This window comes from Haliotis cracherodii, unplaced genomic scaffold (genome assembly GCF_022045235.1).
Source record: "Haliotis cracherodii isolate W230 unplaced genomic scaffold, xgHalCrac1.p SCAF_13, whole genome shotgun sequence".
In the NCBI taxonomy this organism is placed as follows: domain Eukaryota; kingdom Metazoa; phylum Mollusca; class Gastropoda; order Lepetellida; family Haliotidae; genus Haliotis; species Haliotis cracherodii.
In genome coordinates this window covers 3,920,374-3,970,847 of record NW_027266268.1, presented here as the reverse complement: position 1 = coordinate 3,970,847, position 50,474 = coordinate 3,920,374, and the positions used below count along the sequence as shown (strand labels likewise).

At 40.4% G+C, this 50,474-nt stretch overlaps 3 protein-coding genes across 5 annotated transcripts in view; all 3 read right to left on the bottom strand.

Moving 5' to 3' along the window:
• Window positions 1-1,131: 1,131 nt before the first annotated feature.
• Window positions 1,132-9,733, bottom strand: LOC139459359 (gamma-aminobutyric acid receptor subunit beta-1-like). The gene is made up of 5 exons (XM_071240822.1): window positions 9,670-9,733; window positions 7,633-7,772; window positions 4,949-5,046; window positions 3,558-3,911; window position 1,132 (listed from the first exon to the last, which is right to left on the bottom strand). Coding segments are annotated over exons 1-5 (657 nt in total).
• A 16,135-nt stretch (window positions 9,734-25,868) lies between these two features.
• Window positions 25,869-30,676, bottom strand: LOC139458751 (neuronal acetylcholine receptor subunit alpha-9-like). Its single transcript, XM_071240163.1, has 6 exons — window positions 30,615-30,676; window positions 28,383-28,519; window positions 27,770-27,814; window positions 27,393-27,502; window positions 26,463-27,022; window positions 25,869-26,125 (listed from the first exon to the last, which is right to left on the bottom strand). The coding sequence occupies exons 1-6, from the start codon at window positions 30,673-30,675 to the stop codon at window positions 25,869-25,871; spliced, it is 1,170 nt and encodes a 389-aa protein (XP_071096264.1). The 5' UTR covers window position 30,676.
• A 19,104-nt stretch (window positions 30,677-49,780) lies between these two features.
• The window catches only part of LOC139458749 (neuronal acetylcholine receptor subunit beta-4-like), a 9,261-nt gene continuing 8,567 nt past the window's right edge, over window positions 49,781-50,474 (bottom strand). For all 3 annotated transcript variants that reach the window (XM_071240161.1, XM_071240160.1, XM_071240162.1), the window contains one exon: window positions 49,781-50,356. In XM_071240161.1, coding sequence (XP_071096262.1) covers window positions 49,974-50,356 — 383 coding nt within the window. In that variant the 3' untranslated portion in view covers window positions 49,781-49,973. The remainder of the gene's footprint in view (window positions 50,357-50,474) is intronic.

The window sequence follows — 50,474 nt, the reverse complement described above, 5'->3', positions numbered from 1 at the left end:
AGTAAGATGAAAAGACCAACAGGAATACCTAATACCATTCCAATCGCTGACTCTGCGTTGATGTTTTCATCGGAGGTAGACAACAGTGCAAAGAAGCAGATCATCATAACAATCAGAGGAGGATAGGACAGCAAAGCGCCGCTATAGTCGATAGTCTGAGCAAACGCTCCGTTGTTTTCTTCGCCTGCCATTGATGAACAATATTATATATAGAAACTTAGCTTCAAACAATTCTGAATGGAGAAATGGTTTTCTAGAAACAAACAGATACTTTACAGAAGACTTATTTATGTCAATGACAATTATAAACTTGAAAGTATTCAGTATACTTTAAAGATCATTGTTCCTATATTCACGTTATTTGTTGTACATACATAGGGATTAACCTACGAGCAGAGATGAATTAAGTGAGTGAGTGAATTGGATTTAACGCCGCTTTAAACAGTATAAGTCATATCACGGCGTGTTGACCAGGTTAAAATGGGAGGAGGCCCAAAGTAATGCCGATCTCCGCCATTTACTACTTTGGTGAAACCTTCGGTATTCGAACCAACAATTTCAGGCGTGTCCAAGGGACGCAACTCTGCACAGCAAAGTGCGGCGCCTCAGACGATTTGGCCACCCGTGCTACCAAGATGAATTATGATTATGTATCCCCAGTGAATTCATTTTGTACCTTTCAACATTAATTCACGAGGGACAGATAATTTGATAGTCCTCATGGTTCGTATCTTATTTTTTACATGACCCGTAGTCGGTTTTTTTTGGAGAAAATGTAGAAAAAGAGAGACACGTTGGATCATCTCAGCGCTGTGATTGCTTTTGTTATGGAGAAAGGCTGAGCCTATGGTGTCTAGAAGATCCTACCTACCTGGTTTGTGAGAGAGAAATACAGAGATAACTGTTGGTATCATGATGGCACATCCGCAGGTCATCACAGCAGCAATATACACTCCTGAATCAAGCAAGGGATGCGACATAGCATGATCAGTGAAATACACGTATCATTTGTAAAGAAATCGGACAATATGTGTTGAGCCCCAGAACTTGCTACTAATGTACTAAATGTATACTGAACCGCAAAAGAAACGTCACCCCAAGTAACATTGCATGAAAGTTGTCATTGAAATATCTGGGTAATCTTTGTTAGAGTTTCTTACATTTAACATTATCTTGTCCGGAAAAATGAAATTTGATGATATCAAAACAAAGCAGATGACAAAACCGATCGCCCAAACGCATCACGGTAACAGCCATGGTAACCCGATGCACGTGAGTTCCGTGCAAATTGAAATGCACATGCGTTCCCCCAATTCTTGACCTATAAAAATCCCTCTAAATCGGATAACATTCATTCGTTATTGAATTGCTACCACATGCCAAGATTGACAAGAAATCAGCGACACCAAGCCCTTGGACGATTGCAAGCTGGACAAACCGCCAGCCAATGCATTTCAAGTCCACGTAAGAACCATATACAAGTTCCAACAACGGTACCAGACCACAAACACTACAGATGAGCGACCACGTAGTGGAAGACCAAGGGGTCGTCAGGATCGTCAGATAGTGCGACAGCATCTTCAAGATCGCTTTGTTACTGCTGCGGAAACTGCTCGACAGACAATTGGGACACACCAGCGACACCTCCACTGTCACAGGCCACACCGAGGACCCATTCTGACACCACGTCATCGCCGGGACCGTCTTCAGTGTGCAACACAGCACCAGCATTGGCGCCACCAGCAGTGGAGAAGAGTCCTCTTCTCAGGAAGGATCTCAACAGCAGATGACAGAGAGAAAGTCTGGCAACGCCGTGGTGATCGTTATTCGGAAGCTTAATTATGTTGTTAAGAGAGACTAGTGGGGTGGTCCGAGTATCAGGGTGTGGGGTGGAATTGGACTTGCACAGAGGGTCGGCCCTGTGGTCTAAATTGGTCCAGGGAGAGGCAATGGTGTCACAGCAGCTCGGTACATTGATCAAATCTTGAGACCACAAGCCATACCACATTTTGGCACGTCGCCGCAACCACGAGTTTCAGCATGATAACGCCCGTGCCCACACTGCGAAAGCAACAAGAGACTTTCTCCAGCAGAGATTCAAAGACGGCTGAATGACGTCCGACCAAGGCCGACAACTGCAGCTGAACTGTATCAGGCGTTCCTCAGAGTGTCGGGCTCAAGTGCCTATATGGCCTTCATCAACCGCCTCATCCATTCCATGTATCGACGTTGCACGGCAGTCATCAATGCACATGGCGGACACATGAGGTACTGACTTGTGATGCCATTTTCTCAGAGACTAGTGTTGTGTTTCACTTTAGGAACATTTGACACTCTAATTTCAACCTTGATGATCAGTTTTGCCAAGTTTCATCTTGCCAAGCTCACTGACTCCGAGCCGACGGGGCCTTGTTTTATCCATTTAATGCCGAGCGCCAGGGAGAGTGACAATAAGTACTATCTTTTAACGTCTTTTGGTATGGCGCATTCAGGACATCGAACCAAAGACCTTTAAGCTCAGTGGGCAGACGCTCGAGGCAAAATATGATTTTCAATATGGCTGCCGTGGAGATTCGAACCTCTTAGTCCGGTGGTTTCTGAGGACAAGATATTTACAGACGACGACTACGAGGACGACGACGAACGCCGGAGAAACAGGTCAAGACCTTTAGGCAGGTGAGCGAAACATTCAGGTGAGGCATTCACCTCCATCCTGCGGAATATCAAAACGCTCTTAAATGAGTTATACAACTGTCTTGTCACGCATGACACTTACTGGATAGGAAAGGACTTGTCAATATATGAACATGATTTTATTATATATTATATATGATCTCTTTTGTTCACGCCTAGAAGTATGAAGAGACGGCCACGGCTAGATTCCGATGCCATTTGAACACAATACAAGTGATCTAACCAGACAAAAGTTGGAATCTAGTTCAAAAACGTAATTTGAGTAGAAAAAGTCATTTCTTAAGGTACCCCCAAAATGAAAAAATAAACATCAGGGCGGGGGTAATTGTAGCGACGTGCATGCACACGTGTGTGGGGGGCTGCTTGTACTAGTACGGATTGATGCCATGTTATGGTGCTTGTCTACTGAGACACCATGTCGCAGTTTAACATGAATACCCCACTCAGACACAGTTTACTGACTCTGAGCCGCCGACCAGTCCTTGTCTTAGCCCCTTAATGCCGAGCGCCAGACAGGGTAACAACAAGTACCATCTTTTAAAGTCCTTTGGTATGATTTGGTCGGGGATCGAACCCCGGGACTTCCGCTCTCCGGGCGAACGCTCTACCTCAGACCACGGAGGCGGGAATGCTGATTACAAGGCTAATATAAATCTATGCAATCAAGTATATACCTACCTAGAAGAGAAGGCTCACTTGAAACCGATGGCAGCGTTTCTGTGACATAGGCGCTGAGCATTGTAAAGGACAGCATCACTGTCAGGGTATATCCCGTCTTCTCTCCAGATGAAGCAGGTACAAAAAACACACCAGGCATCAGCAAGGACAGAATGGCCAGGGGTATCAGTATCAGAGGGATGTACCATTTTGAATACCGTTTAAATTTGAAAGTATATTTGATTGCACTATATTCCAATCCTCGAGCATCAGTGATGTTATACGATGTTTTAACCGAACTAGAAAATTCCCACTGTCCGTTGTTAACATAGTTGCTGGTGATGGTTGTGTTCGATTTGAGGAGTACATCAGTGACCCTGTAGGAGGATTCTGTGATGGTCAGTTGACACGTTTGTGAGTCATATGGATAATATAAGATGTTAACTATGCATGTTGTTGTTGTAATCAGCCGGGGTGACCATTCAACTGTGCCATCAGGGAGCATCCTTAAAGGGATTGGTCCGTCGCCGAATATACCAGCCAGTCCTTTTTCGTTGACACTGCAAAACGAGGTTGAATGGTATAAACAATGACAGCTGTCCGTTTTATGTGGACGAAAGCCTGGTGCAGGTTACAGACATTTACTACTTTGGTTCAATCCATGAGTACGGGTATGATGCTGACAATGCAAGATAACACATTTGGTACTGTGGGCGTAACTGTGTGCAGTGAATTGCATCGCCTTCAACGACTAGGAACCCATTGAACCCATTTCCAGGAGAGAACTAACTTTCACCTACGAAAAGTTCTGATACGAACAGTTCCTTTCGTGTAGTCATGGTGAAATAAAATAGATAATACTCAAACTGTATTATAGCATTAGTCTTGGATTTTGTTAGCCATATATTTTTCACTACACACAAGTATGTCATATGTATGTGTACCCAACCGCTGAAAGAGACGTCACTTCATGAAATTAATTCATGAAAGTTTCCCATTAAAATATCCATTTCTTGGGAGTATCTCCTTTTTGACATTAGTCTGTAACCAAACGTTAACTTAATGGTACAAAAGTGACACAAATGCCAAAACGCAGCTCAACAAACGACCATGGTACAAAGTCCCGAATGCTTTCCATGTAAATCAAACTTCACTTATGTTTCCTTGTGCATTGTCTGATAAACGGTACCCCAATACTTGGAACATGCTTATATCGATCCTAGCACCATGCTAAGACTTACGAAGAATCGGCAACCAGACTTGAGCAAGACTTGCATGCTGTTGGTGACCTGGTATCGTTGCTGTAATCTGTAGATGATTCTCACGTGTACATTAGCATTAGTTACCATTCTAGCAGTCAGGCCTAGCATGCCGTCGTCCCAAAGCCTGGTTTCTCTAGACATTTGCTAAGCTGCGTTTTGGCGACCCAATATACCCATAAGTCGTGACACTGATACACAGTTAAACTTAAATGTGTATACAGACCAATGTCAAAAACGAGATTCCTAAAAAATGCATTGATTTTTCAATAAGACACTTTCATGAATTATTTTCATTAAGTGATGTTTCTTTTGCTGTTCAGTATAGATGTAAATACTCAGGAATGTAGATATTTGGTGTCCATATCTCGTCGTTGCCGAAGATGAGGTAGTCAGGCTCTCGGTCACTCCACATTAACCGTTCGTCTTTCCATGTCTAAAATAGAAATTGTCAATCATTATGTATTCTCCAGCTCCTCTGGCTTGGTCAAACCTCTTAACATACGTAGATTCAAAACATGAAATTGTCTTTTGCATCTATTATGCATGCTCTAGCTGGATGTAGTGGTATCGATTATGTAAATGGTATGTTTTATATACTACACTTTAACCCCATAACTAGTGCAAGTTGGAAAGTGTACCCGACATGTCGTAGGTCGATGCTCAATATTTAACTAGTTCCATAATTATTTCTGAAGGGCATACTTTTTAGCAATGACATAATTACTCCCGCATCACACTTACAAGTATATTCATTAAAACAATGTTTCTGATATAGAGCGTTTGCTCGGATTCACTTGACACGATTGTTGTGGAGCAAGCGGATGCCGACAAGGGTAATCTACCACATGTACTGTATTTATGTTACAGCATGGTATTGATAATTATATACAAAACAAAATGTAATGTTGAAAGTTACAAACTATGTCTTTGAGGATTTTTCTAAAGCATTCATAATGTGGAAGAAAATGTTGCTATTATTTCATTCTCATGGCATTAATTACATTGCACATTTTCTGATACTTTCACGAGTAAGGTTGGTAAATACGTCAATACAGACAGGACCAAAATTATTTTTAAAAGAGGAAATAATAAAGCTTTAGAAGAAGGAAAGAGGTACTTCCAGGGGCAAATAATATTATTACAAACTTCCACTTCCTATAAATATTTTTGCGTTTCATTTGCAAGTGAATTTACGTGCAAACACCATACTAGCAATGTGTCCATTCTGTGAAAGAAAGTATTGTTGGAAGTATGCAAATATCTGGCGATGACCTTGCCAATTAAACTTTCTTTAGTCGGAATCGTACAATTGATAATAATATGTTTTGTGAAATCAATAGTATAAATGTTTTAAATCACACTTATATGCAGAATACTGTTTTTCGCATGATAATCTAAGGAGTTGTTGAATATCTTTGGCGCAATTCAGATGTAGCACATAAATTACTGAAGTTGACAGACACATAAACACACCTGTACATTTTGATGATTTGCAGTAAATACTATGAAATAGGAAAACATATGAAAACACAATATCATGTACATCCAAATAAAGATAATTTGCTTCATTAATGTCATGTAACAACAACAAGAAAACTCACTTTCATTGTTTGTATAACATACCATGTCATTATGACATTCAACATGGTAAACTCGTCAACCGCTTTTGTATTCTTTACATTAGGTATCACGGACTTGTGGCATTACAGTATTCCGAATGCATTTATATATCTTCCAATGAAATGTTTCAAAAGAAAACTAACTATTAACTGAAAGGTTATTTTCTTTCTGACATTCAGTATAAATAGCCTCCTAATACTCACCATGTGAAGAAGGAAAACCACTGAAACGGTCTGAACTGCAATGTCCTGAGGATATGAATATCATAACTCATTGATCCATACATCGCATATTTATTCAACAATAGCTGATCTAGTAACTAAATTTTGTGGTAGGTGAAGTAAAAGATGGATAAATTAATTCAAGCCCCGTTTTGTTAGAGGCCATGTGGACAGGGTTTGAGATTCGACTTTCCATATTTATCTCGATAATGGTCCATGTGCTAAGTTAACACAAGGTCAAATACCGAAAGACGGAAAACACAATTAACACAAATGTTGTGTTCCACTGCGAACTTACTACATAGGAATCCTTTGAAATTAAATTTGGTTTTACAACTTGATTTTAGTGGCCAGCATTTCGGTTTCTTTTGAAATCATTTCAGTAACTCGGTCTTCAACGGTCAACGTTAGCCTCACAGAGTTACAAATACAGCATGACAAAAAGCACACAGAACATTCTGGGGCATAAATTTGAAGTACCGAAGCGTACATGTAAATAAATGCCACAAAACCATAACAAACATGATTCCGACAATATCATAAGTATGTGTTTATGAATTATTGTCCAATTGTCATGATACCGGATGTTCACGAAAAGGTGAGCATATCCTGCCCCACCCATTTCATTTGTCACAAACACATGCAAAGGCAAGTCATGCTTTTAGGTGAACAAACGCGGGAACATATGGTACAAGTCAAAATAGGTAATTGCATCGGATATCATATTGGTTAGTGATGCATCAAATTTGGAAATATCGTCCACATGACTACCATGAGACTTTACTGAGTCCTTGATTGTTGTAACACACATCATCGTTTGAGCAAGAGTCGTATAACGCTCTTTAAAATGTTCGTAGAAATAACACGCTCACGGAAGGCTGAAGCTGCTGATATACCAGCATTGCTCGACATAAAAGGAAAGTTTACTGTTAGAAAGCTGAAGACGTCCCTCTTCTCATGCAGTCTTGTGGATAGTTGGGGATGTACGAACGTTAATATAAGGAAGTACTTGTTGGATTACTTGGAACAACTATGGTTACTAATTATTCCAATATTGAATAAAACTAAGATCATACAGATGATATAAAATACACCTAGCATACAAAATTCAGACATACTGCCAATGATCAAAGCAACAGCCATTCGCATTTTAAGTGAGATATTAACTTGCAACGTACCACCTCCTTCAGAACCCTCATATCCAGACTCATGTGTATCGTGGTTTGACCGACTGGCTTAAGTTTTTGGTTGTAGTCTCTTGTGAGGTTGTCTCTCACATCGCTGCATGCCGTTATGTTGCTGCATAGTCCGGATACATCTGCAAGTACAGCATCCCACAGTTGGATACCTACATGTAGGAGGCACGGGTGGCAATTCCCTGTTCAGACGTACGTTATTTACACGTGGAAAAATCATACGATCGAGGGTTCGAATCCCAAATTCGCCCTGATTGTGTTGATTTTTTTTATTTAAACATATTTATTCACCAGGAGTGAACGGGATTTGGGGACAAGTTCTTCCAACTTAGAATGCCCTCTCGTCGGTATTTACAAAATATTCACAATTTCAAATTCAATATATATGCATAAAACATAAAACACTATAGATGAGAGAGAGAGAGAGAGAGAGAGAGAGAGAGAGAGAGAGAGAGAGAGAGAGAGAGAGAGTGAGAGATTGTTGAATGAACAGTTCTTTACACAAATCTTTTAGTTTTACATATATAATGTTGTACTGCCTTAAATATAGCTTCATTTTCTGTAACAACGTGATCTGCATTGCCGTGTAACAGTAAGTGTACCTGATTGTGTTTCTGTGGATATATGCTTTTATGATCATAACGGCACTAAAGTGACCTATTTCTAGGGATTACAACAATTTCCAAACACACCAAGCTTACACCCATTATAAAGTACAACTGTTTATTACTTGCCCGTGAGTGATCACCCGTTTAATAAACATACAGCTGTATTACACATTGTGTAATAGCAAAGCGAGCGCTTATGTACTGCGGGAACAAGTTCCACGAACAAATATTGAAAGCTCTCAACCTCCCTTGGTTTATTCAACGACATTGGATGACAGATCACTGAGAGGAGCTTATGGACACTGGATGACCACAGCGACCCTGCTACTTGGCTGACGTTATATAGCATTTTTTCGCCGTTGGATCTTGCATCAAAATTTCACAAATTACGTCATAGGATATTGAGACGTGATTTTAAACTTCGTGGTGCAGGGCCCAGTTCCACAAGGCGATCGTACTGTCGCGCAACGACTGTCGTAAGTCTGTGTTAAAATATGTGAGTTACGATGACCTTAGGGCTACGATATCTTTGTGGAACGCCTTAATTTTAGAGGTGGGCCGTTGTATGGTTTTAAAGTAATACTTTGTCAAGTTTTAACGTGTTTGAAGTGTTATTGTGTTAAATTCAGTTGGATTATGCTGTGGCTCGTGCAGATATCTGCCTATTCACAAACGACAGTGAAATTCTAAAAAGGTAATAAATGGCAAGTAATAAATAAGATACTAAACTCGCTCCCGTGTAATACCAATGTTATGAGCGATTTACGTCTTTAGCGTCACCTTTTTGGAAAGACGTTATACGATACAGACATTATTGCACTCGTGTATTTTCACTCGTGTAAATATCATATATTATAGCTAAAATGGATAGAATTATCATAAAAACGCCCGCATGTTATCAGAAATGAGCGGGCCACTGTAACTTGATAATGCCCTCATATTACTTGACGACGGGCCATTATCACGCCCGTTGTTAGGTGACGTCATAGGATAGGTGACGTAACGTTCAATAGTGACGTCATCTGGTTTGTTCTATGACGTTTCCATATTTGTAAAAGGGGGTCAGTGACATTCGTGTTGATTGCAGTAAATGTTTCAAAATCGATATTGTTGTTTCTTTTTATTTGATAACAAATTTCATCCATTTTAGCTATAATAACGGTAACGCTATTTTTCAGGGCATTATCATTTGCAGAAGCCCTCGGTCTTTTCAACTGCCCTCCTTCGTCGGGCAATTAATGGAAGACCTCAGGCTTCTGCAAATGATAATGCCCTGAATAATAGCGTTACCCATATATTAGGAATAAAATCTATGTATTACGAGTGACAAAAGACTTGCATAATACGATCGTTATTCCTAATATAAATTTATGATACGAAAACACTTTGTGACAAATCCCTATTTATTCACCGTAGCAGCAAAACAATTCCACACCGAGCAAGAAAAGTAGCCAAGGGGAGCGTTTCTTCCACATGATTATTGGAAGTGACTTGGACTGAACTGACAAATTTTCCCTGCCTCTAACACTATATCTCAGTTCCCGAGGAAATATACAACTGTATAGAAAACGCAAGTGTAAAGATTCGTTCAGTGTTCACCACAATGTTCCTCACAAATCAATCTGTTCAAGGTTTCTCAAGGACATGCATTCATCGGGTGTCAGTTGATGCAAAGTACGATGTGTGGTGATAGTTTGTTTGTTGGATATTCCACAGTCAGCATTATTCAAGCAATCACAATCATGTTGGTCCTTTGGTAGATCTGTATGTGTATTTCAATAATACCGTAATACCAAAGGCTTATGGTACATAATGTAAAGGAAAACACGCGACCAGGTGTATTCCTGAATAGTGCCGACATACTCCCGAGAAATCGTAACCATGCTGTACACAAACTCGCAAGTGGGAAGACAAACACCGTGTTTTGGTAACAGCTTGTTTGTTAGAACCTGACGTCACTGTCAGCAATATTCTAGCTACAACACGTCCGAGTTCTTGGGTAGGTAGATAAGTGCACTTCATTATTATTGATGAGGCAAACAATCATAGTACATAATGTAAAAATACAGAAGAGGCTGTACTTTATAAAACCAGTGACAGATGTTATGAGCATCGTCGCACGCCGTCGGAATTCAGTATTTACATAAAAAGTTCAAGAACATTATAGCATTTTTTTTCTTGTAATTTGTATACCAAAAGTGTTGTGTCTCACACAAAACAACAAATAATCCTCGTTTTGCCTTAAGATAATTAAGACAATATTCTTTAGGAACGGGCATTGTATTTAAATTTAGTGGTACTTGTCCGACAGTAGACTGCTAGGGACCCGTTCTAACCTATATTCTCCAATGGGTTAAGGTGTTAGTTGATCGTTGATTCATATTTTTTTAGATTGTATATATAGCCAAATTTTGACGATAACAACTGAGACTGGTCCGTGTCCCAATATTAACAATCAGAATAAGATAGTATGGAACATATTTCTGTATTTGCTATCTGTCAAAAACAACTCATATGTAGTCATGTTTTGTTACATTTAAATATCCATATACATGGATATGTAAACTACTAACCTAGGTTGATTTCGTTGTTTGTTTGTTATTTTACCGTCGGGGTAACATGACATCCAGTTAACAAGGTTAACATTACCTCATGAGCCTTATTCCCCGATCCATTAACAAGCCTCGTACGACCAGCATAGGCTGCTTGTGATTTGTGCTTACCTTGAATGTCCAAAGGGTTAAGTTGACTTAATATTTCTTTTATTGTTTCTAACCAAACTTGATAATGACAATTTGAAACTGGTCCAGCGCTGTGTTAGCTAAGCAAATGAAAGTACTAAGGGACAACGTTGATGTATGCCTTGATGATTTTCGTAATAAATATTGTTGAAGATGATCCATACTTCATATACCCTGTGATCCTCTGTTCGGTTAAAGGGGCGGTCGGGTAGCCTAGTGGTTAAAGCGTTCGCTCGTCACGCCGAATACCCGGGTTCGATTCCCGACATGGATACCATTTCTGATGTCCCCCGCCGTGATATTGCTTGAATATTGGTAAAAGCGGCGTACAACAATACTCACTTACTCACTCACTCACTCACTCACTCTGTTCGGTTAAAACTCCTCAAACGTGTATTATCCCAGCTTTTAATAAACAGTGTCACAGGACTGTTACACACGCCCGAGTTCATGAGATAAGTTCTCTTCGCTTTCAGTTAGGTGAGCTAAAAACATAATTACTCATGAAGTATCCATGTTTAAATGAAAATCAACACGTCCTACGATTACAATATTGATATTACCTACATACAATCCGTTGTCAATATATTGATAATATTTCGATGTACTCAAATAGTGTCTTTCACAGGTTGGAAGGGGTAAGGTGAGTCACGTATAAGGGGACCAGGACTATGCTTTCCACTGGTAGCATTTTATGTAACCTTTCAGCTTACGCAGTATCAGTTGATTGTTATCATGATTATGAAACCCATTGCTGTAATTCATACCTGTATACCGTACTTATTTGGGTAATTTAATTTGTTTTGTGGTGAGCCTCATCATCGATATGTACGCCTACTCTGTTAACGCCAAGATTTGTTTTTGGCAGAGATTTATTATGGATATGGAACGGGTTTTGTCGCTTTTATTGTAAATAATACTGTAAGTGAGATCCGATTAATGTACATGTACGTCCCATGCTTGAACTGTTCACTTGGTCTATGTACCCTAATCCGTTTTTGATTTTTCATTCTTTGTTTAGTACACATGCACGTTTCTATGTCCACAATGCCATTTCAAACATGCGCAACAATATAAAGGACAGAAGGCGACAAAAGCTAGTCAATGCTTGAAGCCTACCGACGGACACATTCCCATTGCATGGGTAAATTCACGAATGATATAAAACAGGCAATGACGAACACATTCAGAATACATTCTTAAAAGATGAATGCAGGCAGCTGACAGTCTAACGTTTCACTGTGCACGTATAATACTCTTTTCCTGGGAAAGCATGCTCCCCCCCTGTGCTACGGCACACTGTTGCACTCAGTGACAGGGGGCAACTCAGGCTTAAGCTGATCCCTCCCCGTGAAGACCCGGGGAAGTATAGGTCTGCAGCAACCCATGCTTGCCGTAAGAGTCGCCTATGTTTGTCGTAAGAGGTGACTAACGGGATCGGGTGGTAAGGCTGGCTGAATTGGTTGATGCATGTCATCGTATCCAAGTCTTTTCTGCAGTTATGGAAAAATAAAACTCAATTTTGATCCTACGTCAGCCAATCAGAATCGCGCAACACAGGAACTTTGTGATGATTAAATGATCATATGTATTTCCATACTTTGAACTTACCGAATGTGTAAGTTTGTTTGTTTGTTTGTTGTTTAACGCCGCACTCAGCAATATTCCAGCTATGTGACGGCGGTCTGTAAAATTATCGAGTCTGGACCAGACAATCCATCATGAGCATCGATTCACGCATTGGGATCGATGACATGTATCAACCAAGTCAGCGAGCCTGACCACCCGATCCCGTTAGTCGTCTTTTACGACAAGCATAGTCGCCTTTTACGACAAGAATGGGTTTGCTGAAGACCTATTCTACCACGGAATCTTCACGGGTCGAACGTGTAAGTATATGTGGACTCTGCAATTGGTGGTAGATGCTCTGAGAGCAGAACCTGATACTTTTGAAAGGTCAGCATGGTCGTGATAGCAACAGATATCTTTTCTCCTGATTTCAATGAAATCACAAATGAAAGCATAAACACAGTGACAAGCTCACTGCCGAGCATACTATCTTCGCTAGACGTCAGTATCAGTACAAATATCGTTGAGAGGAGCTTGCTATGCTAACCATCAACAGTCGGCGCATCGTGAAGTTTGTACGTTCACGATTCAGGTGGCAAAAGAGAACGAACAATCTTAGAATGGTGACTGGAACAACCATGACTTGTCACAGTACACCAATGTCTGCATTCCACAGTACAGTTAAAATAATCATTCGGACTATATGGGCGTTTGTTTAAACAGGTGCTAAGTACGACATCAAAGGTGAGTTCATATGGAAATTAATATAACAGTAGTGTAAGTCCGTGATAACAGTAAACCGAATCAAAGGCAAACGAAAATGACGGACAGTATGTTACGCAGCTAGTGTTCTCAGAACGAAAACAAAACGATTTTATCTGTATCATAAGCCTCCACATGTCATCTAAAATTTCAAAGAATCATTCCTTTTCCTAAAATTGTAACGTTTTAATCTCGCTTTCACGGGATTTCGTCAGATTTACACGAACGAACGATCGAGCTGTTTGAGGTAATGAGGTACTACGAAACAGAGAGCCATTCAGAAGATATCATGACTGCAAATAAACGATATACTATATGGTGCTATAAGCTCTTACCGCAATAAAATATTCTCATTTGAAGTATGTTTAACTGATTTATTCATACTTCATAACTTCATAATCCTCGTCATCCTTTGGCTGTGATCAAACTATTTCAGGACATTTCAAATGTTGCAAGTAGTGACTGACGTAATTTCCGATCTTTTGTGCAGTTATGGAAACATAACACTCAATTTTGATACTACGTCAGCCAATCAGAATCGCGGAACACAGGAACTATGTGATGATTAAATGATCATATGAAAACTCACACGCAAAAGAAACGCAAGTCGAGTATGAAGTATATACATGTTATTTATTTTCAACAGTAAAGACAAGATATACTAATAGGGCAGGATTGACAAAAAATTGACTGAAGACAGTTTAATGGATTAAAAGGCAGATGACATAAAAAATTCAAATGTTAAGGGTTTACAGTTTCGGGTCTATACCCAAAATGTCAGTCAATACCTGGTGTGACTACCATTAGCATTGATCACTGTCACACATCTCCTGTACATTGAGTGGATCAGACGATTTGTGAAGGCCCTAGGGATTCTCCTGCACACATCCAGAGCAGCTGTGCGTAGTTCATCGGCAGTTGTAGGGACCGGGCGCACATTGTGCAGACGCCTTTGAACCTTATCCCTTAAGTGGTCGATGGGGTTCAGGGGACGATATCGTACTTGACTTCACAAACACTACTTCTCAGTTTCACATATGGCATCCCAAACAAAGGCTTGTCGTTTAATGTCACACACAATTATATTCCATCTATGTGACGGCGGCCCGTAAATAATCGAGTCTGGACAAAACAAACAATGATTGATATCATGAACAACGGCCAACCACCACCACCAGTCAGCCTGGTCAACCACCAGTTAGAGTTAACCGGGAATTCCCACCGGATTTGGGATGATTTGGGCATTGTGTCCTTCCTGCAAACGATTCATGTACAATACAACGTGTTGCACCTTTAGTATATTAATGAGCTTAATGGGGAAAGGTCAGGACTCATCGCATTCTTGTGATATTTTGCTGCTGATCGTAGTCAGTTATGATATGTGCACGTTAGGCACGAGCGTTATCGTCTTGAAACACAGAACGTGGATCAGCTTGGTGCTCAAACGGCACAACTATGGGTGCTGGTATGTTGTTTCTGAAGTACTGGCCAGTGTCCCTTCTATGGACAATATGTATACGCTTTCTGGCAGTCATAGTTATTCTACCAAATATCGTTACAGACCCACCCTCAAATATGTCTTGTTGCCTGACGCTTGTGGTCGTTTGATGTTCTTTAGGACGCCTCCAGACACGTTCACGCCTATCCAGAAAGTCTAGCATGAATCTGGACTCATCTAAAAACATTACACTAAACCGTCGACGATTCCCAATTTATTCTCTTTATATACTATTGGCGTCCGGCTAGAATGCATCGATTTGTTGACGGTGGTACAACATGTGGTCGCTCAGCATGTAGATGAGCTGCATGCAGGCGATTTCTAATCTGGTCAGTAACTTGAACTACGATTGCAGGTGAACAACGATATGATTGGCTGTTTAGGCTCTATTTCTGGGAGCCTGGTTTCTGATTTATCGATCCTGGACTTGTGTTGTTGATCTTGGCACCATGTGCGGGGCCGATCGCTACAATACGTGTCTGCAGAAACTGTTCCAAAGTCTGCAAATCAAAGAATGAGACACATTGAGACACATTGAACATATAATCATGTTATAGACGTCTGTGTAGGGAGCTTACGTGTTACTATGGATAGTATAAATAAACAATCCTAACGGCTCAAAGCGATTTGACCATCTTTCACTGAAGTGTCCAATTCAAGAATGATCCCCTACCGACGTGCACGGAGGAATTGCATGGTCCATGTGCATATTGTTAGATTTTGGTTCCAAAGCGTTCTAGCCCTGGCAGTCATTTTTCAAAGTTAATCTTTCTTCTGATAACCCATGATAACATTTATATTGCATGACCTCCTACTCTTTTGGGAGACTTAGTATATATATTAGTTAATATCTAATGTTCGATAAGATTATGTCGCAGTTCACAAGTTACATTTACTTATTTCCAACTAAGACAAAATTGTTATGGATGAGCAACTTCTTTATTACAATTGGGCGACGTTTCGGTGTAGATTCTAACACCGTTATCAAGCAAAAAATCTCATCCATAACAATTTTGCCCTAGTTACCATTCCAACTTCTAAATGCCACTCAGAGAAGTTATACTTATTTCCAGTGAAATAGGCCAACTGACTCAATATAGTCAACAATGACGTCACACACCCGTATCAACTGGCATTCTGGCTCGCATCGGTTTTGACTTGTACTGGATTTATCAAGGCCTAAACTGAACAATATGATCGCTAGTTGTCATGTGTTGAATATTGATGAAATAGGAATCGATAAACGAGTCGAGGAAACTTTCTATATCAAACAACAATACTTGCATAATGCCAATTCTATTATGGTCATATAACCTTTTATATATCAGTTAGTGACTTTTACTTTATTTATATACACAATTCAATAACAATGTTGAGTACGAGGGCAGTTCAAAAGGTTCTAAGCACTAACTATCAACTATGGGCCATAACAAAGTGAACTAGTCAATGTAGTACATTGTTTGTGTAGCTAATGGCAAGTGTATTTGGTTTGTTGGGGTCGTTTGTATATTAGTGACAGCCGCTTGAACTTGATAGTGGTACCAATGGACTTAGAAATGGAAAAGATCGAGTACCCAGCAGTCATCAAGTTCTGTTCTTAGATAAAAGTAATCCCCAAGAAATTCATGACCGCATGTCAGAAGTGTATGGGCATAAGTGCCCTAGCTATGCCACTGTTTAACGTTTGGCAGCTCTGTTTAAGGCTGGGAGAACATGCCTTGATGGGGACCCTAGGTCTGGACGTCCCTCAACTTCCATCAATTAAGATTCAATCAAGGAGAAAGAAACAACTTGTCAGATAGACGTATTACCATTGCGGAACTATTGCAGGTCTAAGCCATGGACCCATTGAAACTATTATTCATGAGCATTTACAGATGAATAAGACATCGGCTCTTTGGGGCCCAAAGTTGCTTATTTCTGATCTTAAGGAAAAACGAAATGACAAAATATTTCGTCAAATTCAAAAAGATATTAGTAACGGGTGATGAAAAGTGGGTCTACCATCATTGACTCAAAACGTCAATCCATGGAATGGCACCATTCCACTTCTGCGGCACCAAAGAAATTCAATTCTTCAAGATCAGTGAAGAAAAGTTATGGCCACTGTATTCTGGGATGCAAAGGATCATATTAAACTGCTGTATGGTATTTCAGTTAGTTGACACTATAAATTAACATTAGTCCGGACTTGTACACACACGTGCATGGACGTCGCTATATAAGTGCAATAATCTTTGACGCGACGTTAAGCTTAATTTCATCCCACCTCACCTTGTGTGGGTTTTGTGCAACAGGTACAACCAGGAAACAGTCTGTATTGCTTCAGAAGTATTTGAACAAAAATCATACTTTCATATATAAAAACAAGTAAGGTCCCTGTACCTGTAACTGTTCGGATGGGTATGTGTATACAATTTCCTAATGACCAATCACGTTTCATAGGTTCAGTCAGCTATACATCATATACAAACTCAAAAGCCCCAGAGATACAGATGACTTTGTCTTCCTGTTTGCTTCCATTTGTGGATGTCTCATCAAGGTTTAAATGGTACATTGTAACAGCCCAAGGTTGATGTCTTGTTAGCCGATATTATGTGAACCTTATTACGGAGAGTTAAAGAGCGGCTAGACGCTGAAATGATGTGCAGATATACTTTTATTATTCGAAGGCGATGTGCTATGTACACAATTGGTTACAAGTGCACTAATAATATTTTGTCTAAGTAGATCCATTCTTGTTCCAGAAAAGTGTAAGTTGTATAATAAGATCAGTGGTGACTGCAGTAATGTGTTTGATTAGAAAATATAATGAATGGTCAATATATACTCTTCAAAAAAAGAAACGCAAAGCCAGATTTGAGTGAGGTAGGAAAATACATTTGTTCGAGGAACCGTACAAGGTATTGAGCCAAAATATTGTGGAGAGAACACTTGGGGATTGTAGTCATCTCAGTTATTGGTATATGGGAAAAGTCCAAAGTGAAGGTAAGCTACCATCAATGACGCGTATGTCCCTGAAATCTCCTGCCCATGGAAGAGACGAGTATGCGAATCACATCCTGGGGAATGGTAGCCCACTCGGCCTGCAACGCAAAAGCCAACTGCTGCAACGTCTGGGGTTGTGATTGACGTCGGCGTAGTCATCTATCCAATTCATCCCACAGGTGCTCTATCGAGTTAAAATCCGGGTATCTGGAGGGTCAACGGAGAACATCAACGTTGTTGTTGTGTAGAAAGGCTCTTGTGATCCGTGCTGTATGCGGTCGAGCGTTGTCCTGCTGGAATACATCGTTGCCGTTGGCTGCAATTGGGAGGACATGTGGTAGGAAAATTTCGTCGATGTATGGTTGAGCCGTAAGATTGCACTGGATATGGACCAAACCTGTCCTGGCATGATGAAAGATAGCCGCCTACATTATAACCTGTCCTGACCAAACCTGTCCACTTCCTGTGCGCAGTTTCCGGCGTAACGTTCTCCCCGACGTCTGTAGACCCTTGCCCTTCCATCCTTTCGACGGAGGAAATATCTTGATTCGTCGCTGAACCAGACATCTCTCCATCGCAGTTGATGCCATACCCTGTGTTGACGACACCAATACAGTCGTTGTTGACGATTATGTCGACTCAATATGACGCGTTGAACAGAACGTCTGGCTCGTAGACCTGTTGGTCTTAAACGGTTTCGTACGGTCTGGTCGGAGATTCTGCTATTTCGGATGCGGTTGAGGTGGCTGTGGTTCTTTATTGCTCGTAGGTTGCAGTCAGATGTAGCCATCTTGGGCGGGGGTGGTTACTCTTGGTCGTCCCGACCTTGCCGATCATGTGTTGACCCATGCTGTTGAAACTGATCCCATAGCCTTTTGATGGTGCTGGGCGATACATTGAAAACCCTGGCTACAGTTGATCGGCATTCCCCTGCCTGCAAGTGGCCTATGACGTTGTTTCTTTGCACCTCTGTCATTCTTGGTATGTTGTTGAACTGTCACTGTTCGATTGACGCAGATGCCAGGCAATCAAAATCCCTGCACTTTAAAACCGTTCATAGTGCTGTTGCATGGCCCTTTTCCGAATCGTACGTGTTTCCCGACAAATGGTTTTCATGTCCTCGTTGTGGTGATTTTGCTTTAATGGCCAAAAATTTCCGTTTTGCGTTTCTTTTTTTAAGTTGGTTGGTTTGTTGTTTAACGCCGCGTTAAACAACAACAAACCAACCAACCAATCTAGACCAGACAATCCAGTGACCTATATCATGAGCATCGATCCACGCAATTGGGATCGATGACATGTATCAACCAAGTCAGCGAACCTGATCACCCGATCCCGTTAGTCGCCTTTTACGACAAGCATAGTCGCCTTTTACGGCAAGCATGGGTTGCTGAAGACCTATTCTACTCTGGAATCTTCACGGGTCTTCTTTTTTCAAGAGTATATTAGATTTCAATCTAAGTACCCTGACAAAGGTCGGGAGAGGGACAGAAGCAGTCAGTTCAATAAGGATATTATCGAATGCTGGATGCTCTTTCATATTTGAAAATAAATAGTGATGTTACCATTATTAGCCAATCAGAAAAGACGTTGTGGCAATATTACGTGAGCAGGAGAAGATCATCTTCCACAGTAACAACACATTATTATACAAAATATTTGTTGTGCATAATAATATAAAAAACGGCAGGTAATATTTTTTTTCAAAATAGCTTTAAAGTTCATCAATGTATGACACAATGTGACGTCAGTTATATGTGACGGGTCGCCGTACACTCATGAAGGACTTTCGTGACTTTACCTTACATGACGTGAAAATTCCCATGTAACTTCCTTCCGAATGTGCATCTCATGCTGTTTGGATTTAATGGGACCCCCTCGGGGAGTATACAACCCATGCTGCCTGTGGGGCGCTGAAAGGGTAACATTCACATTACCACGTGCACCTTTCACTTCCAGGTGAGCATATCATGTTTGCTTAAGGAGACAACACAGACAGACAGACAGATTGTTTATTTGAGTCTCACCTCACAACAATATTAACATAGATACATATAACAGTACATATAAGTGAGCCACCCGTTAAGGGTGACTAGAGACTTAAAATATATCACAGTATATACAACATGAATATAATAGTGTAAAAGGAGTATATAAAATATACTTCCGGTCACTAGCGTGATTATTTAAAGCAGGTGTAGGCTATAAAATATAGATAATATTTAAAAAGTAAAATAAGCTTATCAGTATTATTTATATCTAGTAAGTTGAAATAGCTAAAACTGACCTTTCGTATAAACGTTTACGAGATCATCGTACACAGGGCAATCCACCAATACATGACATTCATCCTTAATACTTTCCTTACCCTAAAAACACACTCTTTCATTCACATTCATATTCGTAGATCTGCCTGTTTCCAACTTTAGAGGAGCAGTACCTGATCTAAATTTGGAGAAGGCAGAGTGGTAAGAACGAGGCATATACATACTTACATAACTTTCACACCCATACACATCTTTAAACATTCTGTACGTACGTAATTTATTACTACCCGTTCTTCCGCCAGGCTTGCATAACCGTTCATTCCAATCAGATACATACTTTTCCACGCATATACAATGCACACGTACAACTACACTTTTCACGCTTACATTCTCAGAAATATTAAAACTCCATTCGTTCAGCTCTGCCCTCACACGAAACCAGTTTTTCACACGTCCGTTCAGACCACATAAAAACATACTTATTCAATCTATAGGGCGTTTTAGTAAAACGACAATACTGTCTAACGATACACATCCACTGTCTAACTAATGGGGGAATCCATCCCATATCTCCATGAACAGCAGCATTTGGAGCGTATTTACCCACCCTAAGAACAATGTCAAAGCACGATGGTGAACGGCACTAACAGTAGAAATGTCACGATGACTCCAGATAGATGCCCCATAACTCAAGACTGACCAAACCATCGTATCATACAATTTGGAATAAGTCGTGGATTGCATACCTCAGAATGCCTTATTTTTACATATAAGAAGACCTAATGCTCTGTTAGCCGATTTAGCTGCGACTTTTGCTATAGCATTGTAGTCAAGATGTTCCGTGAGCAGTAGGTCTAGATAATTATAACAATCAGCAGTATCTAAAACAGAGTTACCAATATTACAAAAAGGCTGTTGATATTGGAACGCTTATATTTCTAAAGGGTATAGTCTTGGATCTGTCATTATTAATAAGGATACTTTTTACCAACACACCATGTATTCATAACATGTAATAGACGATTCAAATCATCTGCCGATTCTGCAAGAAAAATCAGATCATCAGCATATGCTAAGGCTGCAATAGTCATATTGAAACAGAGTTAGTTTTTACACTAAAACTGATCAAAACCTAGATGCTTTCGGGGAATTAGCCACGGGATCAACACACCTTCAAAGACAAACAGAGAGAGGTTCTCAGGCAAAGCAGGAATTCTTTATTAAATGTTTTCATCATCATCAAGCATATAGACATAGTCAGACAATCTCCTTCATCATCATCAAACACAAAGGCATAATCAGACAAATAATTAAGCAGTGATACCAAACCTGTTAAGATATTCGTTGTTATATAATAGGCATGAGTTAATAAACAATTGCTTGTTATGTGATCTCACTTTGAGAACAATGCATTAACTTCAGAGACGTCTCAGTACCTATTCAAGTTACAGCCTAATATAACATTGCATACAACTCATTGGATATTCATTTATATCATAGCAGTGAACATTTGATATAATGCAGACATTATAATCAATTCAAATTAAATTACTCTTTGATAATTACTCATAATGTTTGATATATATATTTAAGGTACTCGTAAATAACATCTGAACAATGTTTACAAAAAGCATTCATATGAAAGATTATAACAACACCTTTCTTGAACAATGACATGTCTAATAACCTATTTTACATTAAATACGGTACATGTGACGTCATGAACTATAGCCGATTCAGGTGTACACTTCAGAGTTAAATAGTGAACACAAGATTGAATACGGTAAATAATAATGGGACCTGTATTAAATGACTGAATACACTATACTTAATTCAGATAACAGCTATGCGCAAAATGGTGCCAAGCGCTGGTGAGTGCGCCGTTATGTAACAATGAGCGGTGCCGCTTGTGCATGCCGCGCTATGCAGGCCGAGCTTATACAAATCACACATGAATGAATACCGTATTTGAAACTTGAAATATATATGAATTAAAACTGATTATTAGTGAACGTATATTCTATTGTGAATGTTTATGAACCTTATTGGAGATTTCGCCAAACAGAGAAGTTGCTAGACTAACATTTAGTCTCTGAAATCTTATATTACACAATATCCTTCTTGACTCTAAAAATAAAAAAAATCCCTATGTGGAATAGAGCTAGCTTGAGCTGGCTAGACTTGCTTTTGTATGCATTTCTAGATTATTATTTTTTCATAAAATAAATATATTCCACGGTCATGGTGCAGGACTAAGAAGTTGCTTGTGAACTGTAATTTAGAAATGGATATAAACACTTCTATAGGAAAGCATGTTTCATTACAACTATTCTACAACATAAAACTACAACGTTATCTGTAGCGTCCAAATTATGCTAAAAGTATAGTATCTGAGGTATTCTATACAGCGTCCATTCATCTTACCGAATGGAAATAATATGCATAAATTGGAAAACATAAATTTATTAAATTGCGTGCATTTATCTAGAACAAAAGTTACGTTCGGGTATTGTGGTCTAGTTCTATGCCCTCACAAAGTAGTTACCTAATAAGAAATATATTTTGGGCTACAGATAAGAATAATATACTTTGCTGTACTTGCACTGATCTGGTCTTGTATATAAAGAATATATTTGATGCATGAACATCGGATATAAGTTATATTCTAGATTTATCAGGCATAAGAACGCAAACATATATACATAACGTAAATTATATCGAGTAACTGGGTCATGTTAATGCATATAATTGACGCATTTAACGTTGTTGCATTATAAAACCACTGTACTAACGATACAGCATACACTAAGGTAAATAACACGACACACATATGAATACTGGTCCTACCGATACACGGACAAATAATTCATACATTATTATAATGCACGCTATTCACATTGAACCATGATAATTATGAAGCATCCACGACACCTGTGATTAATAATCATTTGCCTAGTAGTTTTAAACCGATAAATAAACATGTGGGATACGAGCGCTGATTGTGAAATAGTAATATTTCTACATGAGACGCACGCATATAGATTACTGTAGTTAATTTGTGTCAGTAACACTTGAATAATATGCAGCTTAGATTCGAACGGCATTTCGAATACATAGAATATAAGTTCATTATTCAAGCAAGATATTCATACAAAATTAAAGACAATTTTAAGCAAAGTTGAACCTAAATGGCAAAGTAACAAGTAAAAGTGACTTACCTTCAAAGACAAACAGAGAGAGGTTCTCAGGCAAAGCAGGAATGACTAACAGTCGATTTCCCCTATATTTATACCTGAGACCTCCTTTGTTAATCTGAAGGCAAGTCTACACGTGCATGTCCAGTTTGAAATTTGAGACTTTGGACTAATAAAGACTGGACATGTTATACATTTTTGTATGATGGGTTTGGTCTGTTAATACCCAAAGCAGACGGTCAGTTTGGAAAGTTGAGTAATAGAAGATTATAAATGCCGATAGAATTACTCAGCTCGTGTTTGGTTTCGCGTTTTAAATTTTCTAGTTAGGTCAGTTGCCGCTAAATAGCTGATAACGGTACACTGGTAAGTGCCAAACGCGCTGACCACTACCAGTTGTTATTCAACATGTAATTAAAGTTTCGCCCACCGACCTGTTTCAGGCGGCGTCAATCTAAAGGGCCAGATGTTGTTATACAATTTCTTATCACTAGTATGTACCAACAGGTCTTAAATGGTAAACCGACAATTGATGGCGAATTTCACAAAAAGTTGAATAAAATATAGCAATTTTAGCACTGTTACAATATCATCAACACAAATACCAATACTAGTTTCATTTAGCTTGTCAAGTAAATCATAAATAAAAAAGTTAAACAGAATTGGCGAGAGTAAACATCCTTGTTTTAAGCCCCTATTAACATTAAACCAGGGTGTAAGCATACCATTTATACGTATCCTGCATTTCACATTATCATATAAAGATTGAAGTGCCTCAGACATGTGCTATATATGCTTCAGTGTTGGGCAGGACCCAAGCTCTAGGAATTCTTAGGAGTCAAGCTGCCTAACTACTATCCGAGACCAACTTTGCTTAATTTCACCTTTGTGACCTGTGCACTGCACCCAGGACCACGTGCCAAGACCAAAAAATCACCCAGGTGTGTAGATACTCAAAATTGTCTTTACAAAATGTAACACAATAGTGACTAATAATGTTTACAATCTCTTAAAGTACTTTTGTAAATATACCGAAGCCGAAAGAAATTTATGTCTCGAGGGAAAAGTGCAAAATGGCATACCACACGAATATTTGCACACTTTTCTCAGCAAATAACAACAGAACAAACAACTTTAACTTTAACACAATTTCAGCTACTCAAATTTACAGGCAAGATTCAAGAATAAAATCAAAATACTCATTTAGGTGATAAAATTTAAATACTACAATTGTGACCTTAGATTGGCATCAGATCAAACTCAGTGATTTCAATAATCATAGCTTGTTTGACCAGACTTGTTTTGTAAATGTTTTCACTAACTGTTGCTGAGTAGGTAAGTAATACACCGTATACATAGCTTGGTCATAGGTTTTACAATGCCGAGAAAAATTCTCCTGATTCAGGTAGCATAAGAATGAATTTGTGACTGACAACATGAACACTATGCAAATATGATAATCAATTCTGTTGATCCCACAACAATATACATAGCTTCACATAGCTGAACAAACAGTAGCTATGCCTACCTCCTGCTCAGTTTTTCTGTCATCTACTGGTCACAAATGCATACCAGTCAATCCTACAGTAACGCTCTTGTACAGTAAGATACTGATTTTGCACTGGTCTTCACAAACGCAATTGTCTGTACAAACATGAAGAATATATTTGCCAAATTTCTAAATAATCACTCAATTTTGTGAATGTGTTGGGTTTTAACAAATATTAGGGTCAGTTTAACGTAGGATGAAAGGTTGAAATGATGTCCATGTAGGTCTCAGACGTTTGCCACTTGTAAAAGGATTCTGGCACACCCAAAGGACGCAACACTGCACTGTGAATGGCGGCGCCTTAGACCACTGTGCCACCCATGCTCTCTCTAATATTATAACCTGCATTCATAAATGTTTGATTACACAAAGCCTGATTAAGAAAAGTTAGAACTATCATCTTAGGCTTTTTTTATTTGTTGGTTTACAAACCCTTTGTCCTAAAATTCCATGTAAGTGGTGGAAATATGTTTTAATAATATTCATCTTCCAGATTAGTACTGCTTCTGATGAATGAAAAACAAACTCGTAGGTCACACCATCATAGAAGGAAGCTATACCGAAAGATACTTGATTGGGTTTCGTGTTATTATAAAGATTTGTATACGTATTATTCACCTTTTCATACCCACAGCTGTGACAAAGTCCCATGGTGTTTTTTTTTATTTCACCTTATTGTGAGTCAAAAAACAATTGTCAAAATTCATTTTATTTATTTTTCTAATTTCAGGGTTGTTTTGTCCGTCGGTCTCGAAAACCAAGGCCTGAGCAAACTTTTTCTGCAAAGAACATTTTATAACATTGTAATTTCACAATATTCTATTTTGTTTCCTGAAATAAATACGTACCTTTACGCGTCATTTTCAAATTATTTGAAACACATTTTCTTCATTTAGAGCTTTTTTCCAATGACTTTTTAAACCAATTTATTGGCTAAAAGATGATAAATTGACTAGGCAACAAAAGTTTAGGTTTACAAAACACTGTACTCATTCAGTATGCAGTCAAACAGCGGAAGCCGAAATAGGGGTTTGCATAGTTTCTACAGATCCACGTTTGCGGATAATTCCTTATCTGTACCTTTCGTAAGCGTTGTAAGAAAATAAGTTGTTATAATGAACCAATACACAAAAGACAAAATGAAGCCAACACAATCTAATATTTTCAGAACATTCACTCTAGATCTCTTGGGGTTTTTGGGGTCTTCTTCGAATTCCTCCCAGTAGAATGCACGTAACTGAACTGCGGTACCGATTGTGACAATGGCTGCCTGAATCCATACACACATCAAGTACTCTCCTGAAAAAATGAAATGCTTGAATGTCAACACATTTCTCCACCTGATAAAAGAAGTCATGTAGAGAGTTTTGTGGCTTTACCTTATACACCTGTATATATATATATATATATATATATATATATATATATATATATATATATATATATATATATATATATATATATATTAGACTGGTTAATTGTTTGACGCCAGTATTGTATGTACTGACTAGAGTTTGGACTAGGTAATATCCGGGCCGTTAATTTTGGCTTATTGGGTGGTTAGTAAGCTCTATATGAAGGCGATACGTATGTGTGTAAGAGTACAAACTGGTGTATTTCAATAGTCTATACTTACCGAACGTGTAAGTTTCTGTGAACTCTGCAATTGGTGGTAAAAGCTCTGAGAGCATAACCTGATACAACTGAAAGGCCACCATCGTCGTGATGGCAAAAGATATTTTTTCTCCAGATTTCAATGGAATCACATATGTAAAGCATAAACATAGTGAAAGGACAGCAAACGGAACAATAAGCATGACTTTGTAGAAAGGATGATGCCGTTTGAAGACAAAGGAGTATTGGAGGTTTGTGTAATCAAAACCATGTCCCCCAATAATGTCTTGCTTGCTCACACCATAATGTTGTAGAAACCACTCTTTGTCATCAGGATAGAAGTCCAGATTGACCTTGTTGGTGTAGTAGGCAGTTTCCACTGGGTTCAGTTCAACTTCAAAGTTTGCGTGTGTCCAGCTTGTGATGTTGATGTGACAGTGTTGAATGTCATAAGGGAAATAGGAAATGTCCACAGAGCATGTTGTTGTGGGCGAAAGCCGTGGAATCCATAAAACATGACCCCTATTTGACACCCTCATAGGGACGATTTCTTTCTTGAGGATGCTTATTGCATCGTCAATCCTGAAAATAGGTGATAACGCCAGTATTACGCATGTATTGTTATTGGAAATATCCCTTCCTTGATTTTTTTATAATTGCAGATAAATACTTGACTTCAATATATGTCAAGGTCCATCAGTCAACCACTTATTATAGCCATGCACTGGTTACTCGACGTCAGACATGTCTTAGCTTGTTGAGTTATGTGCACGTGTAAGCAGTTGTTGTAAACGTTTAATTGTTGTTTTTACGTGAAATTCCCAGAAATTAGTAGTTAATGTGGCTGTGTGAGTTAAAAGGCATACATCTGTAAGTGTACTTATAAATATAATTATGAAATTATTATGGATAAAATTGTCACGAAGACTTGGTGAACATCTCAATAACTTACGCATTGTTGACGACAAGCGGCGGTGTCCAGATTTCTTTTGCGTAAAATATGATATACTCTGGAGATGAAGTATTTGTTGGTGTCCATGTAAGGCGTTCATCAATCCAGGACTGAACGTAATAAGATGTCATTAAAGAGATGTGATAAAACTCATAAACTTAAAATGAAAAGTATATCTTAAGTATAGTCCCCTAGGAAAATAAAGAAATTCCCACTTAAAAATATATTACACTTCTTTGCACACCATTGTTTATCATTTCCATTTGTTGTGTTTACTTGGTGTAGCATCTGAAATCCACCATCCTAAAGGCAATATGATTTTATGCTCAGTTTTAGAAATATTATTATTGAAGGAATGTTCGTTGTAATTTACTTACCAAGTGGAGCAGAAATGTGGTGTGTAAAGTCTGGGAAGAAACATCCTTTAAAATAAAATAAAAAGCTCCAGAATCATTGTATAACACAACAACCTCTCAAATTATTAATATTCCGCAGATGGGGGACTATTTATTTGATAAGGAATGGCTCCCATTATTTAATTACATTAAATACCTTTACCGAGACACCTTCAGATATGTTCTTGGCATTTCCAGTTCTGATTTGGAATCTTTGACAATCATATCCGTATGTAATTAAGGATTTTTAGTCATTGGTAATGTGTGTTCAATCTAGATGAATGATTGTTGTTTAATGCCGCACTCAGCAATATTCCAGCCATATGACCGCGGTCTGTAAAATAATCGAGTCTGGACCAGACAATCCAGTGCCTGACATCAAGAGCATCGATCCTCGCAATTGAGATCGATGACCATGTCAGCGAGCCTGACCACCCGATCCCGTTAGTCGCCTCTTACGACAAGCATAGTCGCCTTTTGCAGCAAGCATGGGTTGCTGAAGACCCATTCTATCCCGGACCTTCACGGGTCTCAATCTTGATGATAAATGTTGAAGTACGTACAAGTATTTGATCGATTTTCATGATTCACGTACCAGTTTATTCAAAGAAGTTAAAACCATGGTGACGTTAATCACAGTATGTTCTTCCGGGCGCAGTTTCGTATTATAGTCCTTCAATGTGTCATTGCGGGTGGTCGCAATCGGAAGGTTAGGTGATGATATGGATGCAACTGTAAATCAATTGATTCCATAATTAATTACATTGCATACTTTTTACTATACATAATGAAACATGTGAAAACATCGTTGCACATATACTCTAAAAACAAACTGGGGGATATTCGAAAATAACAGATGATTTGCAGAAATACAAAGAGGCATCGATTAATGGAAAAGTGTGGATAAGAAAAGGATGGCCTCTTTGTCACATGACAACAGAACATGTTGGCAGTGTATTGTAAGGGTGGTAACAACCAAGAAGGATGGCCTCGGTGTTACATGACAACAGAACATGTTGGCAGTGTATTGTAAGGGTGGTAACAACCAAGAAGGATGGCCTCGGTGTTACATGACAACAGAACATGTTGGCAGTGTATTGTAAGGGTGGTAACAACCAAGAAGGACGGCCTCGGTGTTACATGACAACAGAACATGTTGGCAGTGTATTGGAAGGGTGGTAACAACCAAGAAGGACGGCCTCGGTGTTACATGACAACAGAACATGTTGGCGGTGTATTGTAAGGGTGGTAACAACCAAGAAGGACGACAGAGGTGTGGCGTAAAAAAGGACTTTTGAGAAGACTTGATCACTAATGGGTCATGTCCCCGCGATTGGTAAAAACATCATTTATACGGCGTTGCATTGTCCGAATCAATTTCCAAATGACAATTTGAGGGAGTCTTGTCCACTCCTCTTGCAGCGCATGGCCACGTTCTCTAAAGTAGCGGTGGCCTTTGACATCAGCGTACACGTCTCCCGAGCCTGTCCCATACGTTTGCAATGGCAGACATGTCAGGACACATGGCTGACTATTGCATTCTGGTGGTGTTATAATGTTGAACGCAGTGAGCTTGGTAGGCAGGAGCGTTATCGTCTTGAAACACAAACGTGGATAAGCAGGGCGTGCAAGCGTCAACAACTGGGCGTCTGTATATTGTTTCGGCAGAACTATCCAGTGGCCCTTCCATGGACAATATGCAGCAGCGTTCTGGCACTCATAGTTATACCACCCATATCACTACAGACCCACCTCTAAATCTGTCATTTCACCTTACGATGACGTTCGTTAGGACGCTTCCACACACGTCCACGCTTATCCAGAAAGTCTAGAGTGAGACGTTACACGAGACCATCGGAGATTCCTGCAGATTCCAGGGCCAATTATTCATATTTTGTGTTTGCAGAAACGTGTTCCAAAGTCTGCAAAGCACGGACTGGGACACATTGAACATAATGGCTACCTCTCGCTGAGTTCAACCATTTTGAAGCATGTCAAGAGCCCCTTAGCATTCATCACGTTGTAGAAGATGCGTTCCCGACTGATTACGACATCTGCATTATGTGTTACTGTGGATAATCAAAATCAACATCTTTCACTGAAGTGTCAAAACTAAGAATGACGCCTACCCACGGGGTGTTTTGAGGCGTTCTAGTTTTCAAAACAGTTAGTTTTCAAAGCTAGTCATTATTATGACGACCTATCATAACATTTGTATTTCATGATCTCCTTAATTTTTGGAGAGTATATATCAGATGATATCAAATGTCCGATGATATAATGTCGCTGTATATGTCTCGGCTGTATTTATTGTAACTAATGGGATGTACATGTGCGGGAATTTAAGACCTGAATGGTCGTATACGCCATGAAATCGAAGGTTGAGGGATGGGCTCGTCAATACATGTAACGAAATATATCATTACCAGTTCACAAGTTGCAAATACATATTTCCGGTAAAATAGGCCCGCCGACTCTCAGTATAGTCAACTTAGACTTCACAAGCGAGTGATGTTATGTCAAACATCATGGCGTTATCATGCCTGTACAAATTGGCTCGATGGCTTGCATCGGATTTTCATCGGTTGATATTTTACAAGGCGGAAACAGAAAAAATATGACATCCAGTTGGCCAATGTTGAGAAATGATGAAATAGGAGTATTGAGCGAATCGCTGAAACTGTCTGTATCAAGCAAAAATACTCTCATCTTTTATACAGTGGCTTAAACTTCGTTTATACACACAATTCAATACGCAATGTTAGGTACATGTATGCACCTACATGTTACATGTTCATATAATGCGAAGAACGAATTTAAGACTCACCTTCTGTAATGCTGGTACCTATCAACCAAACAAGAAACGGTGCAATGTTTCCATGCCTCATATTGATGAGGTTTTGAAAAGGCAGCAGTTGGCAGCGTTCTTCAAGGTAGTCTCAGAGACTATTGTAGTTTCCCCTTTCAAAACAAGACAGGTTATTACTTCTAAGTTACCTTCTTCACAGATGTGTATGTAATTACTTATTACTTTTTTTTCCAGTTTCGTTCCCGGTTCTCGGTAAGTGGTATCCTAACATTTATTGTGTTTATATCTTATCTATGTTATTTTTTACGATGAAACGATTTGTGGCTGCTGTCGGAGAATAGGACATGTCATAAAGGAGGTCTGGAATGGACCCAATGTAACAAGAGTTGTGTGAATGTGATTGTGTGCCTTAATTGATTCCCATATTCATATCTAAAACGTTTTGTTAGTTTTGAGAAAAGTTCAATTACCATTGCTTCAAACTCATTTACAAACATATATACCTCCATACCATCACACATACTACACTGGCATTTATTATACAGATAACAACACTATTACAATACCTCCTTTACATTGTTCAAGTAGTACAACACCGTAACACATGCCACCACCACACTGGCACATACAGCATCACCACACCATCACACATACCTTCTTCACATCATTCAAATACCACCACACCACACCACACCACATACCTCCTTCACATCATTCAAATAGCACCACAGCATCACACATACCTCCTTTACATCATTCAAATACCACCACACCACCACACATACCTCCTTCACATCATTCAAATACCACCACACCACCACACATACCTCCTTTACATTCAAATACCACCACACCACCACACATACCTCCTTCACATTATTTAAATACCACCACACGATCACACATACCTCCTTCACATCATTCAAATTGCACCACACCATCAACATACCTCCTTCACATTCTTCATATACCACCACACCATCCCACATACCTCCTTCACATCATTCAAATACCACCACACCATGACACATACCTCCTTCACATCATTTAAATACCACCACACCATGACACATACCTCCTTCACATCATTCAAATACCACCACACCACCACACATACCTCCTTCACATCCTTCAAATAGCACCACACCATCACACATAGCTCCTTCACATCATTCAAATACCACCACACCACCACACATACCTCCTTTACATTCAAATACCACCACACCACCACACATACCTCCTTCACATCATTCAAATACCACCACACCATGACACATACCTCCTTCACATCATTCAAATACCACCACACCATCACACCACCACACATACCTCCTTCACATTATTCAAATTGCACCACACCATCAACATACCTCCTTCACATTTTTCATATACCACCACACCATCCCACATACCTCCTTTACATCATTCAAATACCACCACACCATGACACATACCTCCTTCACATCATTTAAATACCACCACACCATGACACATACCTCCTTCACATCATTCAAATAGCACCACACCATCACACATACCTCCTTCACATCATTCAAATACCACCACACCACCACACATACCTCCTTTACATCATTCAAATACCACCACACCACCACACCACCACACCACCACACATACCTCCTTCACATCATTCAAATTGCACCACACCATCAACATACCTCCTTCACATCCTTCAAATACCACCACACCATGACACATACCTCCTTCACATCATTCAAATACCACAACACCATGACACATACCTCCTTTACATCCTTCAAATAGCACCACACCATCACACATACCTCCTTCACATCATTCAAATACACCACACCATCACATGTACCTCCTTCACATCATCACACATACCACCACTACGCCATCACACATACTACCATCACATCATCACACATACCACCATCACATCATCACACATACCACCACCACATCATCACACATACCACCATCACATCCTCACACATACCACCATCACATCATCACACATACCACCACCACATCCTCACACATACCACCACCACATCATCACACTTACCACAATCACATTATCACCCACATCACCACCACATCATCACACATACCACCAGGACGGTGGCACGCTATCAAACAGACGACCACACTGACAAACTATAGTACGCAGAACCACTATCCCAAGCACCATTTTAACCGTCCTATCATAAGTAATACCACCACGCCAACACAACATCACACATACCACCACCCCATTGTCACACTATTAAACATATACACAACCATATCACCACATCATACCATCATAACACTGCCAAATATATAGATCGCCAAGTCGCCACACCATCACATTACGACACCCACCACCTCACTATCAGACATCCAGACCACCACGTCTCCATATCACCACACTATCATATATTCAGATCACCACGTCACCATACAACAACACTATCAAACATCCAGACCACCACGTCTCAATATCACCGCACTATCAAATATTCAGACCACCACGTCTCCATACCACCACACTATCATATATTCAGATCACCACGTCACCATACAACCACACTATCAGACATCCAGACCACCACGTCACCATACAACAACACTATCAAATATTCAGACCACCTCGTCACCATTCAACAACACTATCAAATATTCAGATCACCACGTCACCATACTACCATACTATCAAATATTCAGACAACAACGTCACCATATCACCACACTATCACATATTCAGACCACCACGTCACCATACAACAACACTATCAAATATTCAGACCACCACGTCTCCATAACCACCACACTATCATATATTCAGATCACCACGTCACCATACTCCCACACTATCAAACATTCAGACCACCACGTCACCATACAACAACACTATCAAACATCCAGACCACCACGTCACCATACAACAACACTATCAAACATCCAGACCACCACGTCACCATTCCACCACACTATCAAACATCCAGACCACCACGTCACCATACAACAACACTTTCATATATACAGACCACCACGTCACCATACTTCCACACTATCAAACATCCTGACCACCACGTCGTGATACCACAACACTATCAAACACCCAGACCACCACGTCACCATACTACCACACTATCAAACATCTAGACCACCACGTCACCATACAACGACACTTTCAAATATTCAGACCACCACGTAACCATACAACAACACTATCAAACATCCTGACCACCACGTCACCATACAACAACACTTTCATATATACAGACCACCACGTCACCATACAACCACACTATCAAACATCCAGACCACCACGTCGTGATACCACAACACTATCAAACACCCAGACCACCACGTCACCATACTACCACACTATCAAACATCTAGACCACCACGTCACCATACAACCACACTATCAAACACCCAGACCACCACGTCACCATTCAACAACACTATCAAATATTCAGATCACCACGTCACCATTCAACCACACTATCAAACATCTAGGCCACCACGTCACCACACCATCACGCTACTACACGTACCATTACACTTTCAAATATATAGACCAATGCGACAGGATTGACACAACAAAACAACCATATTCGGTTGATGCATCTACGAAATCACTACCAACCTGCCACATTACCGCTCGGACACTTCCTGTGTTGAGATCAATTAGTGGCAGAACCTACGCAACAGGTTGAAAAAGCGCATCAGGCCCCGACGTACAGCAATACGCCCAAGTTTGCTTCCACGTCATAGCCAGGCACGCCTAGCTTGGTGTCTGAGGTTCAGATAAGATTGGGACAGTATACTGTTCACAGATGAATCCAGGTTTCATCTGGACAGCTCTTATGGTCGTGCAAGGGTCTACTGCTTCCAGTAGTAACGCTTGTGTTACTCAACGTCGTCAGTTTGGGCGTGGACGTGTAATGGTATGGAGTGGCATCATAAGTGTGGGAGAACACAACTCATCATTGTTAATGGCAATTTAAGTGGCGTGCGCCAACGGGACGACCTCGTTCTACACCTTGTGCACATGCAGGAACGTCACGTAACGCTGCAGTGGGATGTCCGCCCACGTGTTACCCGTGTTGTAACAGACTTTTTTCAGGCAGCACAACATTGCTCTACTGCCATGGCCAGATATTTTTCCAGACCTCTCCACCATAGAACATGTCTGGGATGAGAATGAACAACGTCAACGACAGGACCAGAACCAGCCAGTAACGCTAGCTCAGCTGGGACAATCTTTAGTTGACATGTGGAACAACATCCCCAAGTCTGTTTTCAATCATCTAGTGATATTGACATTTTTTTTATTGAGTTCTTACACCACCACCTAATATCATCTTTTTATTTTCAATAACATAACATTTACACCACTTTATCTGAAGAACGGTTATTGTTGTACTTGCTAGTATCGTGCCTGGCGCTCGGCATTAAGGGGGGAGGGGTAAAACAAGGAGTGGTCGGCTCGGAGTCAGTATGGTGTCTCTGTGGGCCATAAATGGAACACGTTCAAGCAGCCACCCACATGCGTGAACTAATCCCATACACGACGTTAAACCCGTTTCCCCTCACCTCACATCCCATCCCCACCACACTCTCACATACACCACCCTCACCTCACATCCCATCCCCACCACACTCTCACATACACCACCCTCACCTCACATCACATCCCCACCACACTCTCACATACACCACCCTCACCTCACATCACATCCCCACCACACTCTCACATACACCACCACACTCTCACATACACCACCCTCACCTCACATCACATCCCCACCACACTCTCACATACACCACCCTCACCTCACATCCCATCCCCACCACACTCTCACATACACCACCCTCACCTCACATCCCATCCCCACCACACTCTCACATACACCACCCTCACCTCACATCCCATCCCCACCACACTCTCACATACACCACCCTCACCTCACATCCCATCCCCACCACACTCTCACATACACCACCCTCACCTCACATCCCATCCCCACCACACTCTCACATACACCACCCTCACCTCACATCCCATCCCCACCACACTCTCACATACACCACCCTCACCTCACATCCCATCCCCACCACACTCTCACATACACCACCCTCACCTCACATCCCATCCCCACCACACTCTCACATACACCACCCTCACCTCACATCCCATCCCCACCACACTCTCACATACACCACCCTCACCTCACATCCCATCCACACCACCCTCACCTCACATCCCATCCCCACCACACTCTCACATACACCACCCTCACCTCACATCACATCCCCACCACACTCTCACATACACCACCCTCACCTCACATCCCATCCCCACCACACTCTCACATACACCACCCTCACCTCACATCCCATCCCCACCACACTCTCACATACACCACCCTCACCTCACATCCCATCCCCACCACACTCTCACATACACCACCCTCACCTCACATCCCATCCCCACCACACTCTCACATACACCACCCTCACCTCACATCACATCCCCACCACACTCTCACATACACCACCCTCACCTCACATCCCATCCCCACCACACTCTCACATACACCACCCTCACCTCACATCCCATCCCCACCACACTCTCACATACACCACCCTCACCTCACATCCCATCCCCACCACACTCTCACATACACCACCCTCACCTCACATCCCATCCCCACCACACTCTCACATACACCACCCTCACCTCACATCACATCCCCACCACACTCTCACATACACCACCCTCACCTCACATCCCATCCCCACCACACTCTCACATACACCACCCTCACCTCACATCCCATCCCCACCACACTCTCACATACACCACCCTCACCTCACATCCCATCCCCACCACACTCTCACATACACCACCCTCACCTCACATCCCATCCCCACCACACTCTCACATACACCACCCTCACCTCACATCCCATCCCCACCACACTCTCACATACACCACCCTCACCTCACATCCCATCCCCACCACACTCTCACATACACCACCCTCACCTCACATCCCATCCCCACCACACTCTCACATACACCACCCTCACCTCACATCCCATCCCCACCACACTCTCACATACACCACCCTCACCTCACATCCCATCCCCACCACACTCTCACATACACCACCCTCACCTCACATCCCATCCCCACCACACTCTCACATACACCACCCTCACCTCACATCCCATCCCCACCACACTCTCACATACACCACCCTCACCGACACACTTTGAATGAAAATTAAGCCTTTGACATGCGATTTGCCCGCAAAAGTATACAATTAAAAAAATATAAAATATAAGATTCAAGAATATAAAATATAAGATTCAAAAATATATATTTGATCCTACTACATGTGAATAAAACTGCGATCCCAGCGGTGTACTAATAGTAGACATCACCATGGTAAATCAGGAGAGTATTCACGGTCTGCAGTAGTAACCTGGGATTCTTATACAGCTTGTATCCGTCTGTACTCAGTGGGGACCCTTGATATATGGAACGAAACCTAATCACAATCACGTGAGAAAGTCCCTACCAATACTGGGAACATTCCATTTGTGTCGACTATGTATAGCTACTATATTTAGATAACTATTTGCAAAAGGGCGATATTGTTACGCAGAGGCGAATCACGCGACGATAGGCAGTTGCAAGAAGACGGTGGCTGTGATTGTATCATAATCTTTGCAGAACAAACCTTTAGTATAAATGTAAAGCATGTCAATCGTGCACTGAACCAGAACAGATTCCCAGGAAATGGACACGTGAGACTACTACCCTTGAAGATATTTTTACATTTGACTGGTGAATCAGTATGATTCATCTAGGTTAGCATGAAAGAATGACATGCTACTTCAATGATTTCCCTCAACTTTAACTGATCATTCATACGCTAGACGGACGCCATTCACATTGTATGTTTGTGTATACCCACAGCATAAAGCTACATTATAGTGTTTATTTCACAATTTCTTTCTTATACCCAATATAAGGGATATTCAAACATCCCTAAAATACGGGTCTACGTCTTCTCCACATCAAAAAACCATGGTTTTACCCCGTTACAAATAAATGACACGGCCAGCTTAAATGTCCTATCTTCTGTGATATGGCTTGAGCATATTTATCAAAAAATATATACGGTATATCACGAAAATGAATATCATTCTTCTCATTGAAGGACATCAAGTGGTAAAAGCAATATATATAGCGGAGTATGTCAAGGAAAGGATACACTGGCCAATGCGGTGTGCACTTAGTGTAACTCAGCGTCAAGGAGCACATGCTGGACAATGTTGCAAGATCCTTTGACAAGTGTTTCCTGAACACTTCAAGCAAGGATGTTTACCTTCGTTTACGTCCTCACGAGACGTAGAAGTAACTGACGTTGTTGACAGTATTTCATAGAACATTTCAAAGAAAATAAACAGCATTATTTGTTAACATCAACGTTATATCATATTTAAATTGGAGATACTTTCTCTATTTATGTTTGCATTTGTATATGATTAGTTACTTAGACCGTTGATATTTTGTTTGCTGCTTCACTACACAGTGAGTAATAGGCCACATATATATCGGCAGCCTGTCAACAATAGTCGACAGACAAACCGGTGACTGATATTATGAATCATGTCACTGAGCCTGACCACCAGAAACAATTTAGGCGATCTTACAAGGGTTCTTGGATCTAACCCGCAAAACCTCGAGATAGGACAATGACATGGATTAAAATTGCACATACATGTAATGTGGATAATCATGTAAAATGATGACTGATTTGATGTATCGTTAAATTGATCCAGAAAGAGTCAAACATGTCACTCGGGGAACATGTGGTTTATGCGTTCCGCGTTGGGTATAAAACCTAACGCGGGACACATACAACCCCAATGTACCCCTCGTGATCCTGCTACAACTTACAGGATGACGTGGTATCCACTCAAGTGACTGCTCATTGCGCTGCATTATTATTACCCCGGTCAATGGATCAGTGTGCACTTGATTTTCATTCTCAGCTCCCTGGGGATGCATGTGAGGCTCTAGATGGTTAACTGTCACATTCGATAGTGTACCCACTATGTAATGACTTACTGAAGAGCTTATCAAATGATCAGTGGTCCCATATCATGTCGAATAAGTCCAGATAAATGTACCTGAAAACATACGACAAGTATAAATCTGAAGTTGTCTCATGTTTTCTGCCCATTACTATATGTCCAGTGTAACTTTATTGTTAAACATATTTTATTGTCCAAAAAGACAAAGGGCTTGGGCACAAGTGCAACACTTATTACTGCCTTCTCCATATATACAGTTAAACATAATATTGCATAATGAAATGAACAATTCACAACTGGAGCTTGTCATTGTGGAATCTTGAAAATGTCATATGTAATAGCTTGACCCAGTATTTAATAACCGTAAAATAACTATAGATATACATGGGAAACCTTCCGCATTCACCATATACTCTTTCGTTTTCTGTGCTAGATTTTACACCCAAGAACTATAATGCTTATATAAATGTATTTGTTTCGATAACATTAAATTGTACTTGGCTCCAAATGTCTGATCCATACAATAGAATCGGACTTAGTTTTGTGTCAAACATTTTAAAGTAAACATCATCCCTTTCTAAAACCTGTTTGTGACTCACTTATTTTATCATATCAGCCCAGAAAACAAGTCTCTTTTTGATAATTGAAGTATATACTTTTCTGAATGTCACAGGGGAGTTATGCCTCTATAATTATTAACAACGCTGGTTGCGCCCTGTTTGGGAAGAGGAACAATAATGCCAACTGTCCAATTCTCTCCAAAAGGATATTAAAATAATTTCCAAATATTGTATTATAATATCTGAGGAATGTTTGAAAAAAACTCTGCTATCACATTGTCATTTCCAGATGCCTTATTATCTTTAAGGTGGGGGGATGCTGTCAAATATTTCCTCTCTAGATTTTGGACATTCAAGAATATCAACTGTTACACTGTCAACGTAATCTTCGTTGAATTCCAGGTCAACTAAATTCTTATCGCCATGGCTAAATGGAACTGAAAACAATTTCTGGAAATGCTCAAACCCGTCTTGAATAGCAACGTCATATTTGCAATATGTGTTTTGTTTAATGGCTTTTAGCGATGACCAAAATGTTTTAGAATGATCTATGCTATTCCAACAGTTTCTGTCTTTTTTTTCTTACAAACTTTGTTGTACTGATATCTTACTCTATTATAGTCTGTTAGCAACCCTCTGTCCTTATTCTTTCTAAAGTTATTTACATCGTCCTTTTTTAAGTAGCTCGGATTCGCTATCAAACCATTGTTGGTCATATATATCTAGCCCTTATTAATTTTCTTCATATCAGATGAAGTGACAATAACATTTTCAGTAATATACCCAATACTTTCTTCAACGTTAACAAAATCTACATCTACAGCCTTCTCCAGTAAATCATGCAAAGTCGCAGAAATAATGTTTATTCTAAACTGTTCAGCCTTCTCTTCAACCCGCACAAATTTGAAGGAAAGATTGTAACGTTATCTCGTGGCGTAGGGTCACTTACTTGAAGCGTACGTAATTAGTCGTGACCGGAAGGTGTGATGACACGGCTCGAGATGGTATGTCCTTCTTCACATCCTCCACAAGTTTTTCTCCTTTATTAAAAAAACCCCTCTTATCTGGATTTTCACGACGTAACCTGCCTAGCTCTTGTCGCTGGAAATATGTTAAGTCATAAGCCACACCATATCCCATTTCTCTCAGGGTATCCCTAAGTCCAAGTGTTTGGATTTTAACGTTCCAGTGTGCCATTTTCACGAAAGTGGGCACGTTCTATGTCTCTATTAGCAAGTTCCTCATATGTAGGATTCTTATATCTGGCTCTATTGAAAATGCCTAGTATCTTATTGCACACTTTATACGATTCCTCTATTCCCTCTGGTACCCCATATACAATCAAATTCTGTCTTTCCTGGTGTTCTACTCTAGACTCTAGATAATGTCAGACCAGTAATACAGTTCATCTACTTTGTTGGATACTTCATCAACATTTAGTCTGAGAATAGCCTGTTCTTCTCTCTTTACAGGGGCGGTCGGGCAGCCTGGTGGTTAAAGCGTTCGCTCGTCAGGCCGAAGACCCGGGTTCGTTTCCCGACATGGGTACAATGTGTGAAGCCCATTTCTTGTGTCCCCCGCCGTGATATTGCTGGAATATTGCTAAAAGCGGCGTAAAACCATACTCACTCACTCACTCACTCTCTGTTTACACTGACTTCTGTTCATTAGTTCACATACCTCTGCCTTGATTGAATGAACTTCGTCTCTCAAAGATCTATATCTCTTGATAATATGTCTTCAGGTTCCTTGATCTGATGTATAATGACTGGTTTCAATACTGCGAAGTCCCCACCAGTTGGACCGGGTTCGATTTTATTCTAAAAACATATATCTCACAAAATTATATTGGAAGTAAAAATAAAAATATTTGTAAATGCACATATTGCATTGTGACTCCCTTCACAGGTCTTACGCAGACATTTAACATAACAATATTATATTGCGCTTCAGTCTGTACAGACTCGTTATAAAACCACCTTTTATAATGCCAAGCTCACTAAATAACAATTGAATAAATGACACTTCACACTAATTATTTGAATGTAAAAAAACATCATAACAGTTCGCTTTCAACGAGATTGTAAACTACTGCAACATGTATCAATACTATTATACAAAGAGGTCATAGTGGTATGCACTATACTGATTACATAATAGCGTTGTGGCACTCGTGTTACACAAACAGACAGTGGCGTCTGAGACCGGATACAGGTTAACACGTGTTTTATACGAATTTCGTCATCGCCATGTCATTGCAGAAGTCACCGTCGCAGAAATACCATATTTCCTCACGGATCATTCGACATCCGGAACGAGGCAAGGGACGGGCTTCCGGCATCCAGAATCCTGCTGCGCAACCGCGGAAACCTTATGCAATGGTAATGGAGGTTTTTGGTTAGAATTGATGGCGGTTGCACCACTGCGTGTCTGTTTAAAGTGATTGTGTGTCTGTGCGTTTGTTTGTTGTTGAACACCGCATGCACTCAGCAATATTCATTTTATGACGGAGAACTGTGAAAAATCGAGGATGGCCAAGACAATCCAGTGATTGGCATGATGAGCATCGCTCTACACAATTTGGATACGATGCCGTTCATCATCTAAGTCAGCGAGCCTGACCACCCGATCCAGTTAGTCGCCTCTTACAATAATCATGGGTTGCTGAAGACCCAGGTCGTCACGGGCTCGGATTAATGTGAGAGGAAAGCCAAAATGACGCTTGCTCGCCGAATCATGGATTGCAATCAACGATGAACGGATCCTGCACGACTGAGGGACAAAGTGAATTGATGCGCCTAATACCACTGTACCATCAGTGTTTATTTGTGTGTTTGAATGTCCCAACTAACTGACGGCGGCCTGCACCAAACGAGTATGGACCAGCCATCCCGTGATTTTTATTATGAGCACAGTGGTACGACCTCTTGTAAAGGAAATAATTAATGTTTGTAGGAATAGAACAGTAGTAATAGCAGACATTGTTGTAGGAGGAGCTGTTACCGTCGATTTTGCATTGCGTGTTCCTCCAGCTCCTGATACCACTGTTGCAGTCGAAGCAGGTGATAGGAAGCTATGGCGTGGTCATTGAAAGAAAATATACATGATCATAACTAATGTCAAATAAAAAACATCAATGCATCAGGACTTTCTCTATTTATATTGGGGTAGCCGAATTGTTAAAGTGTTCGATTCTCCACGTGGGTACACTGTGTAAAATCTATTATTGGTGTTCCCATCTATGATATAGCTGGAAGACTGACAACAGGCCGTTAAACCTTCTCATTCACTCGTAGCCTATCTCAAGAAACGGAACAAACAGCATTGAAGGGACGCATTCAAGAACCTCCGATCACGAAGAGTTACTGTGTCGTTACATGGGTCACAGACGACCAAACCAGTGAACGATAGTGTGAGCATCAAATTATGTTTTTTCTGTTGAGATGCTTCAACTACTCTCCGGCAACTAACAGTTATATTTAACATGACCTTGTGTTAACTCGTGAAAGCCCAGGTTGGCATACAGCTCCCAAACACTCCCCCTACACATTTGGTTTGAAATAACTGAAATGGATCGGGTGGTCAAACTCAGTGACATGGCTGATTGCGTGTCACCGTGCCCAGACGACGTGGGTTGGTACTCATGTTTTAATATCACGCTTATGCTCAAACTATTTATGATATGTTTGTCTGGTCCAAAGATGATTGTTTACAGACAACGGTTTTATTGTAGACTTGTTGACATTGCGTAAAAGGCGACTATGCTTGTCGTAAAAGGCGACAAACTGGATCAGGTGGTCAGGCTCGCTGACTTGGTTGATATATATCATCGATCCCGATTGCGTAGATCGATGCTCATGATGTAAACCACTGGACTGTCTAGTCCAGACTCGATTATTTACAGACCGCCGTCATATGGCTGGACTGTCGCTGAGTGCGGTGTTAAACAAAAAACAAACAAGCATTGTTTATTTCGGTTGACATTCACGTAATCGCCCCAAAAATAAGTTACAGTTTAAAAGAATATTTCCTCCCAAAAATTCATTCTATTTCCATATACACTGAATCCTCGATATTCCGAAAATCTTGTTTGACGGAACATCACTTATAGAGACGTCTGCATAAACTACGATGTTTTAATCCGAACATTTGTCATTCCGAACAATGTCACTGGTAGTGTATCTGTCCGAATTAATAGGGTTTCGTATAATGCAATTAAACAGATTGGAGTATCATGAAATGGTATCCCTACTGATCATGAAAGTTTAGGTGTATATATACTTGCTGATATATTTGCTTTGTTTCGATTTAAGGCTACAATCAATCAAACTGATCCCGTAATTTTAAATGTGACTACATACGTTGCGTGAAAAACACTTCTTGGTTTTATTTATATAGGCGAAAACACTGCGTTAGAAATAGGTGATGCACCTAATTTTAAGGATTGAATTTGGAATGGCATGGGGAATTCCATTCATGACGTCATATTTTTCAGGTGAGGTGGGGTCTTCCCCAAGTCCAATGAATGACTTGCGTTTCTTTTTTAATTCGTTCAAATCTACAGTCGTGGTTTATATCCAGTCTGAAGGAGACTACGGACTCACCTGTCTGGTTCTGGTGTGTGGACCCTGCGACTGGCGTGACGTCACACCCTCACTCACTCACTCACCAGCCTTGTGTAGTATCAATCATTATCTGTGTACTTCTTTTCGTTAGGTGTTCTAATTACGGAGGCGGTCTGTACTGAACAGAAAGTCACTTTCAAAGAAAGCTAATCCATCGTAGCTTCGTAACTGTTAGTGCTAAGGGAATCGCCTACAATGTACACGTACATAGACTGAAATATGTTCTTATTCGCAACTGGAAGAGAGAAGCTACCAGGGAACTTTCGAAAACCACACATGCATCACCAAACGTAATTGGGGTAGCCTAGTGGATAAAGCGTTCGCTCGTCACTCCGAAGACCCGGCTTCGATTCCCACATGAGTACAATGTGTGAGGCCCATTTCTGGTGGACCCGCCGTCATTTTGGGGGAATATTGCTAAAAGCTGCGTAAAACCATACTCACTCAACATAATGAGGTAGCCATGTGGGTTTTTGTTTGTTTGTTTTTTGTTTTGTTTTGTTTGTTTGTTGTTTTTTTTTTGGGGGGGGGGGGGGGGGGGGGGGGAGAGGGGGACATGTTGTTGTTGTTAAACGCCGCACTCAGCAATACTCCAGCTCGGCAAGCTAGGGTTGCTGAACACCTATTCTACCCCGGATCTTCAGGGGTCTGTGGTTTACTTTTTGATACCAGAGTAAAACACATTCAGTTGTCCGATACATCTCGATACATGGAAGCCGGAAACTGTAAACAAGCCTGTAAACAAGCTACTCCCAGCGGAGAGTTCTATACCAGGAGGGTGAATATAAGCAATCTCATTAAAATCAGCTCTTACTTCGCGCTACCGCTAAACAAAGATCTGAGGACATCCCATTACGGGTCATGTCAGACCGACCTTGCGCGAACTTTGACCGACCAATGGAATGACCAATCAGAAGGCAGTTTTTCTCGTGCTTTAGGCCACAAATTTCAATTGGCGACTACGCTTCGAAACATATTTTGACAAATTCTCGATTACAAATTTGAAACCTGTACAAAAAACATTCTGGAATGGCTAATAAATGGTCTAGATTGTAAGGATTCAGTCGTTAAACCCGTAACTATCGCTGCGTGGATTCATACAGTTTCCGAGTGTAGGAATACATTCTGTGGCGTGAATTGAATCAGGTGACTGTTTAATTTGTGTACATAACATGACACGCCTACAAAGTCAGTAGCCAATCAACGGAGAGTATGAAAAAAACAAAGTTCATAGGACCTGTCAATCAAGGCAAGAGGCGCGAAGTACTGCAACAGTCAGACGGTTACGAAACACAGGAACTCGATTTTAGCTTGTGTAACATAATATATTCGTATAGAAAAAAATCACACACCCCTATACAAGGAGTGGCACCCGCCATCTTGGTTCTTATTCAAGATTTCGCACTCGGTTCGAATCACAGCTCGAGTTCAAGCCCGTGTAGCGCCGTTATTTCCGGCCACCTTTTCTTGTTTACCTCGGCGGCGAAGCTTTGGGTTGAGATCTGATGGTTGTTTTAAAATAAATACGATGTGAGGTGACCACAGATAAACACGATTGTGTTGCTTGAGGATTGTTTAGCAAGTTCCAATAGGTTGAAATAAGTGAAATTCATATTTCCTGAGCTATGTGTGGCAGAGTAATATTTTGTACATACAAGTTAGGTTTTAATTCTATTTTAGCTATAGTTTTATACACATTCTATTTCATATTTGAATTAAGTAGTACATAGTTTATTTACCATAGTCTTACTTTTGCCATATAATTGTATTTCAGCTTAAACATTAATACCATAGCTTATCTGTTTCATTCAGTCTATTATTTATCCAGCCTTGACTAACCATACCACTGCATGCTTTTCACCCACAGCACTTAGTATTCCACCCCGCGCATAGAGTACTCTATTGTTCTCTGTGGTCACTCACAGCTGACCACAGGTATACCTTTGTTTGCTTGTGATCTGAGGCCGTTGCCAGATTGCACTTGATGTATGAACTTCATAGTCATTTTGTATATATTGTGAATGGATCTTGTATTCATGGATCTAATCATGCTAATGGATGTGATTATTTCATGGATTTGAAGGTTAGTCATAGTATATTTCTTGTGTGATACTTTATATGTATTTGTGTATTTCTAATTCTTTAAGTTAGAAATAAGTTGTGCTTGGTTTATTGCTAACAGGTTGTGTATTGAATTCACAGTTCAGTGTATTCTGGTTACGATTATTCTATATGATAAAGTATTATAAAGCAGTTTCTTTAACTGATAAATAGCTAATTTAGCCTAGGCTATTATCATCTTAACTTGAACAACAACTAAATAAAACTAAACCCTAAATAAACTGTAGTAATTCTATACCTCATATCACATTAAGGTAATTGTGTCAATTGTGTACAAGAATGTATGCGTATGTGTGAAAGTGCATTATTTAAGTAATTTGATCAATCCTTATTTTAAATATCTATTTTACTTATGTGCTGTGTATAATTATAGTGTAAATAGTATCTGCATTAGTTTATACTTTGTCAATGCATATGTAACTGGCACTATCTTAGAAGCCTTGGTGACACGGCACAGGTTTCACCAATCTGGTATGTATTGTTTATGTGTTATTCATGAATGTATAAATGTATGTATCTATATATATGCTTACGTATATCTTTGTAATTATCATGTAGTATTGTACTTGTCTAGTGTTATGACAGTAGACATGGTTTATGTTTAGTTTAAACTGATTATAGAGTCATAAGCAGATATAATATATATATCATTGTGCAGGTTACTTCCTACATGAGTAACATAGGTTTCTTGTTAATTGAATGTCCATTAGATGTAAGGGCATTATGTATATTATAACAATGTCAATGTTCTATGTCTGGGATGCAGTATGTCTTATTATTTATACATTGTTGCAGGCCGTATTTATTCACCATTCTCTTCTAAGAGAATAAACAGCCATCAGCTCATACCCTGTAGCCGTTTGTTGTGTTTACCACCCCGACAATTACCGCTACTACATATGATTCGAAGCAAGTGCGAAATCTTGAATAAGAACCAAGATGGCGGGTGTCACTCCTTGTCTCTATGTATAAAGAGGGATGTGCTTTTTTTCTCGATGCGGATATATACTACTCAAAATTTGATAAGGGTCACTAGGTGATATGTGTGTATACCACAAACATAACAAAAGACATGACTCTGACTCAGAAACGTGTTTAATAATGTTATGAATGAAAATTCATGAACGGCATGAACTTGTATCAATATGGAATGTTTGAAATCTGCAAACACCAAAAGGCATTTCATTAAAAAATGTTAACAGCAAACAAGAGAAAGAATTACACAGTTATGAGGGATAGTCCATCATTACACTTAGTCGATGAAGTGTCAATATCGAGTATGACCTCCCCTTGCATCAATGACGGCCTGACAACGTCGAGAGATGCTGTCAATAAGCACCCGGATGTTCCCAATGGGAAGGTTGTTCCACTCTTCCACGAGGGCATGTCCGAGCTCTGCCAAAGTCGTGGGTTGTGCTCTACGGCGTGAAAGGGCAACCTGCAGCATGTTCCAGACATGCTCAATCGGGTTCAAGTCCGGCGAGCGCGCTGGCCAATCCATGCGGACAATTGTCGCCTGCTCAAGGTACTGCTCAACCACCCTGGCGCGATGAGGACGGGCGTTATCATCCATCAGGATGAACTCAGGGCCAACAGCACCAGCGTAGGGTCTGACGTACACATCGAGGATCTCATCCCGGTACCTCACCCCCGTCATTGTTCCTCTCTCCAGGACATGAAGATCTGTCCTTCCATCTCTGTTGATTCCACCCCAGACCATGATGGAACCACCACCATAACGGTCATGTTCACTGATGTTGGCATCATGGAAACGTTCACGTTGTCGTCGCCACACCCGCTGCCTCCTGTCTGTAAAGTCCAAACAATACCTGGAACTCATCGGTGAACAGAACTGGAACCCAATCGTTCCGTGTCCAAGTGACATGATCTTCAGCCCATCCCAATCGCTCCCGCCGGTGTCGAACAGTCAGGGGGATTCGGACACATGCCCTTCTCGAGTAGAGACCTGCATCGTGAAGACGATTCCGTATCGTCTGAGTGGACACATTCACCCCCGAGGCGTTCAGGAGGTCGTTACGTAGGCTGGTTGTTGTCCAGAAGGGATGACGTCGTGCCTGAAGAGCCACAAAATGATCTTGGCGTTGGGTTGTCGACCTCTGACGACCACCCCCATGTCGGTGTGCTGCTGTACCAAAATTTTGCTGTCGGGACCAGGCCCTGCTGACAACGCTCTGGCTGACGTTTAGTGCATTGGCAACGTCACGTTGTGAATAGCCAGCATCAAGCATTCCAATTCAAGACTCGATTATTTACAGACCACCGTTATATAGCAGTTACATTGAGTTCTGTCTGTATAGAAAATCAAGAGCAGTTACACCATGAATGAAATGCAACCCAATGCGAACAATTTGATAAACAAGCGAGGTGAGTTGTTTTCACCAGTGCAGGTGTAGAAGAAAACAATAGTACAATCGACCTTGACACCATCCTTGATAAATTACTTGGAGCTACATCAGACACGCAGTAGCTGAAGTACATTGCATCAATTAGTTCGTGAAATGTTTGGCGTGATAACACTTCTCTTTTTGTGCTGAATATATGCGAGGTGAGGTGAAATCCTGCTTAGCGTCGCGTTCAAGATTATTGTGCTTATATAGTGCCAGCCGTACAGTGACGTACTGAAAATAAGTTGAAAATAACTTCGTAACTGCTAGTGCTACGTGAATCGTCTAAAATGTGTATAGACTGAAATATGTGGTTATTCGCAACTGGAAGAGAGAAGGAGAGAAACTACCAGGCGCCTTGTGTTTTCAGCCATCCCATGTTCGCATACCACACATGCATCACCCAAACATAATTGGGGTAGCCTAGTGGTTAAAGCGTTCGCTCGTCACTCCGAAGACCCGGTTTCGATTCCCCACATGGGTACACTGTGTGAAGCTGAATTCTGGGGTCCCCGCCATTATATTGCTGGACTATTACTAAAAGTGGCGTAAGCTATACTCACTCACTCACTCAACATAATGAGGTAGACTTTTGGTTTACTGGTTGATACCAGAGTAAAACACATTCAGTTGTCCGATATATCTCAACCCCTGGAAGCTGGAAACTGTAAACAAGCCTGTAAACAAGCTCCTTCTACCAGTGCTGAAATCAGATTTCTGCCACTTACAATCAACACAACTGCCTATAACATAACTACTACCACATAAGGGTTCATACAACTTTCAAGTATGTATTAGTATTATGCTTTACATGTCGATTTTAGTGCCTCATAGGTCACGTGCCTATAAACGTTTTACATGTCCATAACAGTGTGTCATAGACCATTTATTGCCAGGATGTTATATTTATTGCTTACTTACACGTTTTATATTTGTGCTGTATGTAAGATGTGACACTTAAATAAACAGACGCAAAAAAAATGAGAAGCAGTTTATAAATCATAAAGTTTTAAACGACGGGGAAACTATACACATGTTAAGCCACCCTCAGTGGTATCAAAGTTCAAACTGTATTTCCATACCTGACTAATGAGAACCAGTGTGCGTGCGTGCGTGCGTGCGTGCGTGCGTGCGTGCGTGCGTGCGTGCGTGCGTGCGTGCGTGCGTGCTTGCATGTTCGCGGGTATGCGAGCGAGTGTTCATACAATGTCTATGTACTGATACTACAAATTTTACTATGGTGAAGCAAAATATAAGTTCATGATCCTTTTTTTCACGGCCCAATCGGTTGAGCACCCGTGTCGTCACATGCGTGTTGATCATGATATATATTTGCATATATAATGTTGCTGATATATTTGCCTTGTTTCGATTTAAGACTATATCACACTGATCCCGTAGACTTCATACGTTGCGTGAAAAAAAGCACTTCTTGGTAATTTACATATACGAACACATTGAAACCGAATTTTGAATGCAAGGCGCCCGATGCGTGGGAAATAGGTGATGCACCTAATTTTAAGGATTGCATTTGTAATGGCATGGGGAATTCAATTTATGACGCCATATTTTATAGGTCAGCTGAGGTGGCAGCAGAAGTATCTTCACCTTCCGTTTGTTGTGTTCCTCCCTGTTGATCTGTATTCCTGATATGGGGACTCCTTCCACAGGCAGTAACGATTGAACATATGATAACGCTAGCTACAATGGGAATGCCAAGCATTATTCCAATGACACTAATGCTCTTATCAGCAATAGGATAATTCAAAATACACAGAAAACAGATCACCATAAGTACCATTAGGCTGAAGAAGAAAACAAAAGCACAAGTATCGAACGCCTTCACTGTTCTCATTCGGTCACTGTCATCAGCAGGGTGGTTAGTATAGAGCACCACCAAGGAACACACAATCATTAGTGCACCGCACGTCATACTTGAAGAAATGTATACACCTGAAAAAACATATAAAGTATTTATTCTTGTTATGTTTCACGCATCCAGGAAGTGAAACTAAGTCGTTTGTCATCATAACAAAATGCGGGTTTCCAATTCTCTGGAGAACCGATGGAA

What these genes read in the sequence shown, in the direction of transcription:
- LOC139458751 (XM_071240163.1), bottom strand. Translation starts at nt 30,675, where the DNA reads ATGAGGCATGGAAACATTGCACCGTTTCTTGTTTGGTTGATAGGTACC. An exon ending in TAACTTCTTTGAATAAACTG is followed by an intron (nt 27,815 to 28,382) that starts GTACGTGAATCA and finishes TTTATTTTAAAG; the next exon opens with GATGTTTCTTCCCAGACTTT. An exon ending in CCGCTTGTCGTCAACAATGC is followed by an intron (nt 27,023 to 27,392) that starts GTAAGTTATTGA and finishes ACCTATTTTCAG; the next exon opens with GATTGACGATGCAATAAGCA.
- LOC139459359 (XM_071240822.1), bottom strand. Translation starts at nt 9,733, where the DNA reads ATGTGGAAGAAACGCTCCCCTTGGCTACTTTTCTTGCTCGGTGTGGAA. An exon ending in GGAATTGTTTTGCTGCTACG is followed by an intron (nt 7,773 to 9,669) that starts GTGAATAAATAG and finishes CTGTACTTGCAG; the next exon opens with ATGTATCCGGACTATGCAGC. An exon ending in TGAGGGTTCTGAAGGAGGTG is followed by an intron (nt 5,047 to 7,632) that starts GTACGTTGCAAG and finishes TTTCTATTTTAG; the next exon opens with ACATGGAAAGACGAACGGTT.